This window comes from Chiloscyllium plagiosum, unplaced genomic scaffold (assembly GCF_037043375.1).
Source record: "Chiloscyllium plagiosum isolate Xiang-an unplaced genomic scaffold, Cpla_swu_hap1 HiC_scaffold_49, whole genome shotgun sequence".
In the NCBI taxonomy this organism is placed as follows: Eukaryota; Metazoa; Chordata; class Chondrichthyes; order Orectolobiformes; family Hemiscylliidae; genus Chiloscyllium; species Chiloscyllium plagiosum.
In genome coordinates this window covers 9,444,770-9,516,858 of record NW_028270187.1, presented here as the reverse complement: position 1 = coordinate 9,516,858, position 72,089 = coordinate 9,444,770, and the positions used below count along the sequence as shown (strand labels likewise).

Sequence of the window (72,089 nt, the reverse complement as noted above, 5' to 3'; positions counted from 1 at the left end):
GGAGAGAGAACAGTTAAATGCGTGGCTACAGGGATGGTGCAGGAGGGAGGGATTCCGGTATTTGGATAACTGGGGTTCTTTCTGGGGAAGGTGGGACCTCTATAAACATGATGGTCTGCACCTGAACCTGAGGGGCACCAGTATCCTTGGTGGGAGGTTTGTTAGTGCTCTTGGGGGTGGTTTAAACTAACTCTGCAGGGGCATGGGAACCTCTACTGTAGCTTTAGGGTGCAGGACCTGGAGTGTAGGGAGGTTAGGAACATGGCATCAATTTCAAAGGAGGGTGCCTGTAAACAGGAAAGTGGCTTGAAGTGTGTATACTTCAATGCAAGAAGTATACGAAATAAGGTAGGTGAACTTGCAGCGTGGGTTGGTACCTGGGACTTCGATGTTGTGGCTATTACGGAGACATGGGTAGAACAGGGACAGGATTGGCTGTTGCAGGTTCCAGGGTTTAAATGTTTTAGTAGGGTCAGAGGTGGGGGTAAAAGAGTGGCATTGCTTGTCAAAGATAGTATTACAGCTGTGGAAAGGACGATGGATGAAGACTCGCCATCTGAGGTAGTTTGGGCTGAGGTTAGGAATAGGAAAGGTGAGCTCACCCTGTTAGGAGTTTTTTACAGGCCTCCTAATAGAACTAGAAATGTAGAAGAAAGGATTGCGAGGATGATTCAAGAGAAGAGTGAAAGTAATAGGGTGGTTGTTATGGGGGACTTTAACTTTCCAGATATTGATTGGGAAAGCTATAGCTCAAGTTCGTTAGATGGGTCAGTGTTTGTCCAATGTGTGCAGGAGGGTTTCCTGACACAATATGTAGATAGGCCAACAAGAGGTGAGGCCATACTGGATTTGGTTCTGGGTAATGAACCAGGCCAGGTGTTAGAATTAGAGGTAGGTGAGCACTTTGGGGACAGTCACCACAATTCGGTGACTTTTACTCTAGTGATGGAGAGGGATAAGTGTGCACTACAGGGCAAGATGTATAGATGGGGGCAGGCAAATTATGATGCGCTGAGGCATGACGTAGGATGTGTGGCTTGGAAAAGTAAGCTTCAAGGCAAGGGCGTAATTGATATGTGGAGCTTGTTCAAGGAGCAACTATTGAGTGTCCTTGATAAGTATGTACCCGTCAGGCAGGGAGGAAAGGGTCGTGTGAGGGAGCCGTGGTTGAATAAGGAATTGGAATCCCTTGTTAAAGGGAAGAGGGCGGCCTATGTAAAGATGAGGCGTGACGGATGAATTGGGGCGATTGAGAGTTATAAGGTAGCCAGGAAGGATCTGAAGAGAGAGCTAAAAGCAGCAAGGAAGGGACATGAAAGGTCCTTAGTTGGTAGGATTAGGGAAAACCCTAAGGCTTTCTATAGGTATGTCAGGAATAAAAGAATGACTAGGGTAGGAATAGGTCCAGTCAAGGATAGTAGTGGGAAGTTGCCTGTGGAGGCTGAAGAGATTGGGGAGACACTGAATGAATACTTTTCGTCAGTATTCAATCAGGAACAGGACATTGTTGTCAATGTGAGTACTGAGTCACAATTAAGTAGAATGGATGGCTTTGAGATATGTAGAGAAGAGGTGTTGGAAATTCTGCAAAGGGTGAAAATAGATAAGTCCCCTGGGCCTGATGGCATTTATCCTAGGATTCTCTGGGAAGCAAGGGAGGAGATTGCAGAGCCATTGGCCTTGATTTTTATGTCCTCGTTGTCTACAGGAGTAGTGCCAGAAGATTGGAGGCTAGCAAATGTGGTTCCCTTGTTCAAGAAGGGGAGTAGGGATAACCCTAGTAACTATAGGCCGGTGAGTCTCACTTCTGTTGTGGGCAAAATCTTAGAGAGAATTGTAAGGGATAGGTTTTATGAACATCTGGATAGGAATAATGTGATCAAGGATAGTCAGCATGGTTTTGTGAAGGGCAGGTCGTGCCTCACAAACCTTATTGAATTCTTTGAGAAGGTGACTAAGGAGGTGGACGAGGGGAAAGCGGTAGATGTGGTGTATATGGATTTTAGTAAGGCGTTTGATAAGGTTCCCCATGGTAGACTACTGCAAAAAATACGGAGGTATGGCATTGAGGGTGAGTTGGAGGTTTGGATTAGGAGTTGGCTGGCAGGAGGAAGACAGAGGGTAGTAGTTGATGGCAAAGGTTCATCTTGGAGTGCCGTCACTAGCGGTGTTCCGCAAGGATCTGTTTTGGGACCATTGCTGTTTGTCATTTTTAACCCCTGGAGGAGGGGTTAGAAGGTTGGGTGAGCAAGTTTGCGGATGATACGAAAGTCGGAGGAATTGTAGACAGTGAGGAAGGATATATCAGGTTACAGCGGGATATAGATAAGCTGCAGAACTGGGCAGAAAGGTGGCAAATGGAGTTTAATGTAGCTAAGTGTGAGGTGATTCACTTTGGTAAGAGTAATAAAAAGATGGGGTACTGGGCTAATGGTCGGATAATTGGTAGTGTGGATGAGCAGAGGGATCTTGGTGTCCATGTACACAGATCTTTAAAAGTTGCCACCCAGGTAAATAGTGCGGTGAAGAAGGTAAATGGCGTACTGGCTTTTATTGGTAGAGGAATTGAGTTCCGGAGTCCTGAGGTCATGTTGCAGTTGTATAAGACTCTGGTGCGGCCGCATCTGGAGTATTGTGTGCAGTTTTGTTCGGCATATTATAGGAATGATGTTGAGGCAGTGGAACGGGTGCAGAGGAGGTTTACCAGGATGTTGCCTGGTATAGTAGGAAGATCGTATGAGGAAAGGCTGAGGCACTTGGGGTTGTTTTCAATGGAGAAAAGAAGGTTTAGGGGTGACTTGATAGAGGTGTACAAGATGATTAGGGGTTTAGATAGGGTCGACAGTGAGAATCTTTTTCCACGTATGGAGTCAGCTATTATAAGGGGGCATAGCTTTAAATTAAGGGGGGGTAGGTATAGGACAGATGTTAGGGGTAGGTTCTTTACTCAGCGAGTCGTGAGTTCATGGAATGCCCTGCCAGTAGCAGTGGTGGACTCTCCCTCATTATGGGCATTTAAGCGGGCATTGGATAGGCATATGGAGGATAGTGGGCTAGTGTAGGTTAGGTGGGCTTGGATCGGCGCAACATCGAGGTCCGAAGGGCCTGTACTGCGCTGTATTCTTTTATAACTCTATCACACACACACACACACACACACACACACACACACACACACACACACACACACACACACACACACACACACACACACACACACACACACACACACACACACACACACACACACACACACACACACACACACACACACACACACACACACACACACACATCTGCCGCAAATCCCACCTGGCTGAAGTATGAGATAGATAGATAGATAGAGAAAGAGAGAAAGAGAGAGAGAGAGAGAGAGAGAGAGAGAGAAAGTCGCCGAGTTATACATCTCTGGTGAAGCAAGCGTTTGCCAATGTTTTCATTTCAATAAATAGAGTCTCCACCCCTTTGAAAGAAGCAGAATCCAAAGGCGTGCAGACTTAAGAATGCCAGAATTTTGGGGAATTATTAGATATCAGGAAGGTTCCAGAATAAGTGAAAGCATGCAGATTCAGAAGAAATATACAGACAAAAAAGACTAATTATGTCGTCAATTATATGAATCCAATTCAAGTACACGTTAGAAAAATTGACTGAAGCAGAAATAACTGGAGAAACTCAGCAGGTCTTGCAGTATCTGTGGATTGAGCGAGAGAGAAACAGAATTAACATTTCAAATCCATAACACCAGTAGTCCATTCAGCCTCTTGAACTTCCCACCATTCAATCAAATTTTGACTGATAGTTCCACAGCCCTATCTTTGGCGCCCTAGCTCCTTTAATACATGTGCTTAACACAAAAGTTATTCCTCTCAGTTTTAAATCAAATAACTCATCCAGCATAAGATGTGGTTTGTAGAAGTTAATTACATGCCTCTCCCCCACTTTTTGTGATATGTACTATCACCAGACAATTAATCTCGATACCCTGTTAATGTTCGAGGGAATTGGGTACAAATCCTGCAACGGCAGATGGAAATTGAATTCAATGATCGCCTGGAATTAAGTATTTACTGATGATCATGAAACCAATGCTGATTGTCAGAATAAAAACAATTTGTTTCACGACTGTCCTTTAGGGAAGGTGATCTACACTGCTTATTTGTATGGTTTCCGTCTGACTCCAGACCCATGGTGATGTGATTGACCCTGAGCTTCTCTCTGGCTAATTATGATTGGACAACAAATGTTGCACCAGCCAGCGGTACTCACATTCCATGAACAATAATAAAATGCTTCCCAGACCTCATTCTCTGACAATGCCCTCCCTTGTTCTAGAATCCGCAAACAATGGAAATAATTTCCATTTATCTACCCTGTCTTTAACTGCTAGTATCTTGAAGACTTCAATCAGGTAATCTCTTAACCTTCTATATTCCAGAGAGAACAATCCCAATTTGTCTAATATCTCTTCACAATTTAATCCCGAAGAGCAGATATCATTCTTGTGAACCAACGTTATACTCCCTGCCAGCCCAATCTATCCATCCACATCTGCTTCAAGTGAGGCCTAACCAGGGCTTTGTATAACTGCAGCATAACTTCTGCATCATTATCCTCCAGCCCCCTTGATGTAAAGGCCAGCATTCTATTACATTTACTGATTGTTTTCTTAACTGTCAATGAAGATTGGCTAACCAGGCCATTATCAGATTGAGAAGCTGTAACAAGTGAACTGTCACAAGGATCAGTAGTAATTACAAGTAATAATTATAAATGATGTATGAACTGGATGAATGGACTTCGTGCATTGTAGCAAAAAGCTTTATTTATTTTTACAAACTTGGGTGGAGATAACAAGCTGAAGGGGATCACAAAGCGGGTTAAATAGCTTAGAGATAGACCATGTGAATGGCTATGAAAAGAACAGATTATAACGTGGAAACATGGGATATTAAATTAGATAGTTCAAATTAACTATCAGGTATGATTTGATTGGGGACGTGACTGAGTTTTAAAAATTAGTTCATGAATGTCACTGGCTGGACCAGAATTTATTGCCCATCCCCAACGTGCACAAAGTGCTGTTAAGAGTCAATTGCATTGTTGTGTGTCTGGAATCACGTGTCGGTCCAGACCAGGTAAGGATTGCAGTTTCCTTCCCTAAAGGACATTAGTGAACAAGATGGGTTTTTGCACCAATTGGCAATGGATTCATGGCCATAAAACTCAGAATTCCAGATTATTATTGAATTCAAATCCTACCTCGGCCACGGAGGGCTTTAACATAAATTCCAAAGGAAATGATCTAGTTTTCTCTATTAACAGTCTGGTGGTTAAAGCCAGCAGCCTGTGTACAAAAGAACATTTGATTTGAAAAAAAAAACTAAAGGCACAGAAAGTTTTGTAATAACCAAATAGAACAGTGAATTATGTTGACAGCTGAGATGAAACATCACATTTTGAAATTTACTGCAGGACACTGGTCAGGTATAACCAATGACTGTATAGATTTTGTCCCTTATTTAACAGGCAATCCATTTCCGTTGTCGACTAGTCATAGAAGATTCAACTGGCTGGTTCCAGGATTGAAAGGGTGCCCTTATGGCCAAAGATTGTGCAGGTTCAAAATGCAGTGAAGATATGTGAGAGGTGATCGTATCAAATGTGTGAGCACTGACTTTTTCTAAAAAAAAAGGATACTGAGTTGTTGAGTCATTTGAGGTTTTGGAGAAATTTGAAGCTGCTGAGCAGGAATGGGGTTCAATTCAGATGAATGGCTGCATAGGTAAAAGGAGGATGAAGTCTAATTTCAATTAGTAGCAGTGAGATGGGGTAGGATTGCTTAGCTTTGGAAATGTTAACCTCAGAAAGCAGTGGGACGGAGTTACTGATGGGTATGCAGAGTTGAGGTAATCAGAAGCTGGTTTTCAGACAGTAAGGTGTTGGAACAGGACTCAGCCATTCAGCCTTTTGCTCTGCCATTCAACATTGCCATGGCTGACTCCACATTCCTTCTAGAGTCATAGAACTGCACAGCACAGAAACAGACTCTTCAGTCCAACTCATTCATGCTGACCAGATATCCTAAAATAATCTAGTCCCATTTGCCAGCGGTTGGCCCCTAACTCCTATTCATATACACATCTAGATGCCACTTAAATGTAGTAATTGTCCTAGCCTCCATCACTTCCTCTGGCAGCTCATTCCATACACGCACCATCCTCTAGGTGAAAAAGTTGCCCCTTGGGGCACTTTATTCCCCTCTCACCTTTAACCTATGCCCTCTACGTTTGGGCTTCACTATTATTGAAAATGACCTTGGCTACCCAACCTATCTATAAGCTTTTAAATGTTGACCAGTCATACTCCATCGCTACACAGATAATTGCCCCATGCAATGGAAATCTCCAATAAACATGTTTCAAGGGGAACATTAGTCATCTATTTAAAGCAATGTCAGGGCATAACCAATGCACAGAGGTGGTTTTGGAAGGCCAATGGTAAATAATTCCTTCTTTTGAAACTCACATTTGCAAATGGCACGAAGAATGTAATATTGACAATGACATCCGGATAATATAAATGTCACAGTGAGTCTTATGCTATTAACTGAATTACAAATCATATGGGGTCACTCTGAGAGGTCTCAAGTCTCTGAGGATATTTTGGGGTTTGCCTGATGCACAAACTAGCAGAGAATGATTTTGCCAATAGCAGTTTTCAAGAAGATTTAGTATTCTGAGTAATGCTACATGCAAATGCCCCTCCCTGAGCCAGTCTCATTAGCTGCAGCATGACAAGACCACACTTATGCAAGCAATACGGTTGAACTGACATGGGAACAAACTGTTTGGGCCACGCAAGAACGCAGGCTCTTAAGTAATTCTCTCTGGTTTAATTTTTCTTTGAAATTTGCTGTTCTTATTCACATCGAACTGAGCTGTAGCTCCACAGCAATGTTGCACATATTACGTAATTAAAAGTGTCACAATTCAATCAGCAGGACAGCAGTGTGATGCCAACAGAGAGGGTTTAATGCCTGCATCAGTTGAGGTTACTATGAAAGGCTGTCCATCTCAACCTCTTCCCTCGCCTGACGCTCAAATTAAACCACCACCCAGTCATCTCTCTTTGCCTGTAATGAGGGAACAGTTGCTATCGTCCACTAACATTATGGTGACTTCACTTTTTTACATTGAATTGTAAAAGGGGAAACAAGAACAGATCTTGCACAAGGTCTGTACCGTTGGAAACCTGCATTATCAGCATTGTCAATGGGAAATCGGACAGTGGAAGCAATGAAATGTTAATTTTCCTTTTGAACAAATTTGCATTGCTTCGTGGCATGCTATACATTGAAACTAAATGGAGAGACGCCTACAAGAAATGTCGCCTGCCCTTTCATATTCCCTGGCCAAATTCTACCTCTCAGTGTTGTTGCATGTTGTTGATGTTAGCTCCCTACATCATTGCCCTCCCTCAACACTGCCCCGTGCTGTTGATATCCGGCTCCAACATTCAGTGTCCTCTTCACCATCGCTCCCTATTGTGGAGGTCCAGCTGGAATACAATATTCCCGCGCTCGACGCCTGCCCTTACCAACATCCCCATTTGTGGAGGTCTAGGTCCTTTGTTCACTGTCCTCTCTCACCATTGCCATCTATTGCGGAGGTCTATTTCACTGTCCATTGCTCCCTCAGTGCCCTCCTCATTATCACCCCATGCCTTGGAGGTCAACTTGGATTGCACAGCTCCTTCGCTCACTACCCTTCCTCACCATCATCCCCTATTGTGGAGGTCCATTCGGATTGGCCGCTCCTTTGCTGAGTGCAAAACACACCTCCCCATAAACTGCGCAGTAAGCTTATTTTCAAATGTTTAATATAATTAGGGGGAAGACACTCAAGTTAGTTGGCTTCTGAAATTTACTATAAATTCTGTAAGGAGAGTTTTAACACATAAAAATATTTTCATGAGTCCACTTTGGTTCATTAGTGTAAGAAGTTTCTGTTCAATTGTTTAATAAATTCATTTTCAATTGTCTTATTAAAAACCTATGTCTCTGTGCAATAAGCTTATGTGACACTGTTTATACATTAAATTTGTACCAACTTAGCTAACAACGTGATTTCCTGCTTTTTCAGGTCTAGGAAAGCAGCTTTGTGTTCTGCCTGCTCTGGGTGTTGTGAAGTGAGGAAGGGAAACAGAAAAGGAAAGGTGTCCTGCTGGTTTCTCCAAAGCACGCTCTGCATCCACTTTCCAACACCACAAGGATCGACTCTTTGCTTTATGGTTGTATTTGGCAAAGGTGTGTTTAATGTGAAGGAAAAATCTTGCCGAATTGTGATTTTGGGAGAGATGGCGAATGGAGTGAGTGAACTGGGGAAAAATTCATGATGAGTCTGGAAACCATGACTTCGTCATGTTGTGTGGATCTCCAGGCATGAGAAATATTTTCGGAGAAAATTACTGAAGTTGCTGAAATCTTATTGGAAACAAGCAATAATGGAGATCACAGCCGGTGGGACAGCATCACAGAAGATGCAACATCTGCCCTTTCACATCGTCCCTGCTCACCACCCAAGAAGTCGAGTGAAAAGGAGAGAATATGGAGATCAGGCAACGGTTACAGGTAGACAGGGCAGTGAAGAAGGCTGTTGGCACACAGGCCTTCATCATAAGACTATTAGACATAGGAGTGGAAGTACGGTCATTCTGCCCATCGAGTGCACTGCGCCATTTAATCATGGCTGATGGGCATTTCACCTCCACTTACCCGCACTCTCCCCGTAGCCCCTAATCTTTACGAGGTCAAGAATTTATTAATCTCTGCCTTAAAGACATTTAACGTCCCGACCTCTAGTGCACTCCGTGACAATGAATTTTGCAGGCCCACCACTCTCTGGCTGAATAAATATCTCCTCATTTCCGTTCTAAATTGACCCACTCTAAGTCTAAGTCTTAGGTAGGGTCCTTGTCTCCCTACCTAACCGATACAACTTCCCACATTCCACTCTTTCTAAGCCATACATTATCTTGTATGTTTCTATTCGATCTCCCCTCAACCTTCTAAACTCGAATTAATAAAACCCCAGGATCCTCATGACCCTGGCGCTGTGGGGCAGCAGTGCTCATCACTAATCAAGGGCAGAAGTGGGTACTACAGATGCTGGAGATTAGGATCAAGATTAGACTAGTACTGGAAAAGCACAGCAGGACTGGAAGCACCCGACGAGAAGGAAAATCAACGTTTCGAGCAAAAGCCATTCATCAGGAGACGTTCTTGATGAAGGGGTTTTGCCCAAAACGTTGATTTTCCTGTTTCTTGGGTGCTGCCTGGCTTGCTGTGCTTTTCTTAACCATTGATCCACCGTGCCGCCCCCAGGGCATTAAGCATAGATATTTAGAAGTTATGTTGCAGTTATAGAGGACGTTGTTTCCGTGCTTCTGGCAGCATTTCACGTGTACCTCCTCCAAACCTGTGTATTGTTTTCACTGCACACGATGTGGCCTATGCTACAGTGCTTAACCAAACACAGACAGTGTTACCACTTTGCAGAACACCTCCAAGGTATGTGCAAGCAGGAACCCAACCTTTCTGCAGCCGGTCATCTTAACACTGCTTCCTGTTTGCATGTCCATGTGTCTGTCCTTGGCATGCTTCAGTGTTCGAGTGAACCACAGCGCATGCTATAAGGACAATATCTCATCATCAGACTAGGCACTTTACAGCCTTCTGGACTTAATATTGAGCTCAACACCTTCAAATTCTAAACGATTTATTCCTTTTCTTTTGGCATGTTATATTCTGTAACCATGTCCTTCTCCCATCCCTCCCCACCTCCCCCCAACCCGGCCAAGCCCCCAATCCATTGGGGACTCTCTGGACATTCATGTCTATCTGGATTAATAGCCAAGTGATAATGCCACTGGGACGCCATCTCTCCTGGGTATAGACCAGGAATCAATACGCAACTTTGGCTGCCCATCAGGCATGCTCAATGACTTAACCATTTCACATAAAACTCTCGTCATCAAAACATTCACTCGTCTTCCTGAAGTAAGACTCCAAGAAACAATGGAAATTAATGAAGTGATCGTGAAAGTGATGATTAGTAAGAAACCGAATCCAACAGGAGAAATGTGGTGCTGAGCTGAGCTGTCCATCCCACCGTTCTGTGATCTATCATAGTATCAATCACAAGAAGTGACAGTCCAATCCAGAAATCAGAACCTAACATTTTTGTGAGTATATCTAGTGTTTATGTTGAGTGCATTGAATGTGTTTGTAGCCATTTAAGCAACACGGTGGCATAGAGGTAATTTTGCTGGGATCGGAATCTGCAGCGGCCAGGTTAATGGCCTGGAGATGTGGATTCAAATCACATCAGGTAGTTGTTAAACTTTGAACCAGAAAAAAATCTGGAATTAAAACCTTTATTTAATGAGGACTGTTTAACACTCAATTCTTGTAAGAATCCTAATGGTTCACGATTGACTTTATGGAAGGAAATGTGCTCCCCTTGCCTATTGACTGGATGTGACATCCAGGTCAGTGGTCATCTCTCAACTGTCCTCTGAAATGGCCTTGCAAGGCAGACCAACCCTTATTAAAGGACAGTTTGGGATGGACACTAACTGCTGGCCAGCCAGGGATTCCTATGTCCCACAAGTGAATACAAAGAAGTCCCCTGATGGAGAGTCCTGACCTGAAGCATCGACTTTCCTGCTGCTTCAACACTGTCTGACATGCAGTGCTTTTCCAGCTCCACGTTTTATCGAGTCCGACGCCTAGCATCTGCAGTTCTTACTCTTCCAAGGATTGTTGCAAGGTTTGTGAAGGTTTGTAGCTCAGGTTGAAGTTTAGAATGTAGGTTTGCTCGCTGAGCTGTAGGTTTGATATCCAGACGTTTCATTACCTGGCTAGGTAACATCATCAGTGGCGACGTCCAAGTGAAGAATCCTGAAGAAGGGTTTATGCCCGAAACGTCGATTCTCCTTCTCCTTTGATGCTGCCTGACCCGCTGCGCTTTTCCAGCGACACATTTTTAAGCTCTGATCCCCAGCATCTGCAGTCCTCACTTTCCTCTCGTAACTCTTAGCAGAAGCTGGTACAACATAAAAAAAAAACCACTACTTATCGAGTGTTGTTACTTGGAAAGAACGGACAGTGATAAAGAATTGCTAATATTCAGTTACAAATTGGTGCATATTCAAGAGTAATCTGTTTTAACAGACAGAACCATGCCACAAAATTATGCGTTTCTATCTGTGCAACAATTTTATTGACTTTAACAAACCATGTACTGTTTGGTGTCACTCTGAATCAAAACCAACCATCTAACCCACTGAGCTAATCAGTCCCCACACCAACTGAGGTTACCATAAGTGTCGAACCTCCTTGAGCCACTCCAGTTACTTGAGGTATGGAGACCATGAGGTTAAACCCCACCAGTCATCTTTCTCTAATGAGAGCAGCCCGATTACTTTCCCCGAACCTAACGGCCCCAAATGTAGCACAGTTTGCAAGGAGATGTGTTATGCTAACAGGTTTGCTTATATCTATCCACCATCACTGCCCTTTAACATGACAAATCTTAAAGTTACTCCCTGCTTTCAAGGGCACGCAGAATTATTTTGCAGTCCTCTAGAAACTTGTGATCAATGCCAGCCAGTATCACTGGTACAGCTCCTGTTAATAGTCTCATCACTGTGGATCATTCAGCCGATTGTCCCTGCTTTTTTATCGAAATCTCCAGCCTGATCTGTGCATCGATTTCATGGACACAAATGTCCGTGGAAAGCTGCTGAACAATGTCGCAGTGGTTTGGAACAAGTGAAACCAAAATCACGCCGCCTCCACATTTCGAACGACAAGTGAAAAAGTGAGTTTTTAAAATTCCCCTCTGCCCACAGCACATATCCATGGAACTGCCATGTAATCACACTGTCTGACCGCAAGATGCAAACGGTCCAGTTTGGAGATGCCTTGACCTAATGACCCCAGCCATCAACGATTTTAGATACAGGAGAACCTTCCTGAGCTTCATAGATCAAAAGAACGATTGGCCCGCTCTGAAATGTCCTTCCATCACATTTAGTTGAATGACTGGATTATGATATTCGTAAATGATGCGGGAGGGATGATGTTTGATTTGATATGTTATTGTCATGTACCGAGATAGAGTTAAATGTTTTGTTTTGCACGCATCCAGACTTATCATACCACCTAAAGTAAACAACACTGGGTTATAATCCAATAGGTTATATTGAATAAAGTAGCTTTCCCTGAGCTGCTCTTTCATCAGGTAGCTGTGGAACTGGACCATCAGACTCAGAACTAACAAAATAATTCACAGTGCCATGCAATTGAAACGATTTATTGAACAAACCTAGATTGCTGTTCAGCCTTAAGACTGATTTGCCGAGCCAGCGGGAGATATAGACAGAGTCAATGGATGGAAGGCTAGTTTCAACGATGGACTAAGTCGTTGATGATTTGTGGGTGAAAAGTAACATTTATGAACGACAGGAAGACTGACTGGGTGGTTGAAAATGCCTACGAATGTGTTTGGTGACAGGAGGATAGGTCAGATAGTCAAATCAGTAGCAGAAGGACATGAACTCAGATAAATGGGAGGTGATGCCCCTTGGCTGAAAGAACAAGTCAAGGAGTACTTAAACGAATGTCAGGACACTAGGAAACTCAAAGGAACAGATGGATCTTGGGGATCTAGTCCACAGATCTCCAAAAGTAGTAGGACAGCTTAATTGGGTTTCTAAGAAGGCATACAGGATGCATGCCTTTATCAGTCAAGATGTAGTTTATATGAGCGAGGAGATGATTTTGGAGCGAGACAGGACTTTAGTGAGGCCACAACTGAAGCACTGTGTGCATTTTCAGTCTCCACACTATAAGAAGGATGTGATTGCAGTGGAAGGGGTACAGAAGAGATTTACCAAAATATTGCCTGGGAGAGAGCATTCAGGGCTGAAGAGAGGCTGGATAACTGCGGTTGTTTTATCTTGAAGCAGAGAAGTCTGAAGGGACCCTGGTAGAGGTGTGTAAGATTATTAGGGATTTGAGGGAAAATAAATCACCCAGAGGCTGATGAGTGTCCGGAATGCAATGTCCCTGAGGTGAGTTGACGTGGGAAGTCTCCCAACTTTATAAAATGACTAACATTCAAGGGAATGGTATAAGTGCAGGAAATTGCGATAGGTGTGGATTTAGAGTTGTTCGGTCCATGCAGACTCAAATAGGCTGAAGGGTCAATTCTGTTTTGTACAATTTTACTTTCAAGTAAAAGTAGGGATTGAACTCAAGTTTTCTGACACCAGAAGTAAGTACTCATCCTCTGCAGCCAAAACCATTGCCGCAGATGCTTGCCAGAGGAGATAAGCTTTTACTTAAACTCGCTTTTCATTGCACAGGCAGACATGTGCAGTGTAATTAAGAAATGGGATTTCTCTGACATCGGGCAGTGGGACGTGACAATGGCAGGCAGTGAGGGCAACATACACATATTGAACTTTCACGCCGATATGATCTCAACCCCACCCCGACATTGCTAAAAAATCTCCTGAAGTAATTCCTCAGTGAGACAGATTGATGCTCTGCTCTTCAAAGTTTAGAATCAGCATTTAAGAGTGGTTTTGAATAGGTGGAGGTGGTACCCTGCTCCTTAGACGAATTTGTTGTACAGCAATAGGAACCGTTATCACAAACAGTATTATTTTTAATAGCTTTTCCATAGGATGTGGACATCATTGGCTGATCAGCATTTAATACCCGTTGGTGCAGTTAAGATAAAAGCACATGCTTTCAGTCTGGAGTCACAGCTATGTTGCTACACATTAAATCCCTCTGCTAAAGGACGTTAACAAACTCAGCCAACGGATCGAAAAGTGGGACTGCTACAGATTTATAACAGTATTTGGTAGAAAAGCTTCATTAGGCTGAAGGGCCTCTTGCACCTTGCATGATTGAGTGAGAAGCTTCACTTTCTCCTGAATGTGTGTGGGAGCGAGAGAGCGAGAGCGAACAATTTTGGAAAAGAGGCAGGTGTGGAACAATGGCAGGTAGCGACACAAACCACACGTTATAACCCCATCTTCCAAAGACACAGTTGAAACAGCAAGTGAATCGATTCTCACGTCGAGCATTATACTCCTGTTGTGGAGACGTAAACAGTGTGTTTTGTCGGATCCTTTCTCTCCCCTGCAGAAACTTAACAGAAGAACAGTGTATTACCATAATAACACAGAAAGCACATTACAATGTTAGCTCGTGGGCATCCTGCAAACACTTTGAAAGTACCTTCTGATTGGAGCCCAGGTTATGGATCCCTGATACATTAGTATCTAGCTGCACACACGGAGAGAGAAGAATACCCCGTGGTTGTACAACAGAAAAAGGATTGGCTTGAAATGGAAGACAAGTCAACATGCAACAAATCAGCAAATCTAGCGTGGAACAGTTTACATTGGAGAAGGAGTTACATGGATAATCATGACTCGATTAAATGTAGGAGCAGAATTACGTCATTCGGCTCATTGAGTCTGCTCTGCCTTTTGCTGACAACTGATAGGCTTCTCAACCCCATGCTCCGACCTTCTCCCTGTAACCTTTGATCCCCTTACCAATTGAGAAAACGCTTAACTCTTAACTCTTAAAGACACTCAAAGACTTGGCTTCTATACACTCTGCAGCAAGGAGTTGCACAGATTCACATCCCGCCCCCACCCCCCACCCCAACCCCCGGCCGACGAATTACCTCTTCTTCTAAATTCTGAAAGGCTGTCCGTTCCATTCACCATCAAGTTCATAATGGTAGAAACATGACATGAACCTGCAAGTAGATGGGTAAATGGACAGTCCAGAGTAAGCAAAGAAGTGGGGCGTTGATGATGTTAGCAGCCTGGTCAAAACAATTAATCACTGGAGACATTCATATACATAAACAGCAGGAATGTGAGGACATAAATTGGAAACTAAAGTGTACTTCTACTTTACTTCAGAACTTCAGCGTGGGTGGGATCTATTATTTAAGTGGCAAAGCAAAACACCATGTCAGCTCAGAGACAATCTGTGGGCATTACTAGTGCTGATTATCCTGTTATCCAAGTACGATGATACAATTAACTGGAACCTGAACTTAACCAGCCATATAAACACCTTGAATCCTGTCGGTAAAAACAATGCCTGCAGATGCTGGAAACCAGATTCTGGATTAGTGGCGCAGGAAAGGCACAGCAGTTCAGGTAGCATCCGATGAGCAGTAAAATCGACGTTTCGGGCAAAACCCCTTCATAAGGAATACAGGCAGATTGCCTGAAGGGTGGAGAGATAAATGGGAGGAGGGTGGGGGTAGGGAGAAAGTCGCATAGAGCACAAGAGGTGAGTGGGGGAGGGGATGAAGGTGATATGTCAGGGAGGAAGGTGGAGTGGGTAGGTGGAAAAGAAGATAGGCAGGAAAGACAAGTCATGGGGACAGTGCTGAGCTGAAAGCTTGGAACTCAGTTGAGGTGGGAGGCATCAACGTAGTGGAGGAAGAGGTGGGGAGTGGTGCCGGTGTAATTACGGAAGATGGTCTGTTCTACGTAGCCAACAAAGAAACAGGCATAGCTGGAGCCCATACGGGTGCCCATTGCTACCCCTTTGGTCTGGAAAAAGCGGGAGGATTCGAAGGAGAAATTGTTAAGGGTGAGGACCAGTTTGGCCAAACAAATGAGACTATCGGCGGAAGGGTACTACTGGGGACATCGGAAGAGGAAGAAACGGCGGGGTTGGAGGCCCTGGTCATGGCGGATGGAGGTGTAGAGAGATTGGATATCCATGGCGAAGATGAGGCGTTGGGGGCCGGGGAAACGGAAGTCTTGGAGAAGGTGGGGGACGTGGGTGGTGTCCCGAACGTACGTGGGGAGCTCCTGTACTAGGGGGGATAGGACAGTGTCGAGGACCTTTCCATTTCCATTAATGACGACCGACTTGACACCAACATTTTTTTTCACTCTCACAGCTACGTGGATTACACCTCTTTCCACCCTACCTCCTGCAAAAATGCCATCCCGTATTCCCAATTCCTCCGCCTCCACCGTATCTGCTCCCAGGAGGACCAGTTCCACCACAGAACACACCAGATGTCCTCCTTCTTTAGAGACCGCAATTTCCCTTCCCATGTGGTTAAAGATGCCCTCCAACGCATTTCGTCCACAACCCGCACCTCCGCCCTCAGACTCCACCCCTCCAACCGTAACAAGGACAGAACGCCCCTAGTGCTCACCTTCCACCCTACCAACCTTCACATAAACCAAATCATTTGCCGACATTTCCACCACCCCAAACGGACCCCACCACGAGGGATATATTTCCTTCCCCACCCCTTTCTGCCTTCCGCAAAGACCGTTCCCTCCATGACTACCTGGTCAGCTCCATGCCCCCCCTACAACCCACCCTCCCATCCTGGCACCTTCCACTGCACCGCAGGAATTGCAAAACCTGGCCCACGCCTCCTCCCTAACCTCTATCCAAGGCCCGAAAGGAGCCTTCCACATCCATCAAAGTTTTACCTGTACATCCACAGATATCATTTATTGTATCCGTTGCTCCCGATACGGTCTCCTCTACATTGGGGAGATGGGCGCCTCCTTCACTGCCGCTCCCTCACCACCCAATGCCTGGAGGAAGAACGCCTCATCTTCCGCCTCGAAACACTTCAACCCCAGTGCATCAATGTGGACTTCAACAGTTTCCGCATTTCCCCTTCCCCCACCTCACCCCATTCCAAACTTTCTTCTCTGCACTGTCCCCATGACTTGTCTTTCCTGTCTATCTTCTTTTCCACCTATCCACTCCTCCCTCCTCCCTGACCTAGCTTCTTCATCCCCTCCCCCACTCACCTATTGTACTCTATGCTACTTTCTCCCCACCCCCACCCTCCTCTCATTTATCTTTCTATCCTTTAGGCACTCTGCCTGTATTCCTGATGAATGGCCTTTGCCCGAAACGTCGATTTTACAGCTCCTCGGATGCTGCTTGAACTGCTGTGCTTTTCCAGCACCACTAATCCAGAACCTTGAATCCTGTGGTGTGCGAATTTTGATCCCCTTACTTGAGGAAGAATGTGAAAGGTGAATGGACCAACAGTTGGCAGACAGAGTTTCACATGGGTATGTGTGAGGTTATCCATTTTGGTGTAAGATTGAAAAAGGTTCCATTCTCTAAACGGACAGAATCTTCAGAGCAGAGGAATCGGCATGTCCTTTTGCATGATCTCAGAAAATGAGTACATGGTATCTGGGTGTTGCTGGTGCCAGCAATTATTGCTCATTCCGAACTGCCTTTGAAATGAGTGGTTTGCCAGGCCATTTCAGAGAAAAAAAACTCGATATTAATTTGGCTGTAGAGTTGCCTTGGAGAGAGGAACTATGGGGTGCTGTTTCGGTTTGCTACTCATGTTTGAGAAGTTGTTGAAATGCACAACATATTTTCCTCTGTTTTGTTGAGGATTTCTTGCATTCATTCTGATAAATCATTTGGGCACGACAGTCCATTGTGCATCAATATTCAATCGTGGTGATAGTCTGATGAGTTCATCAATGAAGGATTTGTGAACAAACATTGACTTGAGTGATGAGGGAATGCAAAATAAAAGGCTTGGATGGATTCATCTAGCAGAACAGAACTGAGTACAAGACAGACGAGCGAGAAAATATATCCAACTCTGTAAACCTTACACAGCGTTCACTGGCAGCTCTGACACTTGACAACTTTAATAGGAGAAAAAACAAACACAGATTACTTTTGATGTTATGAAGTTGCTGTGGGAACTTTTGGAGTACTGAATGTAATTATCGTCGCCATGCTATAGAAAGGAAAGTAATAAATTGGAGATGATACGGAAAATACTTTCAAGGATGTTACCAGAAATGGAGGGTTTGAGATAAAAGGTGAGGCTAGATAGGCTGGGCCTTCTTTCCCTGGAGAGCAGAAGTTTGAAGGGTGACATTATAAATGTGCATAAAATTATGAGGGTCATAAATATTTGAACAGCTATGGCATTTTCCAAGGGTGGGCGAGTTCAAAACTAGCAGCATGGGTGAGAGCTAAAAGTGATTTTAAAAGGGGCATAAGGGGAAACATTTGCACACAGATGTTGGTTCATATGTGGAACAAACTGCCAGAGGAATAGTAGATGCAGGTACAGTTGCACCATTTAAAAGACATGTGGACAGGTCATAATCCGAGTGGATCCTGGGAGAAGTGTGTGTGTGTGTGTGTGTGTGTGTGTGTGTGTGTGTGTGTGTGTGTGTGTGTGTGTGTGTGTGTGTGTGTGTGTGTGTGTGTGTGTGTGTGTGTGTGTGTGTGTGTGTGTGTGTGTGTGTGTGTGTGTGTGTGTGTGTGTGTGTGTGTAAGAGAGAGTGAGTTTTGGGGAAAGAGAGAGAGAGAGAGAGAATTTCCATCTGAGGATCATCACGCCCCAGCCAAGTTAAGCGATAGAGAAAGGAGTCCTTCATGGTAACCTCAGTCTATGTAGGGTTTGGCTTCATGCTGTGTTAACAAACCAGCCATCCAGCTAAATGCTCGCCAAAGGAATGGTGAATACACCAAGGTAGAAACACAAACAAATGTAAGGGAATATCGAAGATTCAAAACCAAAGCAAAGTGGCTATTTTACCTGTCAGTGGCAAGCCGATTGTAAAATGATTGCCAATGATGACCACCATCACAATGAGCACAAAGAGACTGAGGCAGAGATTAACCAAAGTTACAGCAGTTTGATCTCGTTCTACACAAGCAGAAGAACACAGTTAAATTGCTGCGTCTTCGGGAGCTCGACAGACTGAGAGAAATGATGTAGGAGCAGAGGAGCCCTGACCTGCCCATTGCGGAGATGGCCAACCTTGAAACAGTTACAAAGATGCTGATGTGTTAGGGTCAGAAGGGAAGCGTGAGAACGCAACTGCTATCTCCACAAAACTCAAGGAAAGGGTGGCCTAGGATTTGCCAGAATTGGTTGATGGAAGGGATTTGCAGAATACAGAATTCATAGAATACAGAACAGGTCGTCAGCGCACAAAGCCTGCGCTATGACAACACGCACTGCTAGCCGCATTAGACACACGTTCCAACTTTAGGCCCATACACTTGAATGTTATGTTGCTCAGGTGATCATCTGAGTACTTCTTAAAGATAGTGAGGTTACCTGTCTCCAAACCAATGCAATTCAGACATCTACAAACTCTGGATGGTAAACAAATCCTTTAACCACTCTAAACCTCCAGTCTCTCACTTGAAAATGATGTCCTTCTGCATATTGACTAAGGGGAACAGCTGCTTTGTCCCCATCCTGTCGATGCCCCTCATAATCTGACACACATCTGTCAGATCACCTGTTAGAATTCTCTGCTCAAAGAAAATAACCCGAGCTTATCCAGTATCTTTTCATTGCTGAAATGCTCCATCTCATGCAGCAGCCTGGTGAATCTCCTCTGCACCACCTCCGGTGCAATTATATCCTTCCTGTAATGTGGATATCGGAACTCTACACAGTGCTCCAGCTGTGGCCTCACCAAAGTCCTGTATATCTACACATCAATACGCCCCTCCCAGCTCTTGTTATCTATACTTTCACTGGTAAAGACAAGTTTCTCATTTGCCATCTTAACCACCTTATTAACTAGTACTGCCACTTGCTGCGGTCTGTGGCCTAGCTCCCAAAGATCCCTTTGTTTCTCTGAGTTTCCTGCATCTGCTTTGGGAGTAGAAGGAGGGATCACTTCTTGTGAGAAAACGTTGCACAGTTTTGGCCTTTGTTCATTGGAGCTGAGATAAATATAGCATTGACTGAGGAAGCACATGAGATCTTGTGGGACTAAACAGTGCAGACAGTGTGAGACACTAAGACTAGAGAATCCAGCTTAAAGACCACAGTACACACGTTCATGACTGAGGTGATTTTTTTCTCTCAGCTCCTCATAAATCTGCTTCCCGGAGAACAATTAAATTTGAGTGATTTGACTTGACGAGTGACCAAGATAGGTTCTTTGATTGCCAATTGTGGAATAGATTATGGGCAATGGGCAGGTGTCATGTGACTCAGGAAACTGACTTCAAAGGAACATCATTTATTGTAGAACACTAAAAGGGACGCCTACCATCCCCGATTAGTTACAATCTGAGACAAACTGATCCACACACACATCCTGGCTTCTGATTTATAAAGGTTTCAAGTGATAAATTCCAACGAGGCAACTCTTCAGCCTCCAGGAGAAATACTTTATAAAACATCGTTGATTGATATCATGATCTACAACTGCTATGCCGGACCTGTGTACAATGTTGGTTAGGACATACAGTGAGAATAATGTGTGTAGTTTTGTAATTCACATTCTAGGAGGTTTGTGGTCACACTGGAAAAGGTGACAAGCGAGATTTGCGAGCATGTTGCTTTACGGTTGGAGAATTTCAGTGATGGTGGAGAGAGATTTGACTAAGTGGGGTTGTTTTCCTTAGAAGGAGAAAGTGAGGACTGCAGATGCTGGCGATCAGAGTAGTTATACTGGAGGGGTAGAGTTCAATGGCGGAGGTGTGGGAAGTGGCGGAGATGCACTGGAGGGCATCGTCAATCATGTGGGAGGTGAAATTGCGTTCTTTGAAGTAGGAGGCCATCTGGGATTTTCTGAGGTGGAATTGGTCATTCTGGGAACAGATGCCACGGACGCAGAGAAATTGGGAATAAGGAATCACGTTTTTAAAGGAGGCACGTCGGGAGGAGGTGTAGTCCAGGTAGCTGTGGAATTTCTGCGATTTCCCCTCTCGTGGGCAATGATGCCCTCCACCACATCGCCTCCACTTTCTGCACCTCTGCCCTTGAACCGCACCTCTCCCAATGCAACAAAGATAGGACCCCTTCTGGTCCTCACCTTCCACCCGACAAACCCCACTCCTGGCACCTTCCCCTGCCACTGCAAGTGTTGCAAACTGCAAGATAATCTTGTAGAGGTTTTACCTGAACCGGTGAATTCACAAATAAGCATCTATTCGTTCAATTCAAAAGCAATGCATGAAGGTTTGACGCAAATTGGGTTCTGAATGATCAAATTGTCGTATTTGACAATACAGAGACAGCGCTCTGTCAAAACACAGGCGTTGCATCCTATTGAACAATGGCAGTGTTATCTGGCATGTTTGTGAATCAAGATGATGTCAGCTAATTCAGTCACAGGTACAAGCCTGCCAGGAGAAGGGCTTGAAAACCCACACTCAGATCTTTGAACAAACTGCAACAAGTTAAATTTTGGTCATAATGCAGGCTTTAAACCTGAAGTGCTATTAATCATTGGAGAGGCATTTTGTAAATTTTAACTCACATAAAAATTAGGCTAGTGGTTTCTACTACCTGTATGTATTTATAATAAAGGACGAAGACTGAGTCACAAGAAAATGTAACTACCTTTTGATGTGTGATCTTTCTTTCCTTTCTCTGTGACTACAACAGATTAGCTGGATGGGGAAAGGATGGTCCGTCCATTAACCTCTGTTTGATATTGACAACTGTAGTTTTCTGCAGAAGCATGTTCATGGACATTGATGGGAAAGGCTGCAGCATCGCCAAGATCAGTCACATGACCATCCTGTATAAAATCTTTCCTCCGACTATTGTACAAGTAGAATATTCCTTCTGTGGGCCGAAACTCACTTTTGCAAGAAATCACGACATTGTCCCTGTTTGAATTGGCACCAGAACCTGACAGCACTTTGATCGTCAGTTGGGCGAGTTGATCTGTCACATCATTTTAAAGTAAAGGCTTATGCATAAACATTGAAAGTTTGTTTTTAAATCAAAACGTCTGAAAGGAGGAAGGTGCTGAATAAAACAATTGCGAAGTCCAGTGAGAGATCTCAACAACAACAATTTTGAAATCCAATATATAAACATATGACAACAATGTCATATACACAATTAATAATAATTTAAATTATATCACAGTGGACAAAATAAGGTTGATCTTGAGTGAAATACTATTCCTTATTCACAAAAAAAAAGGAATGTGTCGGTTAACATAAATGCTTCAAACTTTATTACAGAATAATATTACAATACAATAGCACCCAACAATAATATTTGAAGGGGCAAAATTCCAACAATAATATTTGAAGGGGCAAAATTCCAACAATAATATTTGAAGGGGCTTGCAGGTGTTGAGATTTGGGAGTTACCTTAAAATTCTGTTAAGTCATCCTTCATTCTTTTTATTCTTGTGTAGAACCAGATTTTATCTAACTGTGTCACATCAGTAACTACTCTTGTGCAAGTGTAGACAAGTCTCTGTATGAAAACAGAGGAGACGTCATAAGAAACGCTAAAGTATTGAATCAAATGACCTCCTACTCCAACATCAGTGTAATGGATTGAAGAGAATGTGGTTTTAATCTTAAAAGGAATGAAAAGTAAACTTCGAATGGAGGAGCAGAAGCCATGAGTTACTGTCCCAATGCCATTGACTGAGAGGGCTTAGAAAGGTGAATGGCATAGCACTGATGGCCAGCTCCCAAAATCAGGTAAATTAGCAGCGACAGTAGGGGAGGAAAGGGGAAAGATTCAGGGCGTAGAGCCACACCATCTCTCTAGGGAGGAGTATGATCAGGAATTCCCCTTCATCAGCCCCAGGAAAGAACAAAGACTTTCAGTCCCTAGGAATATTAGAGACCTCCATCAAAGGAGGCAAGCTCATGGGAACGTTGGAGTGCACTGACTCCACACCTCCATCCTACAGAACGGATCCAGAGTCTGGAAAGGGTTCACATCTGTGCATGGGTATTATATGTCCAGCCTTTGCCTCATTAATGATTGCACTATATGAAAATTGCTGCTACTCAGTTAACTCTCAGAAAGTTGCTGACTGCCTGTCTTCTGTGACTGTGATCATGAACCTCTGTAAAATTAACGTTGATCACTTATGGAGATTAGATTACTTACAGTGTGGAAACAGGCCCTTCAACCCAACAAGTCCACACGGACCTGCTGAAGCGCAACGCACCCAGACCCATTCCCCTACACCTAACACTACGGTTAGTATGGGCATGGCCAATTCACCAAACATTTTTGGACTGGGGGAGGAAACCGGAGCACACACACGCAGACATGGGGAGAATGTGCAAACTCCACACAGTGAGTCGCCTGAGGCGGGAATTGAACTCGGGTCTCTGGCACTGTGCGGCAGCAGTGCTAAATACTGTGCCCACAGTCTTAAGTTGCTGGCAGTGATGTTCACCAACAATCTGTCCAGGTCCACCCATGCTGATGCGATAGTCAAGAAAACATAAAAATGGCTCTACTTCCTCAACAGGGTAATGAAATTAGGGACCTTCACAGGCACGCTTACCAGTGTTTAAAGATCACCACAGAAAGCATCTTATCAGGATGCATCGCAGCACGGTATGGCAACTGCTTAAGAAATTAGAGTCGTGAAAACAATCTAGGCCAGCATGCAAACCAATCTTCCATCTATTGAATCCATCTATACTTCCCGCCTTCTCCAGAAACAAAAGCATAATCACAAACCCTTCCCACTCCAATTACACTCGCTTCCATCATGCAGAAGATACGAACGTTCGAATGCAAGTAGCACCATATTAAAGAACATCTTTTTATCTGCTGTTATCAGACTTCTGAATAGACCACTCAAATATTAATTCTTATCTTTCTCTCTCACACACTACAATTACACTGTTGCTATAACACTGTACTCTACACTCTGTTCTACTAGCGTGCTTCAATTTGTATGGCATGAGGTGCCTGAATATCAAGCACAACATCATTGTTCACCGTAAAATGATACATGTGGTAACAATAAATCAAACAAGAAACAGAGGGGAGAAGTGTGTTTAATGACATACCTCCGACGTGTATCTGAATAGAGTCAGTCAATCCTGATCTTCTCCCTGTTCCAATCGCCAATACGAAGAAACATTCACACTTGTAACTTGATTCACCTCTGTTTAAGGGTTCTAATATTGTCCTTTAGGACTATTTATGACATTGCAGCCGGGATCGTGACTATAGCAAGAGCGTATCCTTGTGACTGGACATTGACAGTTACATTTCACTGATGTTGTCTCTCGTTCCAGAAACACCCCATATAATGGATTCAGAAACACAACTGGCTGCGAAAATCGTCTGAGGAATGCAATTAAAACATTTTATCTCTAGAGTATGCATAATCAAAACATTGGAAGCTGTTATAATAATGTGACTTCATATGCACTTTACTACATAATGATCCCGCACTGATAGGTAGTGCTTAGAACGCTGGAATTCTTAAAATATATCTCATTGGTTGAAATTAATCGAAGGTGTATGGGAACACTTGCCTTTGTTAGCTGAGAGTCTAAGAGCAGGGAGGAGATGCTGGGAAAGTTTAAAATGTTGGTTAGGCCACACAGCGAGTATTTTGTGCAGTTTTGTAATCCAAATTCGAGGAGAGGTGTGATAGCATTGGGAGAGGATGTGGTGGGTGAGATGGAGAGTTCCAGTGATGGAGAGAGATTGGACAGACTGGGTTTGTTTCCAGTGGAGCAGAAGATATTGAGAGGGAGGACATGATTGAGATGCATAAAACGAGGGCCAGAGATAGGATAGACAGGAAGAAATCTTTCCCCCTTGATGGAGGGAGTAATGACCGGGGTGGAGAATGGGCGTAAGGGGAATGGGAGGTGAATAGATCCGAGGTAAAGGGCAGAAGGTTTAGAACTTGTTCACCTCGAGCTGGACGATATTCGGGAACATACTACCTGTAAGGGTAGGAGAGGCAAAAACCTTCAATTCATCGAAGAAGTATTTAGATGTGCACTTGATACCCGAAGGCTATGGGACCAAGTGCATTAGAGAATATTGACGTGGTTTTTTTTTCACTGGAGCATATCTGATGGATTAAAGAAACTTTGGCTGTGCTGTAGATCTCTTGGACTGTACGACTCTAAGGTTTACAGATTTTTTGAAGGTTCTAATGGCCGTAATAGTGCTATGAATTTTCGAACAACAGAACTTAACAATGCAACCATGGTAATGTTCAACATTGAAATGCTCACACTGTTAGTTATGGAAACTGCTGGGAAATATAATCAACAAATCTCTGGCACTTCATGATAGACACAAAAAAAGAGAGATATGAGAAGATTAACTTCCAAAGTGATGTCAATGTACACAAATTTCAGCAGTACATTTATTAAGCTAGTTATCAATAAGTGATCTGATAATCAAGTGGAAACACATTAACAATGTAATTTTAATGTTAATAAATTCAATGAGTTTTAATTCGCATACTCACATGTATCCTGCATTTCGACCAGCACGTGGAAATGAACTAAAGAGAAACATAAAGGAATAAAGGAATTGCTGAAAAATAATATTTTCAATTCGACAAATCTGGGACCATACATGGATGCAAATTTCTGAAATGAAACATTTGGATCTTGGGTAGTGTAATTTTTTTGTAAGGTCGTCGAATGAAGTGTAAATTAGTGTAATGTTTGTTAAAGATACTTCAAAATGCGTTTTAACAGGCAGTCCTTCAGACAGTTTGGGTGACGTGTTGTTTTGAATGCGTTTGAGACGAGTGGTTTTCAGGATCCGAAGTATACATAATGCTACTATACCAGGGTATTGACCTATCACATCACCACTCTCTTAGGGCAGTCTACGTTAAGAAGGAATAGAAAAATAAAGGACCTGGGCGAGTTCACAAAATAACTTAACCATCAATATATTAGCATGGAAATGTGTGATTGAAGTAAAACGTTGTCGAATCATTTTGGGTTCAGTCAGGAAATAGCAAGCGAGAAACAGTCTTTCGTCTGAAGTATTCATGGAACACAAAAATAACACACATTTTGATCATGTTGTAGTAAAGAAAACATTAATGCATTTAATGTGGATAGAGTCACAGACACGACTTATACAGCATGGAAGCAGATCTTGCAGTCCAAATCCACGTCAACCAAACATTCTAATTTGATTTCACCCCATTTGCCAGCATTTGGCCCATATACCACTAAATCGTTCCTATTCATGTACTCATCAGTTGACAGCTAAATGTTGTTAATGGACCCGCCTCCACCACCTTCTCTTGCAGCTCACACCATACTTGCACTATTCTCTGCATGAAAATATCATCCCTCAAGTCCTCTCACCTTAAACTTACGCTTTCTAATTTTGGATTCCCCATCACAATGATCAATACCTTGACTATTTACCATATCCCCTATGATTTTGAAAATTGCTACAAGTTCACCCCTCAGCTTTCAGCACTCCAGGGGATAAAGCTCCAGTCAATTTAGCCTCTCCCCATAACTTTAAGCCACCAGCCCTATTTGTTTTTGGTTGAAAAAGATGAAAATCTTGTCTGCACCCACTCAAGAAATCTTTCTGATCGAAGGGCAACCAGGATTCTGCTCATCATCCTAAGAGTGGGCTCACCAAAGTGCTGTATAGCAGCAACATGGCATCCCAAGTCATTTACTCAACGTTGTGACCAATGAAAACAAGCCTACAAAAGGCCTTCTTCACTACCCTGTCTACCTGCAACACCAGTTTGAAGGAACTACGGAACGGGCACAAGACGTCTCTTCTCTAAAATATGCAAAGGGACAGTTATCCTCTGTGTTAAACACATAGGTGGTCATTCTCTATGACATGCGCGAGGATGGTCGATCTCTATCATATTAACAGGGACTGCGCTTCTCTATAATACACAAAGACACTCCTAGTCAGTAATATAGTAATAATGGATAGTTTATGTGGAGATTCAGTTATCAAGTTAGCATTAATGTGATGCTGAATGAATTACTGGAGTGTCTACAAGCTGTTTTCCTGGACGACTATATTGAGGCATCAATCTGGGATTGGACCAGGTTGGATTTAATATGTTATAATTAATTAATATCTGATTTTTAAATATGCTTATGGGAAGTGGTAACCACGACATCACATAATTTTGGGAAGGAGTGACTAAAACATTATAGAATGTTATTTCAGTTCGAATTTGACAACTTTCATCTTGAAGCTGAAAAAATGAAGATATCGATATCCAAGGAATAGGTGGCCTTGAGTAAATTTTGCCCATCAGAGATGGAAAAGTTTATAAAGAAACAGTTCACGTTCCATAACAGAAGCATATCCCTTTACAACACACACACACACACACACACACACACACACACACACACACACACACACACACACACACACACACACACACACACACACACACACACACACACACACACACACACACACACACACACACACACAAAACAATAGAAACGTGGATCTACCAATGTTCACAAACGATGCCTAAATTTCATCAGTTGAGAGCAGGCAATTTGTAAGACTGCTAGAAGCTGTGGGAAGCCTGAAGATTGAGAGTAATTTAGGACCAAACATAAAAAGATCAAGAAATTGATGAGGAAAAGGAAATCAATACGAATTCAAGTAAGTGATGAATGCAAAGATAGACAGGAAAGCTTTTAATAATACAGTGAAAAGAAAATATATTAGACAACATAAATATGGATCCAGAACAAATGAGGGCAGGAAAATTACACTCGCAAACAAGGGAGCAATGCTAAGAATCTTGCAGAAAGCCATCGCACCATACAAAACAAGAACAGGAGCAGGCCTTTCGACCCCTCCAGCTTGCTCAATCCTTCAACAAGTTTATGCCTGAGATGACATCCCTCACATTCACTTTTCCAGCCTTTCTCCAGTGACACTTGATTCTGCGATTCTGCTCTGGATCAAGAATCAATCTGTGTTAGCCTTAAACATGCATAAGGATTCTGTCCCCACACCCAGCTCTCTGCAGCAAGGAGTTCTGAAGACTCACAAATCTCTGAGACAAGAGATTTCACCTCATCTCAGTCTTCCAATGGTTCCCCTTTATTCTAACACTATGCTGTCTGGTCCTAGACTCGTCCATGAGGGGGGGGGGGCAACATCCTCTCAGCATTGGCCCTGTCAAGCCCCTTAAGAAATCTACTTTTTTCAATGAGATCAACTCCCACTCTTCTAACTTCTATTGAGGAGAGTTCCAACCCGTTTAACCCTCAAGAAGAATGATCCAGAAAATCTTCTGGTGAAAATGATGCAGAAATATGTACAAGGTGCCAAAGAAATATCAGAGATTTTGTGACAAATAAACAGCATCAGTAAAGTGATAGTTGATACAAACATATTGCGAGTGAGGGTTGATAAATGACTGAAGTTAATGTCAGGGCGGTGAGGAAACGGCAAAACAAATTGCCACATTGTTGTCTGTATTTCATAACTCTACAGATCCTACAACTGGTCATGCTGACTCAAAGGTCTTTGTTTGCTTCATAATCACAATAGAGAACATGTTAGAATATAATAGGGAGATTTTGGAAACAGAGATGAGAAAAGAATCGTAAAATTGGACATTGTTATATTAAATTGGACTCATGCTTGACAAAACTGATGGAACATTTTGAGGATATTCCTTGCAACATCGATAGAGAGTCGAGGAATAGGGAGAGAGAACACTTAAATGCGTGGCTACAGGGATGATGCAGGAGGGAGGGATTCCAGTATCTGGATAACTGGGGTTCCTTCTGGGGAAGGTGGGACTTCTATAAACAGGATGGTCTACACCTGAACCTTAGGGGCACCAGTATCCTTGCGGGGAGGTTTACTAGTGCTCTTTCGGGGGGTTTAAACTAACTCTGCAGGGGCATGGGAACCTCTACTGTAGCAGGACCTGGAGTGTAGGGATGTTAGGAACATGGCATCAATCTCAAAGGACGGTGCCTGTAAACAGGAAAGTGGCTTGAAGTGTGTATACTTCAATGCAAGAAGTATACGAAATAAAGTAAGTGAACTTGCAGCGTGGGTTGGTACCTGGGATTTCGATGTTGTGGCTATTACGAAGACATGGGTAGAAGAGGGACAGGATTGGCTGTTGCAGATTCCAGAGTTTAAATGTTTTAGTAGGGTCAGAAGTGGGGGTAAAAGAGGGGGAGGTGTGGCATTGCTTGTCAAAGATAGTATTACAGCGGTGGAAAGGACGATGGATGAAGACTCGCCATCTGAGGAAGTTTGAGCTGAGGTTAGGAATAGGAAAGGTGAGGTCACCCTGTTAGCAGTTTTCCACATACCTCCTAATCGTCCTAGAGACGTAGAAGAAAGGATTGCGAGGATGATTCAGGAGAAGAGTGAAAGTAATAGGGTGGTTGTTATGCGGGACTTTAACTTTCCAGATATTGACTGGGAAAGCTATAGCTCGAGTTCGTTAGATGGGTCGGTGTTTGTCCAATGTGTGCAGGAGGGTTTCCTGACACAATATGTAGACAGGCCAACAAGAGGTGAGGCCACACTGGATTTGGTTCTGGTTAACGAACCAGGCCAGGTGTTAGAATTGCAAGTAGGTGAGCACTTTGGGGACAGTGACCACAATTCGGTGACTTTCACTCTAGTGATGGAGAGGGATAAGTGTGCAATGCGGTGCAAGAGGGGGCAGGGAAATTATGATGCGGTGAGGCACGACTTAGGATGCGTGGCTTGGAAAAGTAGGCTTCAAGGGAAGGGCGCAATTGATATGTGGATTTTGTTCAAGGAGCAACTATTAAGTGCCCTTGATAAGTATGTCCTTGTCAGGCAGGGAGGAAAGGGTCGTGTGAGGGAGCCGTGGTTTAATAAGAATTGGAAACCCTTGTTAAAGGGAAGAGGACGGCTTATGTAAAGATGATGCGTGAAGGTTCAATTGGGGCGATTGAGAGTTATAAGGTAGCCAGGAAGGATCTGAAGAGAGAGCTAAGAGCAGCAAGGAGGGGACATGAAAAGTCCTTAGTTGGTAGGATTAGGGAAAACATTAAGGCTTTCTATAGGTATGTCAGGAATAAAAGAATGACTAGGGTAGGAATAGGTCCAGTCAAGGATAGTAGTGGGAAGTTGCGTGTGGAGGCTGAAGAGATTGGGGAGACAATGAATGAATACTTTTCGTCAGTATTCACTCAGGAACAGGACATTGTTGCCGAGGTGAATACTGAGTCACAATAAATTAGAATGCATGGCTTTGAGGTATGTAGGGAAGAGGTGTTGGAAATTCTGGAAAGGGTGAAAATAGATACGTCCCCTGGGCCTGATGGCATTTATCCTAGGATTCTCTGGGAAGCAAGGGAGGAGATTGCAGAACCATTGGCCTTGATTTTTTATGTCCTCGTTGTCTACAGGATTAGTGCCAGAAGATTGGAGGCTAGCAAATGTGGTTCCCTTGTTCAAGAAGGGGAGTCGGGATAACCCTAGTAACTATAGGCCGGTGAGTCTCACTTCTGTTGTGGGCAAAGTCTTAGAGAGAATTGTAAGGGATAGGATTTATGAACATCTGGATAGGAATAATGTGATCACGGATAGTCAGCATGGTTTTGTGAAGGGCAGGTCGTGCCTCACAAACCTTATTGAATTCTTTGAGAAGGTGACTAAGGAGGTAGACGAGGGTAAAGCGGTAGATGTGCTGTATATGGATTTTAGTAAGGCGTTTGATAAGGTTCCCCATGGTAGGCTACTGCAAAAAATACGGAGGTATGGCATTGAGGGTGAGTTGGAGGTTTGGATTAGGAATTGGCTGGCTGGAAGAAGACAGAGGGTAGTAGTTGATGGTAAAGGTCCATCTTGGAGTGCAGTTACTAGCGGTGTTCCGCAAGGATCTGTTTTGGGACCATTGCTGTTTGTCATTTTTATAAATGACCTGGAGGAGGGGTTAGAAGGTTGGGTGAGCAAGTTTGCGGATGATACGAAAGTCGGAGGAGTTGTTGACAGTGAGGAAGGATGTGGCAGATTACAGCGGGATATAGATAAGCTACAGAGCTGGGCAGAAAGGTGGCAAATGGAGTTCAATGTAGGTAAGTGTGAAGTGATTCACTTTGGTAAGAGTAACAAGAAGATGGGGTACTGGGCTAATGGTCGGTTACTTGGTAGTGTGGATGAGCAGAGGGATCTTGGTGTCCATGTGCACAGATCTCTGAAAGTTGCCACCCAGGTAAATAGTGCGGTGAAGAAGGCATATGGCGTACTGGCTTTTATTGGTAGAGGAATTGAGTTCCGGAGTCCTGAGGTCATGTTGCAGTTGTATAAGAGTCTGGTGCGGCCGCATCTGGAGTATTGTGTGCAGTTTTGGTCGCCATACTATAGGAAGGATATGGAGGCACTGGAACGGGTGCAGAGGAGGTTTACCAGGATGTTGCCTGGTATAGTAGGAAGACCGTATGAGGAAAGGCTGAGGCACTTGGGGCTGTTTTCATTGGTGAAAAGAAGGTTTAGGAGTGACTTGATAGAGGTGTACAAGATGATTAGGGGTTTAGATAGGGTTGACCATGAGAACCTTTCTCCACGTATTACGAGGGAGCATCGCTTTAAATTAAGGGATGGTAGGTATAGGACAGATGTTAGGGGTAGATTCTTTACTCAGCGAGTCGTGAGTTCATGGAATGCCCTGCCAGTAGCAGTGGTGGACTCTCCCTCTTTATGGCATTTAAATGGGCATTGGATAGGCATATGGAGGATAGTGGGCTAGTGTAGGTTAGGTGGGCTTGGATCGGCGCAACATCGAGGGCCAAAAGGCCTGTACTGCGCTGTATTTTTCTATGTTCTCTGTTCTATCATGAAACGGGAAGTAGAGAAATGGGAAATAGACAGTGAACAGGTTTTCAGAAAGCTATTCCTAAGATCCCACACACGATGTCAACAAATGTAAGTGTAGTTTATAGGATAGGGTGGATTAAACAGCATGGTTTTGAAATTGCTCTGTATAGCGAAAACAGAGAGAATGAATGAATGAATCACTCTAAGAAGGCAAGCATTCCTCACGGAATATCGGAATCATGAGGAATCATGAGACATCATGAGTCTAGAGATTCTTGAACGTGTCAGAACAGACAGCACAGTGGTCAAGAAGGCATATGAGGTACTTGCCTTCACGAGCCCGGGTGTAGAATACAGGAGCAGGAAAATCATTTTGAAAGTTTATCGAACACGGATTACGACACAGAAGGAATACTGTACACTGTTTTGGTCGCTACGTTTGCGTAGGGGCTTGATAGCACTGCAGAAGATGCAGAGGAAATTCGACAGGATGTTGCCTGGGATGGAACGTCACTGCTTTTTGAGGAGTGTTTGTATAAGGGGAGTTGTTTTCCCTTGGGCAGAAGAGGCTGGTACGGGGTGGTGGTGGCGGGGTGGGTTGGGTGGTTGGGGTGGGTGCAATTTTATTGATGTACAGAAAACATTGAGGCACAGAGGAGATTGTTAAAACCTTTCCCCATGACAAACCTGTCTAAGACCAGAGAACAAACTTTTAAGCCGAGGAATAAGTGGCTTAGGGGCATCTGAGGAAACATCTACTTCTCACAGGCAGTGGTTGAATCTTGGACCATGCTGGCTGAGATGGTGGTGGAGGGAAATACTATCACAACATTTAATCGGCATCTGGACAAACACTTCAAATAGCAGAAGATAGTGGGTTGTGGACCAAATGTAAGAAAATGGGATCTGTTTGTTCGTCAGCATCGACAGGGAATGCCAAATGGACTGTTTATATGCTGTATGACTCCATGACTCTGGCTCTGTGACAAGGATCGGGCACATAGCAGGACATCTTTTATAATGAATTGGATGACGAGGCTAGTGTTAATAATACCAACATTCTTGAAGGACTAGGCCATTCAGCCCCTCAACCTTGTTCTGCCATTCCATAGGATCATTGCCAATCCAACACCCGAACATCACACTGATGCAAATTCAGGAATGTGTATACCTCAGAAACGTCTACAATTCATTTTACAATTACCATACATTTTTTCCCTCCCACAAATATTCTGAGATCCGTCTTCCTCAATTCAACTATATTTTGACATGTCAATACGTTTCCTTCACTGTCGAGAAGTTTCTAGAAGTCCAATGTACTTTAGGCTGCTCCAAAGTAACATTTACTCCCTCTCTTCCCCTCAATTTGAGTCAGTTTATCTTTCCCTTGACCACACATTAGCATGCATTTTCCCTCCAGTCAATCAATTAATTTCTCCGATCAGAGTTGCACAATTTGCAGTCACTTCAACATCAGTAAAGGGAATGCTTTTTCAAACGAAGATAAGGAGGAACTGATTTAACCAGAGAGTGGTGAATCCGTGAATTCATTGCCATAGAAGACTATGGAGGCCAGGTCATTGCATATAATTTAAACAGAGATAGATACGTTGTTGATTGTCACGGGGATCAAAGGTTACATGGAGAAAGCGGGAGAGTGGGGTCGAAAAAACAAATCAGGCATGATTGTGTGGCAGAGTAGACTCGATGGGCCGAATGGTCTAATCTCTGCTCCTCTTTCTTATGGTCTAAGATAACAAATAAAGACTGGAAATAACAATGGAATGTTTAAAGTGCATCTGAATCCTATTGAAGGAAGATATTGATTTTGTACCGTTGTTATTTGCCAAATCTGAAATGCTGTATAATAAGCTCTTATAAATTTGAGAACCAAAGTGTTTACTCGGAAGAAGAAAAGCTGATTGTATATTCCACATGCTACCCTGTGTTTATCCATTTACCAAACACAAGCACTTTTTAAAAAATTTACTCATGGCCAGCAATTATTACCCATCCCGAGTTGCACTTGTGGGGGTGGTGGTGAACTGCCTCGTTGAACTGAAGTTAAGCTGTCACGTACAATGTGAAGCGTGTTAGTAAACAACATTTTCCCAGCTCCTTCTTAATGTTCTGTGCCTATCGAAGCTTTCGTTTCAGTGATGATGGCCAGAAATGTGGAATACTGAAAATAGAACCACAGTTGTCAAAAGGAGTTCCGAGGCAGTCGAAGAATGTTCCAACTCATGTTAAGTATAAACTTAAAATATTTTGTTGCATCTCAAGCATATAAAACTTAATTTAAAAATGTTTCGCTATCATTACATTTCATCTGAATAAAGTAACTCTCTTTTACTGTTCATTTCAATGATCAGAACACTGGATAAATTATTGATGTTGCAGGTGTTTTCAGGACATTCAACTCAGCGGCTTCATCACTGCCCTTTCCTCCAACCTAAGTTCAGGAGTGGGCTGCTTGTGATGATTGAAAAATGTTCAACACCAATCACCACTCCTCTGCTACTGAAGCAGGCCATGTTCAAATGCAACGATATCTAGTCAATATTCAGGCTTAGGCAGAGAAGTAACAAGTCACAGTCACGTCACACATTGCAAGCTCTGACCATCTCTTTCCATAGAACCTGCCAGACCTGCTGACTTCCTCCAGCACGTTCTGTGTGAAAGAAAAAGTCTTCTGGAATGGAGAGGAGCAGAAAAGTCTTGGGCTGGATGGGGTGATTCTATGGAATGTTTTTTGCTGCAGAGAGTTATTGAGTGCCTTTAAGACAGAGATAGGAATGTTCTTGATTGGTGAGAGGATCAAGGTTTAGAGAGAGAAGGCAGGAAAATGCAGTTGAGAAACATCAGCCATGTACGAATGGTGGAGTTGGCCTGATGGGCTGAAAAGCCTCATTCTAAGGCTCCTATGAACTGTGGCCTACTGTCTGTCAGACCAGGTAAGCACCATAGATTTTCGTCCCCGAAGGGCATTAATGAACCACGTGGGGCAATCAACAGGGCAAATAATTTGAAGAAAGTGAAAATGATGATCTCCACTATGGGATTGTAGAATAATTGAAGGAAAATGATGTTCGTTCAGTTTCAGTTGTCTGTAGCAATAAATAATTTTGTCCATTCCCAATGCCAATTGTTGATACCTCCACATGATTATTCTCTTTGCTAACGTCCATTTCCTTGTTGAAATCCACAAGTGGATCTTATATAGAAAACAGAATATTACAAATCGGAACCTCTTGCAGAGCGAAAAAAACGCTTGCTCATTTCCACCTTCAACATTCAGTTTGTAATCATGATTCTAGGAGATTCCCCAAACGGAAAATGTGCACCTCTCTCATTTTTTCTTATTACAGCTGTGGTATTGAGTAGCTACGGCTTACATCCAGTCAAACTGGATTTTTTTTTTATAAAAATGGGGAAATTCCATCATCTCGTATCTATTCAATTGAACGAAAGTGTTTTTTTTTTCCTTTGAACTAGTTTTGTGCCATTTTCATACGAAGACTCTCCAAGGTCGAAAATAAAACAAGTCAAATAACTATGGATGTATGCTGGACATCTGGAACAGAAACAAACAGAACTTTTAAAAAGAGCTTGAAAGAAATTCGTACCATTAATAACTTGTCAATAGTCTCTTGAAACCTTTCTTTTTGTTATCGCCACTAATCCCCTCCCAGTCTCATTCTGCAAAGACGATCAGTGCCTCAATCCGTTGCGTACACTCTCATGTTATTTGTACGTTTTACATGCACTAATTTGGTCTTTAGCATATTTACAGTGGATTTCTGTTTTTGTTTAAATGGCCTGTTTTAAATTTTAAGATGGGAATAATCAATACAGTAATGATAGTTTGAGTTCTTTGCAAATTGTTCAACCTTTAATCATAAATTAATGGCTCCACATGTCTACAGTTTTAAATGAAACCAGTAAGGAGTACGTGTTTTACATAATACTCCAGAACTCACCACCTGGGCATTTTTGCACACATAAGTTAAGAGCAGCAGCTGTAGCAGGTTTCAAACTGAAAGGGACAAAAAGCAAATAATATCAAAGACATTAAAGAAAACATTAGTCGACTAATAAGCAAAAGCAGGTATCCAGCTCTCAAACTTGATCATATCTATTATTAGGTTTAAATACTGCAGCTACAACCTTGGAAACTGGAGTCTGTTTTCAAAATCATTCAAGCGGATGACACTAAGGTCGGTGGAGTTGTGGATAGTGATGAAGGACATAGTAGGTTGCAGAGAGACATAGATAGGATGCAGAGGTGAGCTGAGAGGTGGCAAATGGAGTTTAATGTGGACAACTGTGAGGTGATACACTTTGGACGGAGTAACCGGAATGCAAAGTAATGGTAAGGTTCTTGGGAGTGCAGATGAGCAGAGAGATCTCGGTGTCCATGTACACAGATCCCTGAAAGTTGCCACCCAGATTGACAGGGTTGTTAAGAAGGCATACAGTGTTTTGGCCAGTATTAATAGAGGGATTGAGTTACAGAACCAGGAGGTTTTGCTGCAGCTGTACAAAGCTCTAGTACGACCACACTTGGAGTATTGTGTATAGTTCTGGTCACCGCATTATAAGAAGGATGTGGAAGCTTTGGAAAGGGTGCAGAGGAGATTTACTAGGATGTTGCCTGGTATGGAAGGAATGTCTTACGAGGAAAGGCTGAGGGCCTTGAGGCTGTTCTCGTTCGAGAGAAGGAGGTTGAGAGGTGACTTAATAGAGATATACAAGAAAATCAGAGGGTTAGATAGGATGGACAGGGAGAGCCTTTTTCCAAGTATGGGAACGGCGAACACGAGGGGACACAACTTTAAAGTGAAGGGAGATAGGTATAAGACAGATGTCAGAGGTAGTTTATCTACTCAGAGAGTAGTAAGGGTATGGAATGCTTTGCCTGCAATGATAGTAGATTCGCCAAGTTTAAGTGCATTTAAGTCGTCATTGGACAGGCATATGGACGTACATGGAATAGTGTAGCTGGGATGAGCTTCAGATTAGTATGACAGAGCGGCGCAACATCGTGGGCTGAAGGGCCTGTACAGCGTTGTAATGTTCTATGTTCTATATCCCTTTTACTTAAATCTTTCCAAATGCGTGAAGCCAATGTCTTGACCTCAGGGAACAAGTGCAGTGAACGATGAAAACCCATCATACAATAAAAAGGATTTGTGCTTTTAAGTAATTTGGATCCAGGGGTACAGTGAAGAGACAGCCCTTTAGAACTGAGATGATGAAGAATTTCTTCAGCCAGAAGGAGGTGAATCTGTGGAATTCATTGCCGCAGAGGCCTGGGAGGCCAAGTCATTGAGTGTATTTAAGGCAGAGATAAATATGTTCTTGATTAAAAGGAGCAATGTTACAGAGAGAAGGCAGGAGAAACATATCAGCGATAATCAAATGGTGGCTCAATGGGCTGAATGGCCTAATTGATTTGATTGACGTCTTCAAGATATTAACAGGAAAAGATAGAGATAAACTAATTGGATTAGTGTAAGAGCATTGTTGCCTCCCAGCTCCAGGGACCATGGTTTGATTCCAGCCTCGGGTTATTGTGCGTTTGGAGCTTATACGTTCTCCCTGTGTCTGCGTTCCTTTCCTGTAGCTGCTCTGGTTTCCTCCCACAATTCAAAGACATGCACGTTCAGTGGAATGGCCGTGTTAAAATTGACCCACTGTATCCAGGGATGCGCAGGCTTTTTGGGTTAGCCATGGTGAGAGGTGTGAAATTGTCTAAGGGCCATCATAGAGTCACAGAGTCAGTTCAGACGTGATGGACTGAGTGGCCTCTATATGCACTCTGCCGATTCTGGTTGGAGAATCTGTTTCTCTATTGGGCTCTTTGCTCTTTATTCTTCAATGGAATGTGAAAATTATTGGCAAAGGCCAGATATTGTTGCCCATTCTGAATTGTTGTTGATTTCAGTTGTTTTTGAGAATATTTCCATGGGCTATGAAAAGTTTTTACCTTAAAGAGAGCTTCACCGTTCTCCGTCGTGTTCCTCCCTTGGGTGACAGAGAGGAAATCGTTTCAGAATTCAATTAAGCAAACTTTTTTTTGTTCAACGCTTTAGGAAACAATATAAGACATGAACTCATTGCAACATCTACCTCTTACGTTTACTCACTTCACTTCACTTCCTTTGTCTTTACTTCACTTCAACTTAGTTCACATTTAACTCTATCACTAACATTATAAGTTTACCTTGAAACAAATACCGGCACGATTTGAGTGAAGTGAGCAACTGTGCTCTGAGTGTAGATTTTTCCTCTTCGTCTTATCTGAGATAACTTCAGGTCACGTACTTCTCAAATGTTGGTCTTGAGGGGTCACTCCCAAACAATTCTTTGTTCTGGTGACTTTTAACTTAAAGTGTGCTCATTATTCCAGAAACTTCGTGGCATTCAGCCAACGAGTTGAACAATTCCTGATCACTGCTAAACAAATCGCAAATGTGTTCAAAGTGTCGAAAACAGCCACATAATGCTCCATATGAGATATTAATTATAACAGTATGTCTAGAGACAACCATGAAACGTTCCTGACGTGTTCAACACAAGAAACCTCATGTAACAGATTATAGAACAGGTCATAACATACTCTGGCTACAGGTTTAAACAAGGTCAGCGTTTAAACAGATTCAACTCAAGAGAGTTTAGAAGAATGAAAAGTGATCTCATTGAAATAAAACTCGGACCAGACAGGGTCAATGCTGAGTGGGTATTTATTTTTTCCCTCATGGGAGAGTTCAGGATCAGAGGGCACCGTCTCAGAATAAAGGAGCACTAATAAAGGATTGAGATGCGGAGGAATTTGTTCTGTCAGAGAGGTGAGAATCTTTGCAACGCTTTGCTACAGAGAGCTATGGAGCAGATTCTGTAGGTATATTTAAGGTTAACATTGATAGTTTATTTTAGTCAGGGAATCGATGGTTATGGATACGTTGGCAGGCTGGAAGAAGACAGAGAGTAGTAGTTGATGGTAAAGGTTCATTTGGAGTGCAGTTACTAGCGGTGTTCTGCAAGGATCTGTTTTGGGACCATTGCTGTTTGTCATTTTTATAACTGGAGGAGGGGCTAGAAGGTTGGGTGAGCAAGTTTGCAGATGATACGAAAGTCGGTGGAGTTGTTGACAGTGAGGAAGATCTCTGAAAGTTGCCACACAGGTAAATAGTGCTGTGAAGAAGGCATATGGCGTACTGGCTTTTATTGGTAGAGGAATTGAGTTCCGGAGTCCTGAGGTCATGTTGCAGTTGTCTCAGACTCTGGTGCGGCCGGATCTGGAGTATTGTGTGCAGTTCTGGTCCCCATACTATAGAAAGGATGTGGAGGCACTGGAACGGGTGCAGAGGAGGTTTACCAGGATGTTGCCTGGGATGGTAGGAAGATCGTATGAGGAAAGGCTGAGGCACTTGGGGCTGTTTTCATTGGAGAAAAGAAGGTTTAGGGGTGACTTGATAGAGGTGTACAAGATGATTAGGGGTTTAGATAGGGTTGACCATGAGAACCTTTTTCCACGTATGGAGTCAGCTATTACGAGGGGGCATAGCTTTAAATTAAGGGATGGTAGGTATAGGACAGATGTTAAGGGTAGATTCTTTACTTAGCGAGTCGTGAGTTCATGGAATGCCCTGCCAGTAGCAGTGGTGGACTCTCCCTCTTTCTGGGCATTTAAACGGGCATTGGATAAGCATATGGAGGATAGTGGGCTAGTGTAGGTTAGGTGGGCTTGGATCGGCGCAATATCGAGGGCCAAAAGGCCTGTACTACGCTGTATTTTTCTGTGTTCTATGTTCTACGTTCTAAAGAGCAGGAAAGAGGACGAAATAAATATCTGATCAGTCATGTTGCTATCGAAAGATGGAGGATTGTTTACGGGGCAAATGGCCTACTCCTATTTCCATTTCCTGTGGTGTTGTGGACTCAAAAAGTTAACTGTTTTAATTTCTCTACAGACGCTGCCAAACCATTCCTTATTTTGGTCCTAAGCTGTTTAGCCTTTTCTGATGATAAAATTCCTCCATACTGGGATCATTTGAGTGAACCTTTTGTGAAGTGCATTCAAAGCCATTGTATACTTCCATAATAAGGCAAGAAACGTTGCTCACACTGCTCCAGTGTGATTTCCCCAGCACCTTGTATAATTGCATTAAACCTTCCTTGCTCTTATACTCCATCCCCCTTGAAATAAAGGCAAACTCTCCATTCGCCTTCCTGATGACCCCACTACAAGATAATACATGTTATGGAATGAGTGCCTGTCAATAAAGTTGGTTCCAATCCACAGTCAGAACTAAAACCGCCCTATTGATTAATGGGAGAAGTTTGAAGGCCACAAATTCACTGCATCAAGTTATTTTATTTGGTCAACACATACTGCAGATCAATTCAGAAATTATTATTTGTGTTTGCCTGTCCAGTTTTTCTGTATCTGTTCTTGAAATACAACAATACTCTGGGACCATTAATAAATGTATTTCAGAAACAACGTTCGTCATCTGAACAATGTCAGGGCACAAAACCATGTCCAAAGGCGTTATTGAGAGGGCATTGGAATAATGTGCATTTATTCTTCTGAGACTCACATCTGCAAATGGAGGAACTGAAGTAATAGTGACAGTGACATCCGGACAATATGAATGTCACAGTGAGTCATCTGCTATTAACTGAATATAAAATCATGCCAGTCTCTGAGTGGTTGCAAGCCACTGGCTACAAATTTAGAGTTTGCCTGATGCACATGATGACAGAATTATTTTGCCATAAGCAACTTTGAAAAATACTCGGTGTTCTGAGGAATGTAAGTTACACCTCATTGTCCTGCGCCAGTCTCATTGGCAGCAATATGACAGGACTACACTTATACAAGCAATACCGTTAAACCAAAAGGGGAACTAACTGTGCACATTATGTAACTGTTGCGCAACGGAAGGCAAAAGGCAGACCAACCCGAAGCAATTGTTTGCGGGTTTCTTTTTAATCTGTCAACTTTCCATCTATGGTAGACAAGAGAGAATCGTGGCTGTAAGAACTGCTCTTCCTGAAGGTTATTTTTCAGTGCTGAAGCTGATTTCCTCGATTATTTGGAGCAGTAATAACACTTTTTATAAGTCTTTGCTTTACATTTAAAAGGAAATCAAAACCAATGATATTTTAAACAGGAGTAAAGAGAGAAAAAGTAGGATTCATAGTTTGGAGAGAAACCACGTGGGAGGTCGACAAATGGGTCTAGAGCTCAACAAAAAAAATCAAAAAGATTTACTGACTGTGAAATTACAAGCTTCTCTGCAAATAGGAGCTGGGTCCAAAAATAAACAAACACACAGTGAAATTTCACAGCTGACCTTGCAGAGACTTCAATATCAGACCTACTCACAGCTGCGAGTATCAAGATTTCACAGCTTGAGCTAAATGCTTGTTTTAGGATTTATTATATTTAGAAATCGTAATATTTGTCTGTTGTAAATCTGTGAGTAAAGTGAGTAAAGTGGGGTCATTTTTGTTTTATTGAGATCTCTATCATTATTAATCACTTGAAAATGATAAAACAAAAGTATTAAGTTTTCCTAGATCAGTAAGATTTGCTATTTTTTTGGCTCTGCACATGAGGTGAAAACATGACTGCATGTCATGTCGTGCATGACATGTGCGAGTGATGTGCTGTGTTGGATTACATGGATTAAGTGCAGCGGCAGTTAGAGGCAATGAGGAATTTACACAATCCAGGGGTGTGATGCATGACAGGTTCAGGAACATAGAAATAACATAGAGTCCAGTAGATTGGTTGCTTCTAAGGAAAGAAAGGAGAGTGAGTGAGATGGTGTAGAGTCGTAAAGTGTGGTACTGGAAAAGCACGGAAGGACAGGCAGCATCCGAGGAGCAGGAGAGTCAAACATTCCTGGTGAACGCCGTATGCTCAAAACATCGACGTTCCTGCTGCTCACAAGCTTTCCGACCTGCTGTATCCTTCCAGCACCACAATTTTCAGCGCTGATCTCCAGAATCTGCAGTCTTCACTTTCTGCGAGGTAGTGCAGGAGTTTCCTGAGCCTGTTCCCATCTCAAACAAGTATATGGTTTGGAAAATGTCGGGGATGATGGAGTCTCAGGGGAAGGTGGCACTGATAGCCAGTTTCTGGCACAGAAACTGCATCTACTGTTACAAGGGGTACTTCTTCTTACAAGCTATCAATTGTAACAGGGGACTGTCTCATCAGAGGCAGAGACAGATGTTTCTGTGATTTCCAGCGAGACAACAGAATGGTGTGTTGCCTCCCTGCTGTCAGGATCAAGGATACGTCGAAGAGTGTGAACAATATTCGCAAAATAAGGGTGACTAGAAGCAGGTAGTTGTACACGTTCGAGCCAAAGACACAGGTAGAGAAATGGACAAGGTTCTGGCGAGAGAATATAGGAAATTAGAAGAAAGTTAACAAGTACGTGCTCTACGATAGTAATATCTGGATTCCTCCTGTTGCCACGTACTACTGAGAGCAGGAATAGGGGTAAAGAGCAGATGAATGCGTGGCTGAGGAGCTGGTGCAGGGAAGATGAATGCATATGTTTAAATCAATGAAAGCTATTCTCGTTGCACCTGAATTGGAAGGGACTAATGCACTGGCGGGGAGGCCTGCTTGATGCACTCGCGGCAGGATCAGGGTGGGGTGATGGGGTGTAGGGCAGTGTTGGTGCTGGAACCCAGCATGATATTGAGAAAAGAGATCTGCCTGAGTCTGGTGCAGTTGAGAAAAGAAGCCATGCAAACAGCCCAGGCATGCAGGAGCAACGCAGACAATGGTGTAGAGCTGATTAATTAAACTGCATTTGTGTCAATGCAAGAGTAAAGAGTAGAGTAACTTTTATTTGATCTTTCTACCATGTACAACTGGTACAGTAAAATTGAATCAGCGTTCCTCCTGTACCGAGGGTGCGACATTGACAGCACAAACTATACAATCATACACAGAAGAAGTGAATAAGCAGTGAAAAACATGCACATAACGGTTAATAGAAGAATGGTGAATGATAGAAATTTTTCGAGCACCAATAGGAAAGAATTTCAGATGGGAAAGTGTCCGATTATACTGTATTAGGGAGCCTGATGTCTTGGGAAAATAAATTATTCACAGCCTGACCAAGACGGTCTGTATACTCTGGTATCTTCTGCCAGATGGCGGGGGCGGGGTGGGGGTGGAGAGATTTTGAGTCATGGATGGGTGGGGTCTTCCACATGCTCTTAGCCTTTCCAGTGCAGCGTGTGAAGTAAATGTCTGTAATGGAAGGAAGAGCGACTCCAATGATATTCTCAGCTGCTTCACTATCCGTTGTAGGGTCTTTCGACCTGAGACAGTGCAATTCCTGAAACATGCAGTGATGCAGCAACCCAACGTACTCTAAATGAACCCTCTGCAGAATGTGGTGAGTAAGGGTGTGGGAGTTGGCTTTCCTCAGCCTGCACTACAGGGGTCTCTTGTCAATGAGCTTGTGTTGTGGGGCCAAGTGAGATTATCTGCCAGGTGCAGGCCAAGACATTTAGTGTTCCAGACGATCTCCAAGGGGAGCCTTCGATGTCCAGCGGATAGTTGCTGCTCTGTGCCCTCCTGAAGTCAACAACCATCTCTTTCATCTTGTTCATGTTGAGAGACAGTTTGTTGGTGCTGCACCAATCCGTTAGTGAAAGTTCAAGAGGGTGGTGCCAATTTGGAATATTGGGAATGGGATTAGATTAGATTACATTACATTACAGTGTGGAAACAGGCCCTTCGGCCCAACAAGTCCACACCGACCCGCCGAAGCGCAACCCACCCATACCCCTACATTTACCCCTTACCTAACACTACAGGCAATTTAGCATGGCCCATTTACGTGACCTGCACATGTTTGGACGGTGGGTGGAAACCAGAGCACCCGGAGGAAACCCACGCTCCGGGGAAAACGTGCAAACTCCACACAGTCAGTTGCCTGAGGCGGGAATTGAACCCGCGTCTCAGGCGCTGTGTGGCAGCAGTGCTAACCACTGTGCCACCGTGCCACCGTGCTGCCGTGGGATAAGGCGGGGGAGAAGAGATAGGGAAGCTCCTGATCTTCCACCAGGGGACCCAGAGAGATATTTGGAAAAGAGATCAGTCTGTGTCTGTTGCAGTTGAGGAAAGAAGGAAGTCATGAGAAGTCTCATCTTCTGCCTTGTGATCCTCCAACCCCACGGGATCAATGTTGATTTCACCAATTTCCCCATTTCCCCTCCTCCCACATTATCCCAATCCAAAATTTCAACTCAGCGCCGCCCTCTTGAATGATCCTAATAGTCCATCTTCCTTCCCAACTATCTGCTTCACTCTCTTCTCTGACTTATCAATTTCACCCCCAACTATCACATTCCCAGCTACCTTGCCCCGGTTACAGCATAATTTAATTACCAGGGATCTGTAACAGCAAAAGAAATTAACAATACTCAAAAATCAGTTGAACTGACAATAATCTACCCATTCGTAATCAGTGGGGATACATGCAGTACATTTGCTGTACAATTGAAAGAAATTCACACAATTCAGTATCGATTTGGGCCACAAAATGTTGGTCTTTTCAGAGTTTATCATCTAAGGCAACCCAAAATGGGGAATAGCTTCAGTGAGCATTATTTTCCCTACAGTATGTGCATTACAATTAGTGGTGGGGAAGGTTTCAATCCATTTGGTAAACACATCAATCATCACTGAACAGTGTTATAACATTGTACCTTAGGTAACTCAATAAAATCAAGCTGTATACAAGCAAAAGGACCATCTGGCAGGGAATAGTCCCGGAAGGGCATTTACTATCTTAACACTTGTTATTGTTCAAGCAGGTAAGGCGTCTATGCAGCCGCACCTGAGCTGCTTTATTCAAATCCGGGTGCCACCAGCTTTTTAATAAGTAGCTGTACCATTCCTTCCTTGCCGAGATGTGCAAGGATGCAAGTAATCAATAAGCACTGGTAACAAAGAATCAGGAATACAAACTTGACCTACTGTTGTTAGCCAGAGGTCTCGTGTCGAGGAGTGTGAACACCCCATCAACTTCCAAAGTGCGTCTTCAGATTCTCAGGCATACCTTTGTAAGGTTTGAACTGCAGTTAGATTTGGCAAGCCCTTTGTCCCCGAAGTAGCTATTTGATTTGGAGCCTGGTTTCCATGAGTTGAAACAAGTGAAATGGCTGATGCAGCCATGTCCATAGCAGCTGAATCAGCACTGGAATTTTCTAATTGCACTGGAGTGTCCCCATTTGTGTGCACAGTACATTTAATAATAGCCAATTGCCAAGTAAGCAGAATAGCATTGAGGAGATTTTTAACCCAAAGAGCATTTTGAATGGGAGTAACCGGAGAAAGAAGGGAGCTTCGTTGCTGCCAGAGGCGGCCAATATCATGGGCAACACCAAATGCGTTTCTGGAATTGGTGTTAGCAATTTTATCAGTGGATAGAGTACAAGCTCTGAGAAGTGCAAAAATACTCGGCTTTCTATGCAGAGACAGGGGTCTGTCAAGCAGCAGACTCCTGAACAGCAGTGTCTGTTGTGATAACATAGCCTGTCTGGCGAACACCGTCTGGGGAAACAGAGGAAGTGCCATCAACATAAAATATGAGGTCAGTATTTTCAAATGGGAGGTCTACGAGGAGCAGTAAGGAAATGAGTCATAAGCAAACAGTCATGGGGGGAGAGGTTAGAAAGTTCATCAGGGGGTTGCTGAAGGAATTTAGTTTTTGAAGTAGTGAAATAACGAAATGAGAGATAAGGGTTCTGCCATAATGAGATCTCAGAACGGCGCAGACGAGTTTGGGTGAGATGTTGGGTCTGCTGAGACGTGAGGAGATTGACAGCAGAATGCGAGGTGTACACTTGTGCGGGCTGGTGAAGGGTCAGAATTAAAGCTTCCTGAACTAACAGGTGGACAGCAGTTAGGATTTGAGTGCATGGAGGGAGGCCACACGCAACAGGATCCAATTCATTGGAATAATTGGTCACTGGTCTATATTGGTCACCATGATGCTAAGTAAGGACACGGGCAGCACATTCGTTTATTACACTAACACACAACTGAAAGGGTCTGTCATACAGCGGGCGCCCGAGCACTGGGACCTCAGCCAAGGCGTCTTTGAGGCCATAACATGTCTGCATGGCTGATTCAGACAGCTGAAATTTAAGGGGAGCATAAGGAGTAAGGTATAAGTTGTAACGTTTGGCAGTGAAAAATACATCAGGGAACCCCGAGAAGAGGTTTGTTTTTTTAAAATGAAAAGAATCTGCTTGCTGACGCAAAGCTGTGGCTAATCACCTCAGAGATTTGGCACGATAGGATAGAGTGAATCAAATCAATGTCAATCAGAAAGGGAAGAGGGATACCTTCAATGTGAAGTATTGCTGTGGGCTCCTCAATGTGGTTTCGTGAGAGGACAGGATAGTTGGCCTGGGAGTGCCAAAAAGAGTTAAACGTAGTGAAGGATGTGTGTTTTCTGCCAGAACACTGTCCCCGTTTGTGGAGTAATGAAAAATCCCTCGCATAGTGACCCACTCGCCCGCAGTTGAAACAGGCATTATGGGAAGGGGACCCTGGTGGTGAAGTATGGCAGTCATTAGGAAACGATCTGTACCTGTGCCAGTCAATCTGGTGCCCCCATTCCATCGTGGGCCAAGAAGAATGGTGGCAAGCAGATCTCTGTACAATATCCTGCTTGATGCGGGGTATAGTAGCAAGACCAAGGAGGTGGTCACGGTCATTGCTTCATTAGTTAGCACAACTAGACTTTACTATTTTCAGACCAACCCATATTATTAGTTTTTATAGAAGATGCTACCTTGTCAGGCATTGCATTAAACTGAGGGGACTGTCCTCCTTCAACAAAAGAAGCATCCCCAGAATAGAGAGCATACATGCCACAGAAAGGGTTAAAAATGCAGTGGCTTCCTCTTTAAGGGAGGATGTACAGTCAAGATATTAAGAGATATCGACAGGTTTCTGGAATGCACGCTGTAATGATGTGAGCGTCAGTGTGTGCGGATCATCCTCATCTTGGTGGGCAGTACAAAATGTAACTCATGTGTCCCCACTTACACACAATTCGGCCTTCCATCTTTCACCCAGATCAGGAGGAAGGGAGCTACTAATAAGGGAATATTGGTCCCGAGTGGTAGCATCATACATTGTTGCAGTGCCTCTCAAATAATTGAGAAAGGCTTTAGGATCATCCCTGTAGGACACACATTGCGCCATTATTAAACACAGCTCGTGGGGTTTAAAGGCCTGCCCGACCCGAATGAATCGTTCTGCCTGATTATCAGCAGCAGCTCGTGGATTTAAAACCGACCTAAGTGGATAATCGGCAGGGGGTGGTGGTAGAGGGAGGGGTTCTTCATTTGCAGGCTGAAGAGAAATTTTATGAAGAGATTTATCTAAGGAGATGCCGGGCTGTTGTTCAAATGAGGCGTCAATACGAGATCTGTTGCGGTGTGCAACAGGCTGTATGACAGCTGACATAGAAATAGAAGTGGAAGATAAGGTAAGGGATGGGGGTGGGGAAGGAGGAGGGGGAACTATTAAAGCTTCTTCATCACCTGTATCACTTGAATCAGGGAAAATTGGCATGCCAGATGAACGTCGGGGATCCCCCAGTCTGTTCCGCAGCTGCTTTGCCTAAGGTCTGATTTTTCAAATTGCTGAGTGCACACTCAAATTTAAAAGTTTCCCAACAGAATACCGTTTGAGTACTCTGCTATATTTCTTTCTTGAGTATTGTCCCAGCAATTCATCAATTGTGAGTACTCGTGGCGCCTAATGGATTCCTGCGCACAGTGTGAGATAAGAGTTTTACATTTAGGGCTAGTGGTTTTCAACGAAATTTGTTTTTCGGCGTATTTGCAAACTTCTAAGTCTCAGACCCCTACCCCTCCAACCCCGCCAGTGGCCAGACATCTTTATCCAATTTATTATACAATATTACCGACAGCCAACGCAAGTTCCGCTCATAATCGGGACATTTACAACACAAACTTTAATGATGAATTATTCTCAGTCATATCTAAGGCCTTACCCATATTACAGCACACAGCACTTTGTTATTCCTGCTACCAAAAACAATCGGAAATACCGGCCAAAGCTGAAAAGTAAAAGTCGCTCTCTGATACCTTAAAAACCTCAAAATTTAAACAACAAATCCCAGCGTGAATTTCTCGGATTCCTGATCAACTCCGCTCAATCACAATCTACTGAAAAAATATTTAGATTTTAGATTCGGAAACCGTCACCTACTCGTGTCCTCTGCAATGGCGGACAACTATTGAGGTTAGCCAAGGGAGAGAGATGAACCAAAGTTACAAAGCTCACCTTGTAGCGCCCTCCGTCTCTTGTCAATTGGTGCGGCTGGATCACTCCTTCAGTACCTGACAAAATTCACTCAGGTTAATTGGTTAGCAGGGATTTAATTTGCAGGGATCTGTGAGAGTAAAATAAATCAACAATACTCTAAAATCAATTGAACTGATAATAATCAGTCTTTATTTTAAATACTGTAGCAATTTGTCTGAGACCTGAAAGAGGAGGGATCCATTACATTTTCTGTTTCCCTTACAAATTTCGCCTTACAAAAGAAAAGGAGCACATTATATCCATTAAAATATGCTGAGAAATTACAGATTATTATGAAATGTACGTCACCTGTAACACTGTACATTACTCTAAAAATAAATAATCATGTGCGTCATTCCTAAACTCTGTTACTATTATACGGATCTTTAGTTTAGGCTGACATCTGCAGTTCGAAATATACAAGGAGCCATGAAAGTTTTATCCAACTCATGGAATCTGTTTCCGTTCAGCCTCGTCCTGAAACCTTATTTGTCTTCTAACGTATTGAATTACAACTCGATATTTGGCTTTTATCCCATCATTCAATGTTAAATGCTGCTCACAATGCCACACCCCGCGCCCCACCCACAACCCACCCGCATTTATCTTTCAGCCCCCTTCGCCCACAAGTCTCATTCCTCATGAAGGGCTTATGCCCGAATCATCAACTCTCCTGTTCCTTGGTTGTTACATAACTGGCTGTACATTTCCAGAACCATACTTTTTGACAACGATCTCCAGCACCTGCAGCCCTCAATTTCTTCAAGCAAATTTGATCGGAGTTCTCAGGTATCTGGAAGATGAATAAGGTTGTAAGCGGAGGGGATTTTAACTTGCCAAACATTGAATGGGTCTGCCCTAGTGTTCAGGGCTTAGAAGCAGAAGGAAACGCTAAGGGTGTACAATAAAGGTTTCTTATTCATACTATGAGTATACCTACTAGACAAGGAGCAAAACTTGTCTTTCTCTTGGGAAATAAGGCAAGGTCAGTGACTCAGGTGTCTGTGGGGGAGAACGATGAGTTAGAGCTCTAAATTGAAGGAAGGCCAATTTGACGGTATGAAGGAAGACCTGTCTAACGTTTATTAGGAGCAGATATTTGCGGGTAAAGGGAAAGCTGGAAAATGGGAGGCCTTCAAAAATAGGACAACGGAGTCCAGAGGCAGTATATTTAATTCAGTTTGAAGCGGTACATGTCAGATGATGGATCACGCAAGAAATGCAGTCTCTGTCTATATATCAGTTATAGACAGAAAGGATCGAGTGAACCCACAGAGAGTCAAGAGGGGAATCAGAAAAGGTAAAGGAGACATGATATATCTTTGCAAGTAGGGTTAAGGAAAATCCAAAGAGATTCGACAGATACAGTATTGGTAAAAAAAATTAACAAGGGAGAGAAAAGGGCCGCTTAATGAACGCAATCCACCTGTGTGTGGAACCGCTGGAGATGGATGAGACACTAAACGAGTATTTTGCATCAGTGTTTACTGCGAAGGAGGTAACGGAAGCTAGAGATCTTTCGGAAAGAAATAGTGAAATCTGAAATGTGTCTACATAACAGAGATGGTGGTATGGGGAGACTTTAAAAGGCTTTTTAAAAAGCTTTTTTAGGTATGTGAAAGGCCAAAAAAGGTTAAGACTAAAATTGGGCCTTTGAAGACAGAAACAGGGGAGTATATTACGGGGAACAAAGAAATGGTTGAAGAATTGAATTGGTACTTCAGATCTGTGTTCACTGGGGAAGACACAAGCAATCTCCCTGAGGTAACAGTGGCTGAAGGACCTGAACTTAAGGGAATTTATATTTGCCAGGAATTGGTGTTGGAGAGACTGTTAGGTCTGAAAGTTCATAGGTCCCCGGGGCCTGATGGTCTACATCCCAGGGTACTGAAGGAGGTGGCTCGAGAAATCGTGGATGTGTTGGTGATTATTTTCCAGAGTTTGATAGATTCGGGATCAGTTCCTGAGGATTGAAGAGTGGCGAATGTTATACCACTTTTTAAGAAAGGTGGGAGAGAGAAAGCAGGAAATTATAGACCAATTAGTCTGACCTCAGTGGTGGGAAAGATGCTGGAGTCTGTTATAAAGGATGAAATTACGACACATCTGGATAGTATTAACAGGATAGGTCAGAGTTAGCATGGATTTATGAAGGGGAAATCATGCTTGACTAATCATCTGGAATTTTTTGAGGATGTAACTCTGAAGATGGACGAGGGAAATCCAGTAGATGTAGTGTACCTGGACTTTCAGAAAACTTTTGATAAAGTCCTACATAGGAGGTTAGTGAGCAAAAATTAGGGCGCATGGTATTGGGGGCAAAAGACTAACTTGGATTGAACGTTGGTTGGCTGATAGGAAACACAGAGTAGTGATAAACGGCTCCATTTCGGAATGGAAGGCAGTGACCAATGGGGTACCGCAGGGATCGGTACTGGGACCGCAGCTTTTTACAATATATGTTAATGATATAGAAGATGGTATTAGTAATAACATTAGCAAATTTGCTGATGATACTAAGCTGGGTGGCAGGGTGAAATGTGATGAGGATGTTGGAGATTACAGGGTGACCTGGACAAGTTAGGTGAGTGGTCAGATGCATGGCAGATGCAGTTTAATGTGGATAAATGTATGGTTATCCACTTTGGTGGCAGATTACTACCTGAATGGAATCAATCTAGGTAAAGGGGCAGTACAGAGAGGTCTGGGTGTTCTTGTGCACCAGTCAATGAAGGTAAGCATGCAGATACAGCAGGTAGTGAAGAAGCCTAATAGCATGCTGACCTTCATAACAAGAAGGATTGAGTATAGAAGCAAAGAGGTTCTTCTGCAGCTGTACAGGGCCCTGGTGAGACCACAGAAGACTGAGAGGGGATCTGATTGAGACATATAAGATTATTAAAGGATTGGACACTCTGGAGGCAGGAAACATGTTTCCGCTGATGGGTGAGTGCCGAACCAGAAGACACAGCTTAAAAATACGGGGTAGACCGTTTAGGACAGAGATGAGGAGAAACTTTTTCACCCAGAGAGTGGTGGCTGTGTGGGCTGCTCTGCCCCAAGGGCAGTGGAGGCCCAGTCTCTTGATTCATTTAAGAAAGAGTTGGATAGAGCTCTCAAGGATTGTGGAATCAAGGGTTATGGAGATAAGGCAGAAACAGGATACTATTTAAGGATGATCAGCCATGATCATATTGAATTGTGGTGCAGGCTCGAAGTGCAGAATGGCCTACTCCTGCTCCTATTGTCTATTGTCTATTATGTGTTGCATCCAGGGACCTGATCTGGTGTATTCCAGAATTTTGGGGGAAGCTAAAAAAGTGATGGTCTCTCGCAGGGATATTTACACAATCTATTGCCACGGGTGAGGTGTCAGAAAACTGGGAGTTAGCTAATATGGTGCCATTATTTAAGAAATGTGGTAAGACAATCCGGGAAACTACAGACTAACAAGCCTGATGTCAGTGAAGGGTAAGTTGTTGGAGGGAAATCTGAGACACATGATTTACATGTATTTGGAAAGGCAAGGAATGATCATAGATAATCAGTATGAGGTTGTGCATGAAAAAAAGTCGTTCCTCACATATTTGATTGAATTTTTTTGAAGGAGGTGACCAAGAGATAGATGAAGACGAGATTGTAGATATTGCGTACATGGACATATCAAATCCTTCAATCAAGTTCTGCACTGAATTGGTTGGTAAGTTTAGATCGCATAGGATCCAAAGAGAGCTAGCCAGTTGTACACAAAATTGGCTTGACAGTATGAGGCAGAGTATAGTAGTTGAGAGATGTTGTTCAGTCTGGAGGTCTGCAACAAGCAGTATACTGCAAGGATTGGTTCTGGCTCCTGTATTGTTTGTCACTCATATATGATTTAAATGAGAATATAGGTGACATGATTAGAAAGTTTGCGGCTTGTACTAAAGTTTGTGGTATAGGGGATAGTGAAGGATGCTATCGAAGATTGCAACAAGATCTTGATCAACTGAGCCAGTAGGCTGAGGAATCGCAAATGGTGTTTAATTCAGATCAATATAAGGTGTTGTTTTTAGTAACACAAACCAGGACAGGATTTGCACAGTTATTGATAAACCTCGTGGGAGTTTCGTCAAACAGAGACAACTTGCGGTGCACATACATAGTTCCTTGAAACCCCATCACATGTAGACAGGGGACTGAAGAAGCAGATTAGCTCATTTGCCTGCATTGGTCAGAGTTTTGAGTGTACGAGTTCTGATGTCAAGTTACAGCTGTGCTAGATGCTGCTAAGGCCACTTTTAAGGTACTGCATACATGTCCAGTCGCTGCATTATGGAAAAGTCGTTGGTGTCCGTTCACACTCAGCAGCAGCAATGCCTGCCAACCACACGGTGCTCTGCAGAAATTTACAAAAGCTCTTTTGAAAGTACCTCTGAAACCATAACCATCAAGACGCACAAAGGCAGCAGAAATATGTTCAGCTTACGCTCCAAGCCATACACCTTCCTGATTTGGAAAAATATTGCCATTCCTTCCGTGTCACTGTTTCAAGTTCCCTTACCAATGGCATTGTAAGTCTACCCACAACATATGGACTGCAGTGGTTCAATGTGGCAACTCACCAGCACATTCCCAAATGCAATAAGGAATGGGCAATAAATAATGGCCCAATCACATTCCATGAATAAATTGGAATGAAATATTCTTACCAAAAATTACCAATGCTAGACACTGAGCTTTGGGTTTTGTGAACTCAGGCTGGTTGAGTTCAGTCAGTAACTTACTTGTTGTGAACAGTTGAAGGCATATGCTGGTTGAAACAATCTGTCAGTTTTTCAGAGGCATGGCCTGCATACCTAGCAAAACACCGACATTGACTTTCATATATCACATCATTGACTTTTCAAATAGACAAAGACAATTGAAAATGTCGCTATATCTGGCTGCATAATGTTTAGACACATAGTGATAATGATGCCATGAAGATAATTTTCCGTGAATTTTAGCACATTATATCAGTACAGGGGAAATAATTGTATACTTTCAAAGTCCTTGTACTTAATAATAATTTGCTTTGGTATGGTAACAGGACTCATTATTTCAATGCTCTTCACTGTGATTCGCGCATTAGTTTCCTCATATTGTTGTCAGAAATTTGAACTAATAAATGGGTGGATTTTGTACTTATCGGACAATCAAAAAATGTTTATTATCGAATGATATATTACCTTCAGTAAAGAGACTTTGCTATTAATGTTGAGGTTAAGGCTGAAAGCATTTACATAGAAATGTCCAGCTCAAATCGTGTAACGTTCGGCTGAGGTCATGCTCGCCATCAATGTTGCTGCACAATTCTATTTGATACTGACATTGTGGACGTGGCAGACACTGGATATGGTTTATGAGGGATTCAATGTAAGACGCCACGTGCTGCAGGAGTCCATCATCTTTAAAGCAACTTCATTCAGGATCGGGTCCAAGGTGCAGAATTTCAGATGTTCAGTGGCACAGTACATCCGATAAACTTAAAAGTCGTGGTTGTTTACCGGTCATTTTTACAATGATTGAACTGCGTTTTGACTATCAGAGAATCCTCTGCTGGTCCTTTGGCCAGTCTGCCACACGCATTGCCCTGTTGTTCTCTAACTGGTCTGTTGTGAGAGATTGCGTAAATAACTGTCCAGCGTCAGTTTGGAATCTCTCTGAACAGATTTAAGATATGGTCAGCGGTTTTGGAGATAATGGAGTGGCCCTATGTAACACTATGTCTGAATTCAGGCTTTTTTTCATTGTCATTTTCAATCACTTTGCTGACTGAAAGATGGCATGTTTACTGAACTGAACATGAATCAGCTATTTACTACAGTCACTGAATAGGTGGTGCGTACTCTTGTAATTTAATTCTTGTTCACTTCAATTGTTTTCAATTGAAAAATAATGACATATGGTTTATTTTTATTTCCTACAGACTAACCCAAGCAATAGTCAGACATTGGCTGTAAAGGACTCTGCGAATTCGATCATATCCAAAGCAATATCAGTTCTCTCCCACTGACAGCGCAGCGTCATGCGCGGGGGTAGGGTGGGGCCAGTCCCTAGGTATAAAGTCAATATCGTGCTCAACGTTGATGCTGGATCCTGTGGTTGTTAGACTGTTCTGCGGCAGGTTGCGAGGTAATCATTAAAAGGGAAACATATACTTGACAGCATAATCGACAATCCACCTGCTGCAGATGCCCGTCTTCATTTAATAAACTGTTAAAATTAGGTGCTGTACAGTCCTTGAGGGATGGAAGGGCCATCTTCACATACTGGAGACCCTTCACCATGTTTCGGAAAAACCTGTATGCTAAATGGGTCAGACTTTATTCAGACCGAGCAAGTGACGACGAGACGCCTATGAGGTGCAGTGGGCCATCAGCGGCAGCAGAATCGGACTCTGTACACCTCATACAATCTGCAACCACACCACCCGGCATAACTCTCACTCCACAGTAACAATCAAGCGCGGGAACGACCCTCTTTCAGTAAAGACGGTAGAAGTACATGTGGGGAGCAGCACCAGGCTGGCCTAGGTATGAGGGGCAACCTGGGAAACATCCTATTGTCTGAGGCTAAGAAACAGGACAAGTTGCATGTCAAACAGCATAAGGTGCAAGTGTTTTACCGAGTTCATTCGTCCCACAATCAATGGTTAAGATCTATCTCAGCAGTCAAGTATTCATAAAAGATAGTGGACAATGAAAGACACAATTGGAGGACGATGCTGCTCTCCAACAATGAAATCCCCATTTATGGGGAAATGCAGCACGTAGGAGAAACCTCAATCCAGATGCATTTGTAAGTGCGGAGCAGATGATTCATTTCGGCCTTCTTGACTGGGCCCCAGAATCACAGATGCCAGACATTAGACAATTCGATTCAATCCTCACAATGTCAGGAAATGGCTGGAGACACTCCAAATTGTGATTGAACTCAACAGGTTGCCATATCTCTAGTCAACCTGTTGCATTCCAGTACGAACGCTGCGATCTATCAACAAAGTGATAAAGGGCCAAAGTATATCCTGTAAACAAAAGCAGGACACTTGCATTTCAGCCAGTCACTGACTCATTAGTGTACGATCTAGCATGTAAATGTGAAGGAAGGTGTCAGCAATAAAGTGACCAATTAGCAACAAGCTGCTTAGTGTAATTCAGCTAGTGTCCCTCAGGCTCACTCAACTCCTGACCACATTACAAGCTCAGTTCAAAAGAGCAGAATTCCAAAGAGGCACAATTTAACAGTGAGTGACAATCAGAGCCCAAGTAAAATTATAGTTAGTTGGAATCTGGGGGAGGTATTCTGCTGTTTGAAATTATCACCAACAAACAAAAACATTAACAGTGTCAGTAATTAGAACTTCAGTACTGCTCAGCAGCCAATCCTCAGGAAAGAGTGTCCACGACTCAATCATTTTCAGTTGCTGCAATTACCTTCTCTCAATCATAAGGTCAGGAATGGGAATATGCATTGATTATACCATTTCTGAAAACGTCTATGTATAACTGCAATAAGACTGGGAAAACATCCAGTTTTAGTCTGACAAATGGCAAGTAATGTGTTCACGACGCACAAACGTGAGACTAATAAAACAATAAAGAGTCAAAACATGTTTCTTTGATTTTCAAAAGTATTACCATGACTGGACCCCCAACACGGTGCTTATCTGCATCCTAGCTGCTTTTATTGACCAGAAACTGTCCTGGACTAGACACATAAATAACATCACCTTCACGTGCAGGTCAGAGGCTAGGAATTCTGCAGTGAGTACTCACCTGCTGACTCTGCAAAGCGTGTGAGGGATTGCATCCCAGGAATAACCTAGGACAAAAACAACCCATTTAATTGATATGACTTCCACAAGCATCCATTTCCTCCGCCATTGATGCTCAGTAGTAGCAGTGTATACTATTGACAAGATTCACTACTCCAACGTTGATTTGGCAGCACCTTCTAACCCACTGCCATCAAGCAGAACAAAAACAACAGGCACTTGGAAAACCAGCTATCTGCAAGCTTGCTCCTTCATAAGATCAGATATAATGACGTTTTCTCATGAGTTTATAATTCTCAACTCCTCTGATCACAAAATGAGTCCAAATGCAGCAAGGCTTGGACAACAGTCAGGCTTGGCCTGACAAGTGAAAAGTAACATTCGTGACACTTAAATGACAGAATATGATTATCATAAACCATTTCACTATCGCTATTTAAGATCCAAAAACATTAGTGCTTGCTAAATCCACTGGTACTAACATTTTCATGTTTATGCAAGACCATATAGCTGCTATGGTTAGAACATCAGGTCTGAAGTTGGGAATTTTGCATCTAGTAACGTTTCTCCTGTCTTGCAAAAGCCTGTCAATTATTTCCGAGATTCAACTCAGGAATATGATGGAATAATCTCCACTTGTCTGAATGAATGCAGCTCCAACAGTACTCAAACAATGTTTACTCGATTAAAGACTGTGTCGCCTACTGGAATGGTTCCCATCTACAATCACTCAGTCCCTCCACTAACTACACCCAGCAGCACGTATGAATACCATGGCATTCCTGAGATAGAAATTCACATTCAAAACCATCGCCATATGGAAGGAAAAGGGCAGCATTTCAAGAAAAGTGATCATAATTCATCCCTTTACGTAAGTTTTATAAAGACAAATCTAGACTACGAATTGGAGTTTTATTATGACCTAGTCTAATTTTATTTAGCGGAGAGCAGATTCCATTCAAGTGAACAGGAAATAAAAACGAGAAGATAAATCAGAATCAGAGCAGTGGCAGAGATTCTGAGAGGAGTTTTAAGTGGCTCAGTGAAAACGTGTTTCTAAAGTTAAAAGGGTCTGGCTGCTAAATCCAGATACAAGGAGAAATCTGATATGCTTGATGTATTTTCACTTGGACACTAACCCACTGCCATCAAGCAGAACAAAAACAACAGGCACTTGGAAAACCAGCTATCTGCAAGCTTGCTCCTTCAGTTGCTGAAAGGCAACCCTGTGGAAATTTGCAAAATCATCAGAGACATAGATAGAAGCATACTTGTTGGCTTTATTCCAGAGTAGAAAAAAACAATTACTAGGAACTATAGGTTTTACATCAAAGGGGAAATGTTTGAAGGAAATATGATAGGCAAGCTTTTTTCTTCTTTTCCAGATAGAATGTGAAGATGCCTGGAATGCACGGATAGAGGAGAAGAAGTTACAATAACGACGTTTAAGAGGTATCTTAACAAAGGGATGAATAGCAGTGAATAGAATGGCATAGAACTAGTAGAAGCCAATGCTTCCTTTTTAATTTTAGAAGGCATCATGTGTCAGTGCTGGCTTGCTGGGCTGTGTTATTCCGTTCTCAGAGACAAGATTTTAGTAAGGGAGGAGTGAGATACTGATTGAATAATTATGGATAATCAACAGCCACATTAATGTAGATCTCTCCTCATCAATTCGAAGGTTCATATTTCCCCACCCACTGTGGGGAAACTCAACATTGTGAATTTGACATGCAATTCTGAGCTGGTGGCTGGTGATGTCATCTCACCCCTCGCTCCTGCGACTTCCATCTTGAGCAACAACATTTCGGGGACGCTGCACAGATAGAAACTGTGTGTACTCCACACACGCCACTGCTGGCATCTGTCACATGCCAGCCTCACTATGATATCATAGGACATCGGCGACACACTAACAGTACGCTTCTGCATTTCAATCCTGCAGCTCAGGTTGCAGTGACAACCTTCATTCCAATGCTCCTGCAAGAAACTTGTGCTCAGGAATACACACCCAGCTCATGGACTGTACCTCGGGGCTGCTCACTCTGTGCTTGCACGCACTCACTTTGAGCTGGTTTGAATTCTCACTGAATTATTGCCTTGCTTTATCCTCGGCTTAGCAGTAATACCATCAGCCAGCGCTACCAGGCTCATACAACTGCTGTAGTTTCTTGTGCTTTAGCACAGACACAAAAACAGGAAGCTTGATATCATTGTCGAGAGTCAGTCAAGGTTTCCAGCACAGTAGGTCAAGGATAGTCTCAGGTACCACTCTGGGAGCTTAGACACGGTCAGTCAGCCTCTCGGTGGTTGTTAGGGTCAGGACCCTTCCCCTCTTAGGGGTGAGCAGCTGAATCCTGGAATGTCCCCATTCCTCTTCTCTCTTTCTGCCCTATTGTGGCATGCTTACTTCCGGAATAAGAGAATTACAAGAGGCTTTAAGGGAGATTGGAGCGGTTGGTACAGTTGTTCATGCGGGTACTACTGGGGGAAAAGTGGTGAGGTGTCCTGAGTGAATGAGTGGGCAGCACACACACTAGGCAGAGTTGGGGAGAGGGCCAGAGAACAGATCAGAGAGAAAAGGAGAGATAGCGCTGCATTCAGTGAGAGTGGAAGATCATAAGCTTTGGTGGGAGGTGGGTGTAGTAACAGAAATAGAATGAGGGCGAGGTCATAAAGAGCACATGGTGGCATTTACCCTGGCTGAGTGGAGAAGGTCACTGACCTCCTTTGTACTCTGCTTGGCATTCACACAGAAGACTGGCACCTCACTGACACAGGGGTCAATCTCGGAACAAGCTGGCAGGAAGTCGAGTCATGACATCACATGTCAGTCCTGGAGGAAGATAATGTCTCTGTCCTGCACCATGTAATTCGCTAGAAACGCAAGAGCTTATGCACAAAATAGGGCCCCAGTTTACTCCCCTCTGCCATTTCCAGGGCATTTTCGTATGGACAATCCAAGAGCGCAATGACATTTTTAAAATGGTACCTGAAACAAGGAGGCCGATCCATTCTCGGGTATTCTGGCAGTGGGCAGTTCTTATGACGAAGGGAAATATTATCCGGCTAATTCAGATGAGCGGAGGTCCCGAGAGGCAGTTTCTGAGGCTGCTTGGAGTTAATATCTTGAGAATATTCACTTCGACTTGTGGAGAGAAACCATCCAACAAACTCGACCAAAACGAGACTTTAGATTAGATTACTTACAGTGTGGAAACAGGCCCTTCGGCCCAACAAGCCCACACCGACCCGCCGAAGCACAACCCACCCAGACCCATTCCCCTACATTTATCCCTTCACCTAACACTACTGGCAATTTAGCATGGCCAATTCACCTAACCTGCATATTTTTGGCCTGTGGGAGGAAACCGGAGCACCCGGAGGAAGCCCACGCAGACACGGGGAAAACATGCAAACTCTACACAGTCAGTCGCCTGAGGCGAGAATTGAACCCAGGCCTCTGGTGCTGTGAGGCAGCAGTGCTAACCACTGTGCCACCCTAATCAAAGACGACCAAATCAAAGATGACTTCTGCTCATGTCTGTCTGTAACAAAACAGGGAGGTGTTATACGTGTGTTGTGGAACATTGCGAGTTAGAAACTTATGTAGAGGGGGATTATAAAGGAGATTCAAATCTTTAGGAGGGGTTAACGCAATATCCCAGACTGTCAGAAGAAGCTGGGGTAAATTCCTTTGCTTTATACTGACCACCAGCATCCAATCTTGCCTGGATAAAGGAATGGTGCTGAAGGACTGGAGAACGACAACCACTGCGACTAGTTTAATATGGACGGGGGATGACTATATCAGTCGAGCATGGAGTTCTAAGACGCAGGGAAAGCGGTCACTGATGAAGTCCCAGGGACACCAGGATAGTCAGCCTTGTTTCGTTTAAGAAAGATAGTGTGTAAATCATCTGATTCTGTCGTTTTGAGGCAGTGATTTATAAGGTGATTTGACTTACTTGGATGTGACAAGAAACCACATGGTATACCGTTTAAAAACAGAATCTATGGGATCCAAGGAAATGGAACAAGCAAATCAGATAAGGCAAGTTAGTTTAGAATGTCAACAATAGAGAAGAATACATAATAAATGAGGGTAGAGTCAATGTGGACAGATTCCTGCTTATTATGGCAGCACTTAGAATCATTCCCTCTATCAACTGAAGTGCAGCATTTCAGAGCAGGAACCTTATGCTGGAACTGAATAAATAATTAGTTCAGTCGCCGCTTGTATACTGTGCGCACTTCTGGTCACCCCATCACATGGAAGGATGAAATGAACTTGAGAGAGTACAGTGGAGATTCGTCATCATGTGTGAAATTGGAAGCGCAACTTTGAGGAAACATTGGAACGGAATATGCTGAAAAGAAAAAAGTAGATTGGGGTGTACATATTGTCAGAGGCCCGGGTCAAGAGGGAGAGAGCATCTCATTCTTGCATGAGAGCTCTCTTACCAGCAGCAAATATTTAATGTAATTGGTAAAAATATTAGAGACGTGGTGAGGAAAGTTGTCATTTCACCCAGAGTACGATAGGAATCTGGGAGTCACACGTGGAAGTGGAGAAGAGGCAGAAACTTTCAAACCATTTTAAAAAGGTGCCTCGAATTGCATCTGAAGTCAAATAGTCTCCGGGAGTCAGAATAAGGGCTTTAACAAAAATATATATATTTGCCTAATGCGGCAGTGTTCAGAATGATCTCCTCTGCGTATTACAGGGGGTACAGACTCGGGGGTATTACAGGGATACAGGGATATGGATTGTTCTAAGGGCTGAAGAAAATTACAGAGGCAATAGCTATTTTAGATTTTGGTTGAAGTGATAAAGGAGCTGGACCAGCCATATCAATACTTTGCCTGCAATAGCATTTGAAAAGTTAAACCCTTAACGAAACCTGATGATAGGATATCTAGGCAAATTATCATATTATGTAGCTCTCTGCATCCATCTGCAGCAGAAATAAAAACGGGGGGCGGGACAGAGCAGCCAGGCACATGAGGCTGTAAATTGACCTCACACTGTGATGGAAGTGAACTGTTTATCTTCACTGATTATGATCAATGATGGAAGTCGAACCCACACCAGATGAAACAATTTTTTTTTCCATCTGTAATATCTGAGAATCTGTTGATCTCACCGCTGGTTAGGAATTGATACCTGGAAATTGTTGCTGCAGAGTGTCATTTCTGTATAATTGTTTCAGTTCAAAATCACATTGAGACATAGACAAAGAACGGAACAAGCCCCAGTACATTAAGCATTTACAGCTACCAAATCCATTCTGGAAAACAACCCCATAATGAGATAAGGCAGATCTCACATTCCCTCTCTTGCCTGACCACATTTACCTGCATTCACCTATACTGGAACTGTGCTCCAAAATCCAATCAGGACGATAATAACCTCTCTCCCCAGCCTCCGCAGAATACAGAGACACATAGTCAGAACAAGCAGATCCCAGGATCAGTAATGGGCCTGCACATTTGCAGCTCAAGAACTTTTTTTTTCTCTTGAAACACACAACCAACCAGTAAAATCCCAGATTATTTCCTCTAGTCAACGTTTCTATAAAGATTTGTAGCTCGGGTGCTGGTTGATGCAATTGTGGGTGTGTTCGCTGAGCTGGGAAGTGGATTTGTAGACAGTTCGTCCTCTGTATAAGTGACATCGACAGTGCTTTTGAGCCTCCTGTGAAATGCTGCTGTACTGCGTCTTCTGGAATTTATTTGATTCGGTTTCTGTTGCTTGTGGTTACAGGTTCCAGTTGTTCTGTGCATTGGCCAGTATATATTTTTCAAGGTCAATGTGATTGTTGATAGAGTTTGTGGCCGAGTATCTTGCCTCTAGGAATTATCTGACTGTCCTTCATTTAGCTTGTACAATGGTTGCTGTGTTATCCCAGTCGAACTTGTGGCTTCTTTCATCTGTGTGTGTGTAGCTACTAGGGACACTGGTTGTGGCGAAAGTGAGGTCTGCAGATGCTGGAGATCAGAGCTGGAAATGTGTTGCTGGAAAAACGCAGCAGGTCAGGCAGCATCCAGGGAACAGGAGAATCGACGTTTCGGGCATAAGCCCTTCTTCAGGATGGTTATGGCATTTAGTGGCATGCTGGAGTTTGTTGTTGCAGATTGGTAGCTGCCTGCCTGTTTGTCCTATATATGGTTTCGTACAGTTTTTGTAAATTATAATTGTCTTTCACATGATGGGTACAGAATCTTTTATTCTGGTGAGTTGCTATCTGAGCATAGCTGCAGGTTTATGGGCTGTCATGAATCTCAGTGGTCGGAGGAGTCTGGCTGTCAGTTCTGAGCTATGTAAAGTAACGTGACAAACAGGCAGACAACTAGTAATCCGCATTCAGGAACGTCATCTAGCCACTAGACGCCACGATCAGCTGCCATTAGTAGCCATATACTGAGATGACAGAGACCACAAACACAACGATTATAGGACAAGCTAAACAGGTGGCAGCCAGTTTTCTCCGAGAAGCATGGCACTTATCCATTGTCTCCATCAATGAACATGTGTACCTACATCGAATGTACTGGTCAGTGAAACGAACAACCAAAACCGGCAATCAGAAGTAACACAAACAGAACCAAATACATTCCAGGAGGCACAGAACAGCAGCGCTTTACAGGAGGCTCCACAGCACTGAAGATGTCATCTGGACCGGGGACAGAACGTCTGCAAATCAACTTCGCAGCTCATTCCTCAGTGCTTACAAACTGCCAGTCTCTGTAGCAACCTTCGTATATTATAACCATTCCCATCTCTATAAACTCACTAGTTTCTACAAACATTCTTAATTCTTTAAAGTTCTCTATGCACTATGAAGCTCCTGGCTTCGAAAACGCCTTCCTCTTTATGGTGGATTGAGTTTTTGGAAGCGGTTAGATATTAATAACAGACGTTCTGGGTAGACAAGGTTTAGATCGAGAGTTTGCAGAAAGCAGAAAAACATAGTGTGTAATGGTCCACCATGAGATTGTTAAGAAGTTCTACTGAAAGGCATTTTACACAGAGAGGGTTGCAGCAGCTGGAGTTGGTTTCAGAAACTGGGAGATTTGTAGATGTCAATGAATGTTAGAGATACGGGGAGTGTTCTTGTAATGACTGGAACGAGGTCAGTCAGGTAAATATCATTAATATGTGATTCCTCATTGGACTGTTAACGTGGACCAATCGCGTAATCCTGCCTGGCAGAAATAAACAGGAACTTTAAAGATGAGAAGAAAGGAGAGGAGACTGATTCTGTAAAGAAGAAAAAAAAATAAACAGGAGCTCTGTTTTAATTTAATTCCTATCTTTGCCTTCGATTTTTCGATCACGCAGCATTGTCCCTTGGCCAGAAGGGCATTGCTTGTCACTGGCCACCCTGGCGTTTCCTTTCTTCCTGTTGGTGGAAATTGAATAAAAGTTTGTACACCTGTTGTCTTTCACTTTTTCTCTGACCTGCACAAACACAACACGGGTTCTGGGGAAAATAAAAGAATGACTGCAGTTAGGCGGTAGAGTGAGGGTAAAAAAAAGGAATAAAAAGAAAAAGGAAAAAAAAAACACAAATAGCGAAAAAATAACCAGGAGATTTACAATAAAAAAAGAAAAAAATTGAACTAGGCTTGTGGTGGTTCACGGACTCCCAGCCTAACTGCTTGTTCTGTGGTGCTGTGGAGTCTTTGGACCATGTTCACATTGGGTGTGGGCGCTTGCATTCCCTTTTTGATTTCCTCAAAGTCCTCCTTCTCTCTTTTTGGTTGCACTTCAGTCCAACGCTCCTGATCTTCGGACACCCAGTACAGAAGGGGGGGGTCAGGTCTGAGGACCTCCTCGTGGGTCTGCTCCTGGGCCTGGCCAAATTGACCATAAACAGGTCCAGGCAGCGGGCCGTGTGGGGGGGGGGGGGGGGGGTGGGAGGGGGTCGGGGGGTCGTTAGGGCCGACTGCCTGTTCCTCTTCAACGGTTATTTTAGAGCCCGGGTGTCTCTGGACAGGGAGCACACGGTGTCCACCAACACCCTTGAGCTGTTCATGGAGAAGTGGGCACCACAGGGAGTGGAGTGTATTATTTCCCCCTCTAATTCTATTTTCATTTAATCCCTGTTCTTCCCTTCACTGATGGATCACACAGCATTCCTCTTTGATGTGAAGCACACTGCTTGTCACTGACCGCTTGGGTTTTTCTTTACCCCCTGGTGGTGAAAATTGAGTAAAGATTTGTACACCTTGAGTCTTTCACTGTGTCTCACACCTGCACTCACACAACATGGGTGTTGGGGAAAAAAGAAAAAGAGAGAAAAAAAAGGAAAATGAAAAAAAAGTCATGATTTGGAGATGCCGGTGCTGGACTGGGGTGTACAAAGTTAAAACTCACACATCACCAGGTTGTAGCGACGCTCCAAAAGCTAGTGTGCTTCCAATTAAACCTGTTGGACTATAACCTGGTGTTGTGGAATAAAAACAGGAACTTTAAAAAGGAGAAGAGAGGAGACGAGACTGATTCTGTAAGAAGAAAAGGGACAAAGAAAAAATAAAGATCAACTCTATTTTGATTTAACCCCTACCTTTGCCTTTGCTTGTTTGATCACGCAGCTTTGCCCCTTGATGAGAAGGGCCTTGCTTGTCACTGGCCACCCTGGTGTTTCCTTTCTTCCTGGTGGTGGAAATTGAATAATGATTAGTACAACTGTTGTCTTTCATTTTGTCTCTCACCTGCACGCAAACAACATGGGTGCTGCGGAAAATATAAGCACTGCCGCAATAAGGCGGTAATGTGGGAGTAAAGAAGAAAAGGAAAAAAAAAGAAAAATAGAGAAAAAGTAACCAGGAGATTTAGAATAAAAAAGAAGAAAACGAGATAAACAGGAGCTTGTGGTGGTTCACGGACTCCCAGTCTAACTGCCTGTTCTGTGGTGCTTTGGAGACTGTGGACCATGCATATAGTGGGCGTGTGAACTTGCATTCCCTTTTTGACTTTCTGGAAAATCTTCTTCTCTGTTTTTGGATGCATTTCAGACCAACATTCCTAATCTTCAGGCAGTCGGTATGGAAGGGTGAGGGCCAGTGTGAGCACAACCTCGTTGGTCTGCACCTGGGCCTGGCCAAACTGGCCACAAACTGGCCACGGCAGCGGGCCGTGGAGGGGTTCGTTAGGGCCGACTGCTTGCCCCTCTTCAACTGTTATGTTAGAGCCCGGGTGTCTCAGGAGAAGGAGCACGTGGTGTCCACAAACACCCTTGAGCTGTTCAGGAAGAGGTGGGTACCACATGGAGTGGAGTGTATTATTTCGTCCTCCAACTGCATTTTGATGTTATCTCTGCCCTCTCCTTCACTGTTTGATCACACAGCATTGCCCACTGATGTGAAGGGCACTGCTTGTTACCGGCCACTTGGGTGTTTCTTTTTTTTTCTTCCTGGTGGTAGAAACTGAATAACGATTCGTCCACCTTATGTCTTTCACTGTGTCTCACACCTGCACAGACAACATAGGTACTGGGGATAAAAATGAGCACTACCGCAGTTAGGCAGTAGTGTGGGGAATATAGAAAAAAATAAAAACAATAACAGGTGTGTCAGACATACTGATCACTCTAGAAAAGAAAATAAACAGGAGTTTTAAAGGGGAGAAGAGAGGAGAGGAGACTGATTCTGTAAGAACAAAAGAAATAGAAAAAATAAACAGAATCTCTATTTTGATTTAACCCCTACCATTGCCTTCGCTTCTTTATTCACGCAGCATTGCCCTTTGATGAGAAGGGAACTGCTTGTCACTGGCCACCCTGGTGTTTCCTTTCTTCCTGGTGGTGGGAATTGAATAAAGATTTGTACACCTGTTGTCTTTCACTTTTCTCTCACCTGCACACACACAACATAGGTGCTGGGGAAAATATAAGCACTACCACAGTTAGACGGAAGTGTGAGGGTAAAGAAAAAAGGGGAAAAATGAAAAATGTAAAATAGAGAATAAAAAAGCAGAAAACGAAATAAACAGGAGCTGGTTGTGGTTCAAGAACTCCGAGGCCAACAGATTGTTCTGTGGTGCTGTGGAGTCCGTGGACTATGTATATATGGCCTGTGGGAATTTTCACTCCCTTTTTAGTTTTCCAGAAAACCTCCTCCTCTGTTTTTGGCTGCACTTCATTCGCACACTCTCATATTTGGTCATCCACTGCAGAGGGTGAAGGGTAAATCAGAAGACCTCCTCGTGGGTCTGCTCATGGGCCTGGCCAAACTGGCCATAAAGAAGTCTTGGCAGCAGCCCATGGAAAGGGTCGTTATGGCCGATTGCCTGCCCCTTTTCTGTAGTTACGTTCAAGCCCGTGTGTCCCTGGAGAAGGAGAGCTGTTCAGGGAGAGGTGGGTACGGCAGGGAGTGGAATGTTTTCTTTCTCCCTCCAACTCTATTCTGATTTGATACCTGCTCTCCTATTCACTGTTTTGATTATACAGCATTGCCCTTTGATGAGAAGGTCTTTGCTTGTCACTGGGTGCTTGCGTATTTCCTTTCTGCCCGGTGGTGGAAATTGAATAAAGATTTGGACACGGGTTGTCGTTCACTGTGTCTCACACAGGGGCACAACAACATGGGAAGAAAAGAGAAAAAAAAATACACAGAACCTTGCAGTGATTCACGGACTCCTAGCCCAACTGCTTTTTCTGTGGTGCTGTGGAGTCCGTGGACAATATACAGAATGGGTGAGGGCACTTGCACTCCCTTTCTGATTTTCTTAAGAACATTCTTCTCTGGTTTTGGTTGCATTTCAGCTGCACACGCTCCTGATCTTTGGGCACCCATTGTGGAAGGGAGAGAGTTGGTCAGAGGACATCCTCGTGCGCCTGCTCCTGGGCCAGATCAAATTTGCTATTAGAGGTGCAGGAATTGGGCCGTGGAGGTGGTCATTAGGGCCGATTGCCTACCCCTCTTCCACGGTTATGTCAGAGCCCCGGTATCCCTCGAGAATAAGCATGCAGTGTCGCCCAACACCCTCGAGATTTTCAGGGAAAGGTGGGCACCACAGGGAGTGGAGTAAATTATTTCCCCCGCTAACTCTATTTTGATTTAATCCCTAGCCTCCCCTTCACTGTTTGATCACGCAGCCTTGCCCCTTTTTAAAGTGCACTGCCTGTCACTGGCTTCTCGGGTGTAACCTTTTTTCTTCCTTTTGGTGGAATATCAACAAAGGTTTAGACACCTATTGTTCTTCACTGTGTTCTGCATCTGCACACACATGACATAGGTAGTGGGCAAAATAAGCACGACTGCAGTTAAGCGGTAGTTTGGGGGAAGGGAAAACAGAAAAAAGGATATAAACAGATGCTTAAGGGGAGATGATGGCCTAATGGCATTATTGCTGGACTCGTAATTCCGAGATGCAGGTAACACTTTGGGGATGGTGGGTTCGAATTCTTTGATTGCAGGTAGTGGAATTTGAATTCAATAAATTCTGGCATTAGCAGTCTATGATAACCAGGTATTCATCATCGATTGTTGGAAAAACCCTTCTAGCTCATGAATGTCTTGTAAGGTATGGAAATAAATTAATAAACGAAATAAACAGGAGCATTGGGCTAATTTCCACTATTGGAGCTGCCTTGGAGTTAGCAGGGGTCCGTGCCATGTATCACATATGTATAAATGAAAGGTGAGTTGGTGATGGTCTGTGGAGTTATTCCACTTTAAACTGGACATTAGAGAGATAGGGAAGGCTCAAGGTGTTTCCACACATCGGGGTGGATTGAATATCTGGAGTTTATAGAGATGTTGAGCTGTGTGGGGCAGAAGGTGGTTACACAATTGGGAGAGCTGTAAAGGTGAAAGGATGCTATACAGCTGGTCAGACATTGAAATAGGTTACACAACAGGGAAAATTTTAGGTACTGGAGCAAAGAAAAGACATGGGCAGATTGTAGGTGTTGGTGAAATTTGCAGACATAATGAACATTGTACTGTTTGGAGGAGGGTATGGAAGCAATGAGATTTTTCAGGGCAGGAAGGAGTTAGTGACTGGAGGAGCTTTCAAAGATCGGGAGATTTCAAAGATTGAGAGATTTCTAAGGATCGAATAGTTACAGAGAAAGGGGAAGCTGTAAGGACTTGCGAAATGTTATATATAGAGAGAGGATTGTTGGGGCTGGGAGAGATTCCAGAAAAAGAACTTTTATAAGGCTTTTACGAGGGCTGCATTGGTTAATGGAGTCTGTAGCCCTCTCTCACTAGTATCCTTACATGCAGATAAGGAAAGACATCACTTTGACTGGAATAACACATCCATCATAGGACAAGCCAAACAGAGACGCACAACAATTCCTTGCAGCATGGCATGCCAACCATAACTCTCCTAACAAACACATTGAGTTAGACCCCTTTACCACCCGCTGAGAAACAGAGCAGAAAATGACATCACCACAGGAAGTGACATCACCAACCTAAAGAGACACAAACATATAAATAGAAAGCACGAATCATCAGCAGTGTTTCGTCTGGACGCTCACTGAACATATTACCTAGAATGGTAACAAAACATCTGAAAATGAAACTTCCAGCTCAGCAAGCAAACCTACACCCAATCAAAGAATCTCTACTTTGTAGAAACAGGTCATTTGGCCCAAGAAGACCACATTGACCCTCCGAGGAATAACCAAACCAGACCCATGCCGGGACTAATGCACTAACCCACACATCCCTAAACACTTAGGGCAAGTTAGAATGGCCAATTCACCTAACCTGCACAAGCTTCGACTGCAGGAGGAAATCTCATCTGGAAGAAAGCCACCCAGGCATGAGAAGAATGTTTGAATTCATCTCAGACATTCGCCTGCGGCTGGAATCGAACCAAGGTCCCTGGCGCTCGAGGGCAGCATTGGTGAACACTGAACCACTTTGCCACCATGCTGATATCAGAATATGAACAAAGTGAGAACTGCAGATGCTGGAGATCAAAGTGAAGATGTGGTGCTGGAATAGCTCAGCAGGTCAGGCGACATCCAAGGAGCAGGCGAATCGATATTTAGGAATTAAGCCCTTCTTCAAAATCTAACGTTTTGGGTATCTGCCCCTTCATCAACATGTCGATTCCTCTGCTCCTCCGATGCTGCCTGACCTGCTGTGCTTTTCAAGCGCCACACTCTCGACAGAGTTGGGAATATACTGTACAGAATCGATAAGGTTACAGAAATAGGATATTATTGGATTTGGCGGACTCTCAAGGCACCACATCAAGCGACATAGACGTTTTATGGCAGAAGGATATCATTTGCCCGATCACGGTAACACCAGCTCTTCATGTGAACTCATTGCTGAGTAATGATCACCTCTTTCCCCATTTCCTTAAAATATTTTTGTGTCAATAATCATCCAATCGTTTGTTGAAAGTTTCAATTGAACATACATCTACAACACTTCCAAGTGTATCCGACCTGCTCACAGCGAACTTTTTCAGGCATAAATCTTCTTTCTGTTTTGAACCAGCCTTACTCTATCTCTTAACCCGCTCTGTAAGAGACGCTCACAGAAGATTCTCAGACAGCTCTTTCCTGGTTCGCAATTTTGTCATCTGCTTTACCATCTCCCCTCTGAACTTCCAGCTTTCTTCCTGTTTCACAATTCGACTCTGTCTGATACCAATTCTACTGTTCTCCGTCATCCAGGGAGCGTTAAGTTTGTTAATCCTGCCTTTCTTATTTGAGGAATCATTCCTCGATTAGACCCAACCATTTCCTTTTAAAAGGGAGCCTATTGTTCAGTTTTTTTTCTTCTTTTTTCTGACCTACTTGGTGTTCCTGTCAAACCTTCCCAGCTTCATTCAAGCCTAATTGAAGGCCGCTCCCAATCACATAATTTTTCTCACTCACAATTATTGTATATCATCCTCTGCCATCATCCTGAACTTTACAATAAAATAATTGCTGTGCACCAAACGTTCCCCCACGGGAACTGGGTCTATTTGTCCTACCTCTTCACCAAGGACCATGTCCAACAGTACATGCTGCCTTGAGCTGAACGCATATTCCTGTAGTAAGCTCTACTCCAGGAGGGCCACGCCCCTCGTGACCCTGCACTACCACTACCCCAATCTATATCTGAATATTTTAAATTTCTCAATATATCTACTCTACACTATGTTCACCGTTATCAAATGTCCCTTCATATTTATTCTCTCCATCTTTTTCATTAGTCGGTATCCAACAATCGTGTAATTGTACAATTTTTGTTCTGGAGCTCCAGAAAACTTTGTTCTGTCTTTTGAGGCATCCTCTTTCTCTTGGAAACCTTAACTAACACAAATCTAAACCAATACTTCTACACTTTATTCTTTTCCTTCCCTTCTATCGTTTCGGAATACTTTATATCCAACAATATTTAACTCCCAGTCCTGTCATTGATTGAGCCGACTCTCGGTTGTCAGTACATCGGATTTCAACACACAAATCTGCATCTGAAACTCCCCAGTCTCCAAGTATTCACGTCCATCCTGAGTACTTGTGACTTAGACATTCTTTCTTATTCCATTCTCCACTGTTAAACTTGTTATTGTAAATTAGTACCAGCTGCATCTCCAAATGTTTTGTGAATCCTTGTAGTTTCCTCTACTATTCCTTTTTAGATCCCATACGCACACCTTGCTATTGTTAATCCCTACTCAATAATCCACGAGGAATTCAGTACTAGTTCTCTCACTTGTTACCCCAAATAGCTTGTACAGTTGCTACCTTCCACATAACCAGCCCCAATATCCCAGGAACCTGAAGCCCTTCCTGCTGCATCATCATTCCAGTCCTGCTCTCATCTGCTTGGAACTCATGTTCTCACTTGTACATAGCACTGGAATATTAGAGGGTCTACTAAATTTGTGCTCCTGCTTGCTCACCATCCAGCCAGCTCCCAAAATTCTGATTCGCAGATCATTTCACCCTTCCTACTCATGTCATTCCTACCAACATTGATGTGAACATTGACTGCTCACTGCCACCCCAGACGAATGTCCTGTAGTCATAGTAGCATTCTTGACCCCACCATCCTGGAATTAAAATGACAGTCACAAAAATGTTTTCATCTCATTTATTTTACTGAATCACTTCTGACAATTGCTCCTCCTTCCTTCTCCCTTCTTTCCTGTTCGGTCAGGCTGCTTGTGGTGCCACAAACATGGCTGTGCGTACACCCCCGGCGCAGCTATCATCTTCATCATCTTCCAAGCTGGAAAATTGAATTATGAATGACACATCAGACTGTTCGTGTTCCTGACTGTTTCTCTTCGATTGACTGGGCACCCATTCCCTTCCCTCTTCTGGGCCATCATGTCTGCAGGTGATCTTCTTTCTGTATGTGTTATCCAACTAACTCTCAGCATTCACTGATGCCCCAAGAGCCTCCAATCTTATTCTGAGGTCCAAGACCCGGTGTTTGTCTGGAACACCAACAGGAGCTATAAAATCGCAATGTAACAGAATACATCTTCCACTTGATAAGCATGTGCCTCCATGTCTTAAACTGCAACATATCAAGTCTTATGCATTAATTACGTAGCATAAAGTTAACATCAGGGAAATACCATTAGGGTTAAGTTCTTCTCAAACTGTGGCTTACTGAGATTAATTCATTATATTTGCTAAGACTTTCACTTTTTCGTCTTATTTTAGAGTTGAACCCTTCCGTCAGAATTTGAAAAAAAAAAGTTTACTCTCTGATAGCAATGTATAGACAGTCGCTAATAACGATTTATTATCCGCCAATGACCGTGCAGCTTTTTCTGTGATGTCTCTTGCAAATCTTTCAAACTCAGTGATGGCAAGTCTCAGCTGCAGAAAGCTGTCTCTGTGACTCCCAGGTACGTGTACTCCTCGAGCTCCCAATCCACTCTCCTCCGCCACAGGGCCACAGTCGCTGTGACGCCCAGATACGTGTAATCCTGCAGATACCACTCCACTCTGATCCCTCACAGGGTCACTGTCTCTGTGACTCCTAGATTCATGTAATCCTCCAGCACCCACTACAATCTGCTCCTTTGCAGTGTCACCATCTCTGTGATCTTCAGGTAAGGGTATTCAACAATTTTCCACTCTTGTCTGCTCCATTAGAGGTCACCATCTCTGTGACGCCCAGATATGTGTCATCCTCCAGTTTACACGCCACTCTACTCATTCAGAGAGTCACCGTCTCTAAACCCCAGCGACATATAATCCACGAGTTCCCAATGCATTCTGCTCGCTCAAAAAATCAACAT

The 72,089-nt window shown here is 43.3% G+C and overlaps 1 pseudogene; it reads right to left on the bottom strand.

Moving 5' to 3' along the window:
- Positions 1-17,746: 17,746 nt before the first annotated feature.
- On the bottom strand, positions 17,747-46,929 carry LOC148135501 (uncharacterized; annotated as a pseudogene).
- Positions 46,930-72,089: the final 25,160 nt, after the last annotated feature.